The sequence below is a fragment of the Hordeum vulgare genome, chromosome 6H, assembly GCF_904849725.1.
Source record: "Hordeum vulgare subsp. vulgare chromosome 6H, MorexV3_pseudomolecules_assembly, whole genome shotgun sequence".
NCBI lineage: Eukaryota > Viridiplantae > Streptophyta > Magnoliopsida > Poales > Poaceae > Hordeum > Hordeum vulgare.
The window spans coordinates 430,882,112-430,954,200 of NC_058523.1; the positions used below are offsets into that span (position 1 = coordinate 430,882,112).

The window sequence follows — 72,089 nt, forward strand, 5'->3', positions numbered from 1 at the left end:
GCAGCCATTACCCTCCGTGGGTAGAATTCTCCACTAACATGGACATTCGATAGCACCACCTACCCGAACCACGCCAAAAATCGTTGTGTCAACTTTTTCTTTTGATCTTCCTCCCTACCGTCTACATTACTTTTCCATGTCACTTTCAGCTTCTATAATCTTAAATATGCATGTGTAGGGTGAACTTTACTAGTCATAATTGCTAAAACTGGCCCACAACTAAAATTGGGAAAAGGCTAAGTTTTGAATTGGTCAAGTAGTCTAATCACCCCCCCTGTAGACATACTTCGGATCCTACAAGTTGTATTAGAGCTTTGGTTTCACAACCTAGGAGAGTATGGCATCTAGTGAGGGAAATTATCACCGTAGAGGTCCATATTTTGATGGTACATACTTTGCTAGTTGGAAGCATAAGATGAAATTGTGTATTCTTGCTCATAACCCTGTTGTTTGGGTTGTTTTTCGTATTGATGTGCAAGGTGATTTCTTCGGTGATAGAGGAAACCGAATTGCGATGCGACAACGGAATAATTCAAGATGTTGCAATATAATGCTCAAGCCCGCGACATTATGTTCAACTTCCTGTGTCCCAAAGAATTTAACAAAATCAGCCGCCTTGAGAATGCAAAGGAAATTTGGGATACTTTGGTTGATATGCACGAAGGTACATACTTTGGTTGAACAACTAACTAAAGAATTAAACACTCTTAAGTTAGCTCATGAAACTACTCTAGAAGATCATAGAGAGCGTGCAAGAACTCGTGATAAGCTAGGCTTCGATAAGCTAAATTTAGAGCAAGAGCGTGAGTTTCTAAAATCAATCAATGATGATCTTTGAAAGAAGAGTTATTCTTATCTAGCCAACGATTACTATTGTCTACTTTTGTTCCACAAGTTAAATCTAAGAACACTAGTAACAAAGGAAAGAAAGTTTCTTCATCTAGTAACAACAATCCTAAAGTTAAATCAAATGATGTTGTTGCTAGTAGCTCTCTTGATTCCCTTAATCATTCTCTTAACCAAGTTACATTTGAGCAAGAAAATGATTTATTGAAACGAATTTTAGAGAGAGATGTCTTCAAGACTCTTACCGGAAGTAAGCAATTCGAGGAAATTGTACGCAAGAAAGGAGGGCATCGAAAGAAGCAAGGTGTTAGCTACTTCAATGCCAATGGAGTTGAATGGTAAGAAGGTCAATACCCCATCCCGAACTTTGTTCCCCAAAAGGAGAAGTATGATCCTACTCTCCCCAAGGGAACAAGCTCTCAAGATGACCTTCTACCACAAGACCACAAGGGCAAGGGCAAGCTTCAAGAGGAGATTGACTCATTTGAGGAAGAACCCCAAGCCAAGGTCAAGTGGATTCCCAATGACACTACTAGATCTACTTCATCTAGTGTTACCACAACTCCAAGGATCCCCATCAAGTTGATGTTGGTCCCCAAGAAGAAGAACTAGAGAAGTTCTTGAGGGGTGACCTTGGCTTGAGGGGTGACTCTACCAATGAAATCCACTCTTATACATTTTGGCTAGAACTAAATGCAATCAACTCCAACTTTATTCATTAGTTCAAGGACTCACACAATCCCTCAAATGTCAGCAAGGGACAAGGTAATTAATGTATCTTTAGACATCATCTCACATGCATTTCACTCCATGTCCATAGATGTCCTGGCATATGTTCCTTGTGCTTTGGGACTAACCCATGTAGGTGAGAAGAGTAAGAAACAACAAGGATTTCTCCCAACTCAAGATGATCTTCATCAACAATGAGCATCCACCTACATGAAGCCTTCTTTAACAAAAACCAAGGTCAGTTTATCCCTCTTAGGGGTGATGTCGCATTAAGGGGGAGCTTTACTCTAAGACTTGAGTATAAGCATCTCTTAAGATGTGAATACATTGAAAGCTTTATGTAAAAGTGCTAACCCCACTTGTGGTTAAACAATGAATATGACATATGATCAATTATTCTTACTTGGATCCTATGTCAATATAATCGTATATAGATGACTTCGTCATTGTCAAAAGTGATTGGTAGATACTATAGTGTTTGTACATGTTTGACCATGTTTTATTTGACATCTTATTGTGTGAGAATGTTTGTATGCGTATTCTTGCTCGTTCGAGGATATCCAATTGTTGTTATTTGGCTTTCAATATTATTTGGCCAACTAGATATACAAGAATGTCTAAGTACCTCTCTCTAGCTATCTATGCTTTGTGATCTCAAATTCTATTCATGCTACATCACAAAATTTGAGAAATCTATTTAAGAACACTCTGTTTGAGGATGTGATAGCCTGGCTTATTAGGGATGATAGACTACTCATATCAATAAGGAATTCCTTCTTTTCCAGGAGCCCATTCGAACAGAACTCCCAGGTTAAGCGCGCTTGGCTTGGAGTAGTTCTAGGATGGATGACCGACCGGGAAGTTGATCTCGGGTGCGCATGAGTGAGGACAAAGTGCGCAGAAAAGACTAGTATTGATATGCCGGGAGTAACGACCACCGGCGGGTGTGTCCGGGGCGTTACAAGTTTGGTATCAGAGCCCACCCTCGCAGTTACACGGATGTTTGCGGATAGGTGTGCGGTCATGTTGTTCTTGACGTTTGTGACCCATCGTGGCACACGGCATGGTACATGTATTGTACTGGATGCACAGACGTTTGTACCAAGAGGGAACGCTCATGTGGCCCGACGAGGACGTCGGTTTCTCTGAGTGGTGGTGTATGTGATAGCCTGGTTTATTAGGGATGATAGACTACTCATATCAATAAGGGATTCCTTCTTTTCCGGGAGACCATTCGAAGAAAAGACTAGTATTGATGTGTGGGGCCAGTCTAGATCCCGTCAGGAGTAACGACCACCGGCGGGTGTGTCCAGGGCGTTACAAAGGAGCACTCGGAGATCCATCTCGACAAGGACTGACTTCCAAAACCTCCCAAAGTGCATCTCGGTGTGACCAACCATAAAAACTCGGTCCCACCAAAGCCTAGGGTTGATCTAGTTTTCCAATCTCAGCACCACCGATAGGAAGTTTTCGGCCTCACCGAGTTTCACTGTCACCTGACAGTTATGGAATTCGGTGGAACCAAAAAATCTAACTCGGTGTCACCGACAGCCAGGGGGTATATATTCCCCGCGGACCTGACATTTGAAACATCTCTTCAAACCTCGCCTCCCCAAACCTCCTCATTGTCGAGCCCTAGTCCTCGGGACATCTACTTTCTCTCCAGCGCGCCCTCACCATAGGAATCCTCAGTGACCAGAATCATCGCCGCCGTCATTGTTGTAGCCAAACCTTCACCGCATTTGGGTAAGGTTTCGGCCCCTTCTTGCACTCCCAAGTCTTAATCTTGCGCAATTAGGATATGTCATCTTCATTCCATGATTGAGATCTTTCTATCTAGAAGAAACTTTGAATAGATTAGAGAACGAAGGAAAAGGTTAACAGTCCGCAAAACTGAATCTCGGTGTCACCGAGTAAGAAAAATCGGTCCTACCGATTGGTTTTGGGCTACTGAGAACAGTCTCGGTAAAACTGAGTTACACTTTTCGGTGGAACCAGAAACTGTGCCAAGTTTCTATTGATGGGATTGTTAGTCTTGGTGACTCCGGATTTTTTGTCTCGGTGTTATCGATATCCCTTTTTGCAAAAAGTTAAACTCAATATTTTCGAAGTTCAAACTTGCAAAAACTTATGGATTTTTGTGATGCTCATCCACTCCAACTCTTCTAATTCTTTTCACAGATTTTTTGTGATGCTCATCCACTCCATCTATTCTAATTATTTTCACAGGGTCACCTTGTTTGCTTGGTTGTTTGTTAAAATGTCTAGTTCAGAGGATAGGTAGAATGACTTCACAGATCCTAATGCTGAGATGGATTCAGGCACTAGTCCTGAGAGGACAGCTTCTGACCTAGGTACTCCTACTTCACATGATTTTCCAAAGGCAGCTACCAGGTCTAGGAAGAAGCTTAATTCTGATGAGGAGGATGTTGATTTTATCCCACAAGATAGAATCCTCCAGAAGCAAAAGGAGAGAATCACTGTCAAAAAGACTGTGAGAAAAGAGTATGCGAGATCAGATTCTATGAGAGTTCCACAAACTGCTCAGAGAGGGATGAAGCTTACACTTGAGAACCCATCTTCAAGGCAGGCTAAGAAGCGAGAGCATTGAAAGGACGTGGATGTCGCCTAGAGGGGGGTGAATAGGTGCTTTAAAATAATTACGGTTTAGGCTTGAAAAAATGCGGAATAAAATTAACGTTTAATTTGTCAAGCACAAAACCTGCAACTACTAGGCTCACCTATGTGCACCAACAACTTATGCTAAGCAAGATAAACAACTAAGTGATAGCAAGATATATGAGAATGAACAATATGGCTATCACAAAGTAAAGTGGATAAGTAAAGGGTTCGGGTAAGAGATAACCGAGGCACGCGGAGACGATGATGTATCCCGAAGTTCACACCCTTGCGGATGCTAATCTCTGTTGGAGCTGTGTGGAGGCACAATGCTCCCCAAGATTCCACTAAGGCCACCGTAATCTCCTCACGCTCTCGCACAATGCAAGATGCCGTGATTCCACTAAGGGAACCTTGAGGGCAGTCACCGAACCCGTACAAATGGCAAACCTTGGGGCGATCACCGATACCCATAGAAATTGCTTGGGGCAACCTCCACAACCTAATTGGAGACCCCGTCGCTTGCCCGGAGCTTTACACCACAATGATTGAGCTCCGAGACACCACCAAGCTTCTAGGACGCCAAAGCATCCACGAAGAAAAATATCTAGGGTACTAAGTACCAAAGGTAATAAGCTTCTCAAACTTCACTTCCACGTATCACCGTGGAGAACTTAAACGATGCAACTAATGCAATGGCAAGGGCACACCGAGTGCCCAAGTCCTTCTCTCCCAAATCCCACCAAAGCAACTAATGCTAGGGAGGAAAATGAGAGGAAGAACGAACAAAAACACGAAGAACTCCAAGATCTAGACCCAAGGGGTTCCCCTCACTTAGAGGAGAAAGTGATTGGTGGAAATGTGGATCTAGATCTCCTCTCTCTTTTCCCTCGAGAACTAGCAAGAATCATTGGAGGGATTGAGAGTTAGCAAGCTCGAAGAAGGTCAACAATGGGGTAAGAACACGAGCTAAAGAGATAAGGTTCAATGGGGAAGAAGATCCCATTTTATAGGTGGGGAAAAATCCAACCGTTAAGCCTCACAGCCCGCACAGAGCGGTACTACCGCTCATGGGAGCGGTACTACCGCTCGGTAGGTTCACCAACCATGCTGAGGATGCAAAAAACAGTCTGACGGAGCGGTACTACCGCTAAGGAGCGGTAGTAAAAAATTACTACCACTCCGAGGGCGGTACTACCTCTGTGGGGGCGGTACTACCGCTACAGAAGCGATACTACCGCTGGCACCAGGAACGGTACTACCGCTGGATATTGAAACTGATGTAACTTTCGCATATGGACTCTGAATTCAACGAAACCAAGTTTGTTGGAAAGCTAACGACATGGGCTAACACAATATTGATAGAAATATCAATAATAAGCAATTGAGAAAATTCCCATAAGAAAATGGTGAGAACCCTTCTTCAAATAAGACCGGTAAAAACTCCCAACATCGAAAACATCATAGAAGATGCATATGGACTCCGTTTTCGATGAACTCGAGCATGTCATGAAGATGACCATAAGCTCTAAAACTCACAAAGAGAAATACCAAACAAGAATCAAGAAGTATGATGCAAGGATGCAAATGGTTTGAGCTCTCAATGAACGATACGATCAAGCTACTAACTTGAGAGCCCCCCTTGACAGTACGACAATCTATCCTAAAACAGAAAACCTATCAAGGGCAAACCTATACCTTGCACCTCGTCCTCTTGAGATTGATGATGATGATCTTGGCTTCCTCAAGATGGACCACCTTTCTTGATTGCGTTGGCTTGATGAAGACTAGTTGATTGCTCCCTCATACACACTATGGGTGAGCCGCTCTTTAGCATATCTTCACAAGTCCATTGCCACCATCCTCCACCACTTGACGTCATCCTCCATGGGTTGTATGAGATCTTCCTCTTGACGCAAGCCCATGGAAACACACCTAACCCCACATAGAACTCTCACGAAGACCATGGGTTAGTACACAAATACGTAATGGACAATGCTTACCATACCATGGGATCACTTGATCCCTCTCGGTACATCTTGTACGCTTTATGTGTTGAACATCTTGATTTACTCTTTGTCCGACGATCTTGATCAACCTTGTGTCTTTATGACCATTCTTTGGATAATACCTTGAATACCATCTTAGTCATCATATAAACTCCTTGAACCCAACAGATGGACTTCAAGAAGTGTCTATGGACAAATCCTATAAATATAACTTAAAGCAACCATTAGTCCATAGGAATTGTCATCAATTACCAAAACCACATATGAAGATATATGCTCTAACAATCTCCCCCATTTTGGTAATTGATGACAACCACTTCAAGAGAGTTTATATAAGGAAATAAGAATAACCAAGCGCACACATACAAAGCAATAATGCATGCATGCAAGATGTAAATGCCTACGCAATAAAAGCAAAACCCTCTAAACATATCCAAGGTAAACTCTCTAAACTTCTCCCCCATTGGCATCGATTGCCAAAATGGACGCAAAGTTTAGAAAGCCAATATATTTGGTGATCCCCCAAAAAGTGTGTACTTCTCAGCAAATGAGTGCAAAGAAATACACAAATACAATGATAAGTAGTTGGAGGAAAACAAACTATATTGAGGACCCAAAGATTGCAAATAAAAGGATCGTATGCCACAAAGACATACAAAAATAGAGGCAAGCAATTAAAAGATACCAGATGGAACAAAGAACCATATGGTCCTTCGAACCACATGAATAAAAGATATTATGATAAAGGCAACAGAATGTTTTATCAAAACTAGAGAAGCTCCCCATGATTTGTGCACTAATAAGAGATTTTTTTTATTTGATACAAGTGCACAAAATAGGATCGTTGCTCCCCAAAATTAATAAAAACACACAACGAGTGCAAGGAGATAAATGAGACAATAAGCATATCACTTGCACAAAACAAATGGTTGAGCAACATGTAAAAGAAGCAACTTAAGAATAGGCTCAACCAAAATAATGTGTGTGAGTCATGGCAAAGCACTTGAGAAGACTAAGATAAGGATGAGCATTACTCATCAACATAGTCTTGATGAAATGAGACACAAAGTGCAAGACATATCATTCCCACACACACATACTAGAAAATGGGTTCACAAGATTACTAATAAACAAAATAAGAACCAACGCTTGTGACAACCCATGGTGAAGATAGGAAATAAGAACCTTGTCAAGAGGAGGGATACCAATCGAAATGGAAAAACCCTCATCAAGAAAAGCATGAGGAAAAATAATCTTCACGGCTAAAGAGTGCATCAATATGTAGGAAAATAAGATACACACTCAAGACAAATCCTTTCACGAAGCCACCAAAAACTGAAAAAGGAAATGCAACGGTGGACCTGAAAGAAAAGAGGATATCAATTAGAGATGTAAATTCTCTCATGTGTAAAACATTCTAAGTAGAAGACAATCATGATGATATATATCCACAAAGAAGGATGTACACACGAAATGGTTACAAGAAGGAACAAACAAGATATCCAAAAGGAAGTCATAAGTATATCAATAAGATCTTTGCTTGGAAGAATAGCACACGGCCTAATATTTTCTTATTGTACAATATGAACTTCCAACATACGAACATCAAAGACATCCCAACTAGCAATAAGACATCATCGTTCGGATGCTTTGAGAAAGGAAACAAGTACTACAAGAACAAATCAAGAGATTCATACCATGATGCAACCTGGAAAAGAAAAAACAGGATTGGGCCTTTGCAAGAAATGAATGCATGAAGTAGATACTTGTTACCGAGACAACATTGGATTGATGTAGTATATAGTTGTTCGTTGATCATCCTAACTTGGCTCCAATAACCACATGGTCTCAACACCTTCCTTATAGGTGAGCCGAGCATCCAACGCATCTCCAATTGTTCCTGGAACAACACAACAAACAAAATGGTGCCCAAGCTCATTGGGACCAAAGAGTTAGAAAACCAACAATACATAGGACAAACTCCACATACATATGTGCACATATATATGAATTTGAATTTCATGCACACTTTAGCCAATTTATGACAAGGTGGAGTTTCCCTTATATATTGGGTCAAAGAAAGAAAGCAAGTAGAAGCTATATATAGTAAATATGCATGCTCAAGGCTTTCAAGAATCAACTCAACACAAAGTTGATAATACACCAAAAGACAAGGTATCAAGTGATAATAAGATACCAAACGAAAAACTATCACTTGAAGGATATCAATTAAAAGATACCTCACGGAATGAGATATCCATTTACACATGCCAAATAAAAGGAAACAAGATACCAATTGAAGGAAAACAAACACGAGGTATCTAGTTTCCAAAAGAGAGCTAGGTTCCAACAAACCAAACCCTCGACAAATTTTCATGATGGCACAAAGCATCATAAAGAGCAAGACTAGCCTCACATCAACACACACTTGATGGGGATCAAAAGATTTTATAATGGGCGAATAAAGAGAGTGTTCTAAAGAAAATAGGATAGCTCCCCCAAGGGATGTGCATTATATAGAATTTGCATTTAAATACAAAATGCACAATATGGGATCATCACTTTCTCTATATCTATAAAAACACTAGACATGTTAAAATAGATCTACAAGAGGCAAGGAAGACAAACGAAACACAAAATCCAATGTAAAGACGATTAGCAATTCCTACCACATGATGGGAATACCAATTGTCAAGGACAAGAAGAATTGTGGAAATGATACTCATTGGTAGATCGCAAATATATCCAAGATCATCTTTACCCATAAAACGCAAGCAAATGACACTTGTAGAGCAAACATGCCACCTAGGAACAAGATAATTTACAATATCAACACTAAGTGGCAATACCTCAAATGTAAACATTCTCTAGGCTTGTAATATGCACATAGCATGTTACTCCCCCATAATGTGATAACCCAACAATATTAACAAGTGGCAAATTAAAACCAACAAGAGATAATTAATGGACCATATGGAATTTGAATTTCTCATGAGTAAGCCATACCACATAGAAACTAGATAATCTTGAAATATCAATCCTAAGTGGTATTCCCCATGTATATACATTTATAGGATTGTGAGGTGTGCAAAGCACATCACTCCTCCATAATGGGATAATCCATTAATCTCTCACAAGAGCCAACAAAGATACAAACAAGATGCAAAAAGGCTCAATACAAGACTCACATGTACATGATATGCAAACCAACATACACATACTCGATTACTCAACATAAGAAAGTTGGAAGCACAACATGTACAAACACATGCAAGGTACAAAACCACAACATGCAAAGGGGCAAGCAACTAACAATGTAAACAGTTTAAGTAGAAGTTACCGTAAGGAGGCACATTGGATATAAGATAGAAACTCGATAATCCAAATGACTTGGCTTGAGAAAATATGAATGATGAAGACCCCTTAATTCTTCATTATGTATCCAAGTCTCTAATGTCCTCCACAAACATCTATTGATCAAGTTTGAGTTTGTTGGTCCCCAACCACGTTGGGTCCTAAGAGGTTAGTCACAATAGGCTTGGAAACCCAAATGGTACTTTTCTTGACACCACTTTGAGTACCAACAAACTTGGCAAACACATTGCCAACCTTATCATTCCCAAATGAATAGCTATCATCAATAATGATTGGGTTGGATAAATTACCTCTCGTGCAAGAAGAAGCGAAGTGACCCTTCTCACGACATAAGTAGCAACATCTACCCTTTAATTTCTTCCCTATTGATTTCTCAACATGAGGTGTGTTGGCTTGGGTCTTCTTGGGAAGGGGCCTTTCTTCAACTTGTAGTTGAGTATGTGAGTGCACTTGTGGCCTCTTCCCTTGTTTCATGTGACTTTGGGGCTTCTTCTTTAGTGGGCAAGATCTAACATGGTGCCCTTCAATTTTGCACTTGAAGCAAATAATCTTGGCTGAATTCTTGACTTGTTCTTGGCCCTTCTTCTTGAAGCTTTTGGACTTATTCTTCTTGTTGGAGTTGAATACAAGTCCATATTTGTCATTTGGGGATTTTTGCCCACACAAGACATTGTTGAGTGTGGACATTCCTTCATGACTCTTTTCCAAGTCTTTCTTCAAGAAAGTGACTTGGGCCTTGAGCACTTTGATTTCCTCTACATGGTTAGTATCAACACAAGTACTAGAGGAAGTATAAGCTTCATTGTTAGAGCAACAAGGCATGGAAAGTAATTCATCACAAGATGTAGCAACATTGTGAGTAGAGGAATTACGAGGACTAGCACATGGCAATATAGCTTTTTGACTAGAAGTAGTGCTAATGTCCACATGAGGCTCACTCGATTTTACCTTGGTAGTAATAGCCTCAAGAGCTAATTTTAGCACATTATGGGATACTAGAAGATCATCATGAGAGCTTGTGAGCATTACATGACTTTCTTCCAATTCCCCATAATTGCTAGATAGCAACTCGAGTTGAGCCCTTAGCTCAACATTCTTCTTTAAAATGGATGCTTCACAAGAAGTAGAATTAGTAGCACAAGCATCATTATTAAAAATAAGAGGAGAAGGCAACTTGGCAAGCTCTTCAGCATATGAAGATTCAAGTTGAGCATGAGACTCGGTGAGTTCGATGAGCGAACTCTTAATAGCCTTTGAGCCATTTTCGAGGTGCTCATAGTCCTCAATGAGTTTAGCATGTGCAACTTCAAGCTTACCGTTATTAGTTCTAAAATCATTAGCCACCTCGAGAGCTCTATCATGGGATTCCTTTAATCTAGATAATTCTATAGCAAAGGTTTCCTCAAGAGATTCCTTGGTGGTTTGTTCATTTTCAAGAGCTTGAGATAGCTCCGTGATCTCGTTAGCGTATTCACGCTCATGACCTTCCATTGTCTCAATGGTGGCCTCATGCTCCTCGAGATGAGCTTCCAACTCCTCAATGTATTTCTTGCCCTCAGTGGCAATAGACATGATTTCCAAGAAGTTGGAACAAGCAAGTTTATTCTTATAAAGAGATTTAAAAATCATTTCACCCTTAATTTTGAAGGATGCAATATTATTACTCTCTTCATCATTATTCTCATCCCCATTATCATCAACATCATCATCATGAGATATATTGGGATTCAAATTAGGAGATACCTTTGAAGCCTTAGCCATAAGGCAAAAGTGAGTCACAATAGATGATGATGTAGGATCCCTTGAAGCTTCATTCAAGGCCACATCTTGTTCCATGGAGTGATGAATTTCCACTACATTGTTAGCACAACAACTCAAGGAAATATATACATTTTTATCATCGCAACAAGATATAGGAAGCATATCATCAAGAGATTTAGTCAAGCAGTTTTTACATGATATGCAAGGACTATCCACACAAGCATGTAAAACATTTAGAGCGCTCGAAGTGTTAATGCCCAAAGATGAAGCATTGCAATAATATAGTGATGAAGGATCATCAACAATAAACCCACTATCATCGTTGCAATGATCACCACTACTCACCATATCATTACCTTGTGGCAATCCACATGTAGGTGAAGTAGATGAAGTTGAGAAGACCACACGACCAGAGGTGGAGGGAGAACAATCATTCCCACAAATCTTGGACATACCATATTTATCTTGAAGCTTTGTCCACAACTCATGAGCATCCCGGAATGGCATGAGTTGAAATATAACTACATTGCTCAAAGCATCAAAAAGCACATTAGAAGCTTGAGCATTGAGATAAGAGTTTTTCTCATCCTCTAAAGATATATTTTGAGAATCCTTTGGAGGAGAAAAACCCATACCTAAAATTCGCTCTAAATTTGGGTCCAAGACCCAAAAGCGATTAAGCATGCGAATTACCCAAGCATCAAAATTTGTGCCATCGAAACTAAGAGTGTCAGTGAATCCTAAACCCCTAGTCGACATTCTTACTATCTAGGTGGTTAAACCTAATAAACAGAGACCTAGCTCTGATACCAATTCAAAGGACGTGGATGTCGCCTAGAGGGGGGTGAATAGGCGCTTTAAAATAATTACGGTTTAGGCTTGAATAAATGCGGAATAAAACTAACGTTTAATTTGTCAAGCACAAAACCTACAACAACTAGGCTCACCTATGTGCACCAACAACTTATGCTAAGCAAGATAAACAACTAAGTGATAGCAAGATCTATGACAATAAACAATATGGCTATCACAAAGTAAAGTGGATAAGTAAAGGGTTTGGGTAAGAGATAACCGAGGCACGCGGAGACGATGATGTATCCCGAAGTTCAAACCCTTGCGGATGCTAATCTCCGTTGGAGCGGTGTGGAGGCACAATGCTCCCCAAGATGCCACTAAGGCCACCGTAATCTCCTCACGCTCTCGCACAATGCAAGATGTCGTGATTCCACTAAGGGACCCTTGAGGGCGGTCACCGAACCCGTACAAATGGAAAACCTTGGGGGCGGTCACCGATACCCGTAGAAATTGCTCGGGGAAATCGCCACAACCTAATTGGAGACCCGGACGCTTGCCCGGAGCTTTACACCACAATGATTGAGCTCCGAGACACCACCAAGCTTCTAGGACGCCAAAGCATACACGAAGAACAATATCTAGGGTACTAAGTACAAAAGGTAATAAGCTTCTCAAACTTCACTTCCACGTATTACCGTGGAGAACTCAAATGATGCAACTAATGCAATGGCAAGGGCACACGGAGTGCCCAAGTCCTTCTCTCCCAAATCCCACCAAAGCAACTAATGCTAGGGAGGAAAATGAGAGGAAGAATGAACAAGAACACGAAGAACTCCAATATCTAGACCCAAGGGGTTCCCCTCACTTAGAGGAGAAAGTGATTGGTGGAAATGTGGATCTAGATCTCCTCTCTCTTTTCCCTCAAGAACTAGCAAGAATCATTGGAGGGATTGAGAGTTAGCAAGCTCGAAGAAGGTAAACAATGGGGGAAGAACACGAGCTAAAGAGATAAGGTTCAATGGGGAAGAAGACCCCCTTTTATAGGTGGGGAAAATCTAACCGTTAAGCCTCACAGCCCGCACAGAGCGGTACTACCGCTCATGGGAGCGGTACTATCGTTCGGTAGGTTCAGCAACCATGCTGAGGATGCAAAAAACAGTCCGACGGAGCGGTACTACCGCTAGGGAGCGGTAGTAAAAAATTACTACCACTCCGGGGGCGGTACTACCTCTTCGGGGGCGGTACTACCGCTACACGAGCGGTACTACCCTTGGCACCAGGAACGGTACTACCGCTGGATACTGAAACTGATGTAACTTTCGCATACGGACTCTGAATTCAACGAAACCAAGTTTGTTGGAAAGCTAACGACATGGGCTAACACAATCTTGATAGAAATATCAATAAGAAGAAAGTGAGAAAAGTCCCATAATAAAATGGTGAGAACCCTTCTTCGAATAAGACCGGTAAAAACTCCGAACATCGAAAACATCATAGAAGATGCATATGACTCCGTTTTCGATGAACTCGAGCGTGTCATGAAGATGACCATAAGCTCTAAAACTCACAAAGAGAAATACCAAACAAGAATCAAGAAGTATGATGCAAGGATGCAAATGGTTTGAGCTCTCAACGAACGATACGATCAAGCTACTAACTTGAGAGCCCCCCTTGACAGTACAACAGTCTATCCTAAAACAGAAAACCTATCAAGGGCAAACCTATACCTTGCACCTCGTCCTCTTGAGCTAGATGACGATGATCTTGGCTTCCTCAAGATGGACCATCTTTCTTGATTGCGTTGGCTTGATGAAGACTAGTTGATTGCTCCCTCATACACACTATGGGTGAGCCGCTCTTTAGCATATCTTCACAAGTCCATTGCCACCATCCTCCACCACTTGACGTCATCCTCCATGGGTTGTATGAGATCTTCCTCTTTACGCAAGCCCATGTAAACACACCTAACCCCACATAGAACTCTCACGAAGACCATGGGTTAGTACACAAATACGTAATGGATAATGCTTACGATACCATGGGATCACTTGATCCCTCTCGGTACATCTTGTACGCTTTATGTGTTGAACATCTTGATTTACTCTTTGTCTGACGATCTTTATCAACCTTGTGTCTCTATGACCATTCTTGGGATAATACCTTGAATACCATCTTAGTCATCATATAAACTCCTTGAACCCAACAGATGGACTTCAAGAAGTGTCTATGGACAAACCCTATAAATATAACTTAAGGCAACCATTAGTGCATAGGAATTGTCATCAATTACCAAAACCACATATGAAGATATATGCTCTAACAGGCGTAAAAGAGCGAGGAAGAGAGTGGTGCATGTTATTGGAAGACAAACATCCATGTATGAAGATCATGCAGAAGCTGCTGAGGAAGAAGAACAAGAGGTAACTGCTAATGCACCTCCACCTAAGAAGAAGAAGCTCATGGCAGATGCTATGCCTAGCAGGTCTGCACCTTCAACATCCAAGCCCAAGAAAGAAGTAGCTCCCAACAAGACTACTAGGGACATACCTGCAGCAGAGAAGAACAAGAGCTCTGCATCCAGAGAGGTTGTTGTAGAGGAGGAAGAAGATGCATCTGTGCTGAGAAAATTGAGGTTACACTTTCCATTGCACAATGTTTCTCATCCTCTTGCTGAAGACATGAAGAAGAGGAGGGATCAAGGTCTGAGGAAGTGGAGGTGAGTTGATCCATATTCTATTAGGATAAGAACTGCTATTGATCCTCGTTTCCACACTAAGGAGCAGCAAGACTTTTATGAGACGGTTCTATTGGACAAGAATCCCGCAGTCAGTCACATGAGATATATTGAATAGGATTACATCAAGGAACATGAGGACTACTTCCCTCATGTGAGAGAGAACTTCAGGCTGATTGACATTGAAGATTTTGTTGGTGGAGAGATGACAGCTTGGAATGATGAGATAATTATGCAATTCTATTCAACTGCTCATTTCCATCCAGATGGAAGGATAGTGTGGATGACGGAAGGTCACCGGTATGAGTCTATCATAGATGAGTGGGCCACTATCATTTTTTCCCTGAGACCCAAGAGGGAGATTGGGATGTGTACTTTGAGTCGAAGATGAATCATAACACTATGGCAAACATGTACAATGTTGTGCCCCATCAGTATCGGCACACACATAAATTTGTCTGTGTCTTTTCTGCAAGCAAGGATACCAACTACGAGCACCATAATGAGATATACCCTGATGCCTAAATCAGGAGATGACAAGATGATCAGAGGGTATTCCATCAACATGTGCACCATTGAGACAACCTCACCAAGATCAGAGTGATGGATCTCATAGTTGAGACAGTCAGGAGGACTGATGCATATCAAAAGATCTTGTGGGTATGCACCATACATTCAGATGCTCAACAATGCCAAGATTGGCAAGCATGCATATCAACTTGATCGTCCACACCTGCCGCTATAGCTAGAGTTCGAGGACAATGATGTTGTGATGTACCCAGCCATCCTAGATCAACTATAGCGCGTCAGCAGGCAGAGGCAGCAGAGGCAAAGGCAACCAAAGGTGCTCTAGCACCACAGCTCAGAACTAGAGAGGAGCATATGTCATCTCTTGTCAGCACCATTCAAGGGATGGAGAAGAATAGTTCAGAGATCTTGCTGAACCAAAAGATCCTTGAGAGGATCGTGAAGACTAAATTCCCTGACCTAGATGTCAAAGTGACACAGTTGGCTACAACTGTTGAGCAGCTCGAGCATGAGGGTGATGCAGTGCATATATCACATTCCAACAATGATGATGAAGAGTCGCCTCTTCCTATGACTACTCAGTTCAGGACCCAGTCTAGGTCTGCAGTTGTGCCAGTGACACAAGCAAGACCAAATTCATCAGCTCAAGCATCAGCGCCTACAGCTCCAGCTCCAGCTCCTGAACCTCCAGTGTCTACACATCCACCCCAGGGCCATCCACGGAAGCCAAATTCCAATCAGGTGGTTGTACAATAGGTGTATATATCAATGCCTTCTTAAGTATTCCAAAGGCTTCTACACAATCATCATAAAAAAGGGAAAAGCAGGATGTGCCGTCGTGATGGTTCAACCTCCGCGATGGTTCGACCTCCCCTCGTACGACTAACCATCCCGCGATGGGCCACCTCGTTCGACCCCCACCCCCACCTACGACATGGCCCAGAAAACAGCCCACGATTCCATCCTCGACCAAACGTAGATAGAGAAAAACTTTCGCAAGCACGCACGCCGTCTCCCCCTTCCCAACTCCCAAATCGTTGTTATCAAAAAAAAATCCCAAATCGCTCCCCTCCCGGTCCCATCTCTTTACAGGAAAAGTCGTCGCCGCGACCAGTGCGATCCGACGCCACCCTTCTCCACCACAGCACTCTTGCCGTGATGCGGCCTCAACCTGCGACGCCGCTCGCCGGGGCACCACGCAACGCGGTTTCCATCGGCGAGCGTCGGCCGTGGTCTCCACTCCACGTGATGCCGCCGTCCTGCCGTCGATGACATATTAAGGGATCCTTCTCTTCACACGTCGTTGGACCGTCCCCGATGCGTACTGCCGATTTCCCTGCGATGTGGACGTCCCACGGTCTCCATCGGCGTCCAGACAACTGCGGACTTCCCACGTGTCGCTGCCTCACCCCCACATCCGGCCGCCGTTTCACGTCCAGATCCGGCCGCCGTCGAGCCTGGTTCCATCCTTCTACCTCCGTGGAGGACTACGAGAAGCGGATGGCGGATGAGTGTCCCGGCTAAGGGATCAGGCCCTCCCTCCTTGCTCGGCGCGCGCAACTAACAAGGTCAGCTCTTCCCCTGATTGGTTCCCTCCCAACTCTCATATCGTCGCTAGATGCATGGCTTCCCGATTCCCGGCTAGATTCACACCCTTTGGCGATGGTGCGCGATGCATCAGGCACGCACGCAACAGTTGGAGAAGAACGACCGTAGCTTAGAGCTTCTTGTACTGTTGTGTCTTTACTGTAGGTCAGTTACTCCACGACATGTAGCACGAGAGAGGAGCAAGTAAGCAGGATGCAGCCATGAAGCAAGCCGATGGGAGGAAGGGGAATGGTAATTAGCTAATCACTAATCTACTTGTGCACTGTGGATTTCTCAGATTTCCTTTGAATCACATGACCTGACCTGCCTGGCAGACCTCCATTATGGATTTCTCAATTTTGCAAGATGGCGGTGTGGGGTCACATGGGAAATTAGGCGATAAGAACAAATTTGCTCTTTGGTTAAACAAGGTATGTGATCATTTAGCATTTGTTGCCAGCATTTAATTTATAAATAGCTGGAATTAACATTTTATCATATTAATGAAATAATTATGTAGGGAAAAACAAATGGGATAATATTGCTGATTAAACTGCAGTTTGTTGAACTGTGTTTTTCGATGCGCTTCATATGTCGGTATTTTATAATAGAAAGGGTACTTGGACCTTGGTTAGTAGGTTGTTTCTTTCCTCGTCTTTTACTATGAACCATGTTTAACAGGTTGACACTTCTATGTTGAGGCATATCTGTCTTAACTTGATTATTAGTACTGTTTCAGTTGTTCCTTCATAGAGAGTTATGGTATGTGCAACCATTGTACTTGTACATCATTGTGTCCATATGATGTGGGTAACTAGGTGTACAATTGCATTCCATTGTATATATTTTTTTCATGACAAGCTAATGAATTTACTTTCATGCAATTGGCATGTACATTCAGATTATAGTATATATGTTAAAATGGTGATACTCGTATGACTTCATCATAGGAGCTTCGACCGACTTTTGAAGCTACTATTTCTGGAGATGATGAATGGATGGCGATAGCCACTAATTCTTTAGCTACCACTAACCTTTATCAAGTGAAGTGTAGTTGCGAGCAGAAGTTCTTTGAACTTTAACAAGGTATATGCATCTCACCGGCTCACCCTGTCCCCTATTGCATTTTTTTATATTGGGTTTGGGTGTTTATTTTTCAACGGACTAAGCACATTTATTAGAACATAATGATATGTTATTCTTATACCGTTCATACATACCATGGAGGCACTGACCTTGTACGCGTACCATTTGACATGCCAATTAATTTCTCTTTACTGAATATTATGATCTTCATTTGAGGTCAATTGCAACAGGATAATGTACCCGCATCTAACTTCTTGGGAAGACATTATTTGAAAGATACATTTTCTGTACTTTTTATATCTATGTTTAGATATTTTCCAATTACTCGGTGTACCTTGGTTTTCACTTGTATGTCACGATCTACAATTAAATGCACTAGTTCCCTCCTGTTTTGCATCTTTGCATGCATTATGTATTGAAAACAAAGAACTAATTGTGTTTACTTACTAATGTTTCTTACATGCATGAGATAGCTTTAACTGTGCAAAATATGGGCACCACGGACCTGGTGTTCGACATGAATAAAGCCAAGCCAAATGTGGAGGCACATGCCCAAGGCTCTTTGACTCCCTCATAGAAAACACTACAAAAGATCTATTTTTGAACTCCAACCATATAAGAGGGTTGTCTAATGGGAAAACGTAGCAAATAAGAATAGCATGTAACTCTGATTCCATGAGAGGCTTTAGAAGAGAGTAATGCAAAATGTCCTTCTGTTAGCTCAGAGTTGCATATTTGTTTGACGTGAGCTTATTGCATGGATTGTAGAAGAATAATTTGATGTTTTTTTACCTTCCACAATATTCTTAGTGGTCAACTTCCATGTATTAAAATAGGAATCAATCGTTAGCCTCCAACACCTGTAGGACATGCATCATCACTTCAGGGACGCTAAAGTGGCATCGGAGATTTAAAGGGGGATCTGTCATCGTGATGATTCGACCTCGTACGATCCCCCTTTCTATCACTGCCACCGCTAGCAGTTTCACCGATTTTTTTTCATCCCTCCAAAAACCAATCGATTTAATATAGAAAAAAACCGGTTCACAGAGAAAACCCTCTACCTCCCCACCTCGAACAACCCACGCACCACCCGAAAACGCACTTTCCTCGTAACCTCCTCCTCCTGCGATCCAAACGCAGACCCCCACCCACGTCTCCCATCCACACACCGCCCAAATCAGCTGGCGATTCGTTTATCGCCTCGCCGGTCTCCGCTCCCCAACTCCCTTCAGGCCGTTTCCCCCTCCATCGCCGCACCTTGTCCATCACCCTTTGGGACGAGGCGGTGCAGGCGGGTGGTGTTTCATGGGCAGGCGGCGTGGGATGTGGAAGTCGAAAGCTGAGAGGGGTCTGGGGGTGGTGCGGGTGTGGACGAGGGGGGCTGAGGTAGGACGCCACGACGAAGGACGTCATGTCGGCGAGACCGACCATTCGTGCCTCTCGGCCGTGCAAGGTGAGGAAGAGGAACATATATGATCTTCGAGGGTAGGCCGTCCAAGAGGAGGAGGTGGTGCCGATCTCAATGATGGCACACCAGCAAATAGGTTGGAGGAGGAAGACCAAAGACTTCGATGCACTGATCGCCTTGGGCAACGATTGCTATCCTTCCTAGAACCTGGATCACTTTTACCTATGCTTCCTCCTCTCACCATGTCATTGTTGGAATTATGCCCTAGAGGCAATAATAAATATAGTTATTATTATAATTCATGTATCAAGATAATAGTTTATTATCCATGCTATAATTGTATTGAATGAAGACTCATTTACATGTGTGGATACATAGACAAAACACCATCCCTAGCATGCCTCTAGTTGGCTAGCCAGTTGATCGATGATAGTCAGTGTCTTCTGATTATGAACAAGGTGTTGTTGCTTGATAACTGGATCACGTCATTGGGAGAATCACGTGATGGACTAGACCCAAACTAATAGACGTAGCATGTTGATCGTGTCATTTTGTTGCTACTGTTTTCTGCGTGTCAAGTATTTATTCCTATGACCATGAGATCATATAACTCACTGACACCGGAGGAATGCTTTGTGTGTATCAAACGTCGCAACGTAACTGGGTGACTATAAAGATGCTCTACAGGTATCTCCGAAGGTGTTGGTTGAGTTAGTATGGATCAAGACTGGGATTTGTCACTCCGTGTGACGGAGAGGTATCTCGGGGCCCACTCGGTAATACAACATCACACACAGGCCTTGCAAGCAATGTAACTTAGTGTAAGTTGCGGGATCTTGTATTACGGAACGAGTAAAGAGACTTGCCGGTAAACGAGATTGAAATAGGTATGCGGATACTGACGATCGAATCTCGGGCAAGTAACATACCGAAGGACAAAGGGAATGACATACGGGATTATACGAATCCTTGGCACTGAGGTTCAAACGATAAGATCTTCATAGAATATGTAGGATCCAATATGGGCATCCAGGTCCCGCTATTTGATATTGACCGAGGAGTCTCTCGGGTCATGTCTACATGGTTCTCGAACCCGCAGGGTCTGCACACTTAAGGTTCGACGTTGTTTTACGCGTATTTGAGTTATATGGTTGGTTACCGAATGTTGTTCGGAGTCCCGGATGAGATCACAGACGTCACGAGGGTTTCCGGAATGGTCCAGAAATGAAGATTGATATATAGGATGACCTCATTTGATTACCGGAAGGTTTTCGGAGTTACCGGGAATGTACCGGGAATGACGAATGGGTTCGGGAGTTCACCGGGGGGCAACCCACCCCGGGGAAGCCCATAGGCCTTGGGGGAGACACACCAGCCCTTAGTGGGCTGGTGGGACAGCCCACAAGTGCCCTATGCGCCAAGGAGAAGAAAATCAAGAGAGAAAGAAAAAAAAAGGAGGAGGTGGGAAGGAAGGGGGACTCCCTCCCACCAAACCTAGTCCAACTCGGTTTGGGGGGGAGAGTCCTCCCCCTTGGACTCGGCCGACCCCCTTGGGGCTCCTTGAGCCTCAAGGCAAGGCCCCCTCCCTCCCACCTATATATACGGAGGTTTTATGGCTGATTTGAGACGACTTTTCCACGGCAGCCCGACCACATACCTCCACAGTTTTTTCCTCTAGATCGCGTTTCTGCGGAGCTCGGGCGGAGCCCTGCTGAGACAAGGTCATCACCAACCTCCGGAGCGCCGTCACGCTGCCGGAGAACTCTTCTACCTCTCCATCTCTCTTGCTGGATCAAGAAGGCCGAGATCATCGTCGAGCTGTACGTGTACTGAACGCGGAGGTGCCGTCCGTTCGGTACTAGATCGTGGGACTGATCGCGGGATTGTTCACGGGGCGGATCGAGGGACGTGAGGACATTCCACTACATCAACCGCGTTCTCTAACGCTTCTGCTATACGGTCTACAAGGGTACGTAGATCACTCATCCCCTCTCGTAGATGGACATCACCATGGTAGGTCTTCGTGCGCGTAGGAAAATTTTTGTTTCCCATGCGACGTTCCCCAACAGTGGCATCATGAGCTAGGTTCATGCGTAGATGTCTTCTCGAGTAGAACACAAAAGTTTTTGTGGGCGGTGATGTGCGTTTTGCTGCCCTCCTTAGTCTTTTCTTGATTCCGTGGTATTGTTGGATTGAAGCGGCTTGGACCGACATTACTCGTACGCTTACGAGAGACTGGTTTCATCGTTACGAGTAACCCCCTTTGCTCAAAGATGACTGGCAAGTGTCGGTTTCTCCAACTTTAGTTGAATCGGATTTGAACGAGGAGGTCCTTGGATGAGGTTAAATAGCAACTCATATATCTCCGTTGTGGTGTTTGCGTAAGTAAGATGCGATCCTACTAGATACCCTTGGTCACCACGTAAAACATGCAACAACAAAATTAGAGGACGTCTAACTTGTTTTTGCAGGGTATGATTGTGATATGATATGGCCAACGATGTGATGTGACATATTGGATGTATGAGATGATCATGTTGTAATAGAAATATCGACTTGCACGTCGATGGTACGGCAACCGGCAGGAGCCATAGGGTTGCCTTTATACTAACGTTTGTGCTTGCAGATGCGTTTACTATTTTGCTAGGATGTAGCTTTAGTAGTAATAGCATGAGTAGCACGACAACCCCGATGGCAACACATTGGTGGATGATCATGGTGTGGCGCCGGTGACAAGAAGATCGTGCCTGTGCTTTGGTGATGGAGATCAAGAAGCACGTGATGATGGCCATATCATGTCACTTATGAATTGCATGTGATGTTAATCCTTTTATGCACCTTATTTTGCTTAGAACGACGGTAGCATTATGAGGTGATCTCTCACTAAAATTTCAAGACGAAATTGTGTTCTCCCCGACTGTGCACCGTTGCTACAGTTCGTCGTTTTGAGACACCACGTGATGATCGGGTGTGATAGACTCAACGTTCACATACAACGGGTGCAAAACAGTTGCACACGCGGAACACTCGGGTTAAGCTTGACGAGCCTAGCATGTGCAGACATGGCCTCGGAACACATGAGACCTAAAGGTCGATCATGAATCATATAGATGATATGATTAGCATAGGGATGCTTACCACTGAAACTATACTCAACTCACGTGATGATCGGACTTGGGATAGTGTAAGTGGATCATGCACCACTCAAATGACTAGAGAGATGTACTTTTTGAGTGGGAGTTTAGCATATAATTTGATTAAGTTAAACTCTAATTATCTTGAACATAGTCTAAGTCCACTTTGAATATATTTGTGTTGTAGATCATGGCTCACGCGACAGTCATCCTGAATTTTAATACGTTCCTAGAGAAAGCTAAGTTGAAAGATGATGGAAGCAACTTTGTAGACTGGGCTCGTAATCTTAAGCTAATCTTACAAGCTGGGAAGAAGGATTATGTCCTTAATGCTGCGCTAGGAGATGAACCACCCGCTATGGCTGATCAGGATGTTAAGAACGCTTGGTTAGCACGTAAGGAGGACTACTCAATAGTTCAATGTGCAGTCTTGTATGGCTTAGAACCGGGACTTCAACGTCGCTTTGAGCGTCATGGAGCATTTGAGATGTTCCAGGAGTTGGATTTTATCTTTCAGAAGAACGCCCGGATCGAGAGGTATGAGACCTCCGATAAATTCTATGCTTGCAAGATGGAGGAAAACTCGTCTGTCAGTGAACATGTGCTCAAAATGTCTGGGTACTCAAACCGTCTAGCTGAACTAGGGATTGAACTCCCGCAAGAAGCTATCACTGACAGAATCCTTCAATCACTGCCGCCAAGCTACAAAGGCTTTGTGTTGAACTACAACATGCAAGGGATGAACAAGTCTCCGGGCGAGTTGTTTGCGATGTTGAAGGTCGCAGAGTCTGAACTCCGTAAAGAGCATCAAGTGTTGATGGTAAATAAGACCACTAGTTTCAAGAGAAACGGCAAAGGCAAGAAGGGCAATTTGAAGAAGAGCGGCAAGCCTGTTGCCAATCCGCCGAGGAAACCCAAAGCTGGACCTAAGCCTAAAACGGAGTGTTTCTATTGCAAGGGTATGGGTCACTGGAAGCGCAATTGCCCCAAGTATCTGGCAGATAAGAAGGCGGGCAAAGAAAAATCAGGTATATTTGATATACATGTTATTGATGTGTACTTAACCGGCTCTCGTAGTAGTGCCTGGGTATTCGATACCGGTTCTGTTGCTCATATTTGCAACTCAAAGCAGGAACTGCGGAATAGACGAAGGCTGGCGAAAGACGAAGTGACGATGCGCGTAGGAAATGGTTCCAAGGTTGATGCAATCGCCGTCGGCACAGTGTCACTTCAGCTACCATCGGGATTAGTGATGAACTTAAATCACTGTTATTTAGTGCCTGCGTTGAGCATGAACATTATATCTGGATCTTGTTTATTGCGAGACGGTTACTCTTTTAAGTCTGAGAATAATGGTTGTTCTATTTCTATGAGTAACATCTTTTATGGTCATGCACCGAATGTGAGAGGATTGTTCATATTGAATCTTGATAGCGATACGCATATACATAACATTGAGACCAAAAGAGTTAGAGTAAACAATGATAGCGCCATATTTTTGTGGCACTGCCGCTTGGGTCATATTGGTGTAAAGCGCATGAAGAAACTCCATGCTGATGGACTTTTGGAGTCACTTGACTTTGATTCACTTGACACGTGCGAACCATGCCTCATGGGCAAGATGACTAAGACTCCGTTCTCCGGAACAATGGAGCGTGCAAGTGACTTATTGGAAATCATACATACCGATGTGTGTGGTCCAATGAGCGTGGAGGCACGCGGCGGATATCGTTATTTTCTCACCTTCACTGACGATTTAAGTAGATATGGTTATGTCTACTTGATGAAGCACAAGTCTGAAACATTTGAAAAGTTCAAGCAATTTCAGAAGTGGAAAATCATCGTAACAAGAAGATCAAGTTCCTACGGTCTGATCATGGGGGTGAATATCTGAGTTTCGAGTTTGGTGCTCACTTAAGACAATGTGGAATTGTTTCACAGTTAACACCGCCTGGAACACCACAGCGTAATGGTGTGTCCGAACGTCGTAATCGTACTTTGAGATGGTGCGATCTATGATGTCTCTTACTGATTTGTCGTTATCATTTTGGGGTTATGCATTAGAAACAGCTGCATTCACTTTAAATAGGGCACCATCAAAATCCGTTGAGACGACACCATACGAACTGTGGTATGGCAAAAGGCCAAAGTTGTCGTTTCTTGAAGTTTGGGGATGTGATGCTTATGTCAAAAAGCTTCAGCCTGAATAGCTGGAACCCAAAGCGGAAAAGTGCGTCTTCATAGGTTACCCAAAAGAGACAGTTGGGTACACCTTCTATCTCAAATCCAAGGGCAAAGTCTTTGTTGCTAAGAACGGAGCTTTTCTCGAGAAGGAGTTTCTCTCGAGAGAATTGAGTGGGAGGAAGATAGAACTTGACGAGGTTGTCGAACCTCTCATCCCTCTGGATGGTGGCGCAGGGCAAGGGGAAACCTCTGTCGTTGCGACGCCGGTTGAGGAGGAAGTTAATGATGATGATCATGAAACTCCAGTTCAAGTTTCTGTTGAACCACGCAGGTCGACGAGATCACGTGCTGCTCTAGAGTGGTACGGTAATCCCGTCTTATCAATCATGTTGTTGGACAACAAGGAACCTGCAAGTTATGAAGAAGCAATGGTGGGCCCAGATTCCAACAAATGGCTAGAAGCGATGAAATCCGAGATAGGATCCATGTATGAGAACAAAGTGTGGACTTTGGAGATACTACCTGAGGGCCGCAAGGCTATTCAGAACAAATGGATTTTTAAGAAGAAGACGGACGCTGACGGTAATGTGACCGTTTATAAAGCTCGACTTGTGGCAAAGGGTTTTTCACAAGTTCCAGGAATTGACTACGATGAGACTTTCTCACCCGTGGCGATGCTTAAGTCCGTCAGAATCATGTTAGCAATAGCTGCATTTTTCGATTATGAAATCTGGCAGATGGATGTCAAAATGGCGTTCCTTAACGGTTTCCTTAAGGAAGAGTTGTATATGATGCAACCCGAAGGTTTTGTCGATCCTAAGAATGCTAACAAGGTGTGCAAGCTCCAGCGATCCATTTATGGACTGGTGCAAGCATCTCGGAGTTGGAACAAACGCTTTGATGAGGTGATCAAGGCATTTGGGTTTATACAAGTGGTTGGAGAATCTTGTATTTACAAGAAAGTGAGTGGGAGCTCTGTGGCGTTTCTAATATTATATGTGGATGACATATTACTGATTGGAAACAACGTAGAGCTTTTGGAGAGCATAAAAGGTTACTTGAATAAAAGTTTCTCTATGAAGGACCTAGGAGAAGTTGCTTACATTCTAGGCATTAAGATCTATAGGGATAGATCAAAACGCCTGATAGGACTTTCACAAAGCACATACCTTGATAAAGTTTTGAAGAGGTTCAAAATGGAACAGTCCAAGAAAGGGTTCTTGCCAGTTTTACAAGGTACGAGATTGAGTAAGACTCAGTGCCCAGCAACTGATGAAGATAGAGAGCATATGCGCTCCGTCCCCTATGCTTCAGCCATAGGTTCTATCATGTATGCGATGCTGTGCACTAGACCGGATGTTAGCCTGGCCATAAGTATGGAAGGTAGGTTCCAGAGTAATCTAGGAGTGGATCACTGGACAGCGGTCAAGAATATCCTGAAGTACCTGAAAAGGACTAAGGAGATGTTTCTCGTATATGGAGGTGACGAAGAGCTCGCCGTAAAAGGTTACGTCGATGCAAGCTTTGACACAGATCCGGACGACTCTAAGTCGCAAACCGGATACGTATTTATTCTTAATGGGGGTGCAGTAAGCTGGTGCAGTTCCAAGCAAAGCGTCGTAGCAGATTCTACATGTGAAGCGGAGTACAGGGCTGCCTCGGAGGCGTCTAAGGAGGGTGTCTGGATGAAGCAGTTCATGACGGATCTTGGAGTGGTGCCAAGTGCACTGGATCCAATAACCTTGTTCTGTGACAACACGGGTGCCATTGCCTTAGCAAAGGAACCACGGTTTCACAAGAAGACCAGACACATCAAACGACGCTTCAACCTCATCCGCGACTACGTCGAGGAAGAGGACGTAAATATATGCAAAGTGCACACGGATCTGAATGTAGCAGACCCGCTGACTAAACCTCTTCCACGGCCAAAACATGATCGACACCAGAACTGTATGGGTGTTAGATTTATTACAATGTAATTCACATGGTGATGTGAGGGCTAGATTATTGACTCTAATGCAAGTGGGAGACTGTTGGAATTATGCCCTAGAGGCAATAATAAATATAGTTATTATTATAATTCATGTATCAAGATAATAGTTTATTATCCATGCTATAATTGTATTGAATGAAGACTCATTTACATGTGTGGATACATAGACAAAACACCATCCCTAGCATGCCTCTAGTTGGCTAGCTAGTTGATCGATGATAGTCAGTGTCTTCTGATTATGAACAAGGTGTTGTTGCTTGATAACTGGATCACGTCATTGGGAGAATCACGTGATGGACTAGACCCAAACTAATAGACGTAGCATGTTGATCGTGTCATTTTGTTGCTACTGTTTTCTGCGTGTCAAGTATTTATTCCTATGACCATGAGATCATATAACTCACTAACACCGGAGGAATGCTTTGTGTGTATCAAACGTCGCAACGTAACTGGGTGACTATAAAGATGCTCTACAGGTATCTCCGAAGGTGTTGGTTGAGTTAGTATGGATCAAGACTGGGATTTGTCACTCCGTGTGACGGAGAGGTATCTCGGGGCCCACTCGGTAATACAACATCACACACAGGCCTTGCAAGCAATGTAACTTAGTGTAAGTTGCGGGATCTTGTATTACGGAACGAGTAAAGAGACTTGCCGGTAAACGAGACTGAAATAGGTATGCGGATACTGACGATCGAATCTCGGGCAAGTAACATACCGAAGGACAAAGGGAATGACATACGGGATTATACGAATCCTTGGCACTGAGGTTCAAACGATAAGATCTTCGTAGAATATGTAGGATCCAATATGGGCATCCAGGTCCCGCTATTAGATATTGACCGAGGAGTCTCTCGGGTCATGTCTACATGGTTCTCGAACCCGCAGGGTCTGCACACTTAAGGTTCGACGTTGTTTTATGCGTATTTGAGTTATATGGTTGGTTACCGAAAGTTGTTCGGAGTCCCGGATGAGATCACGGACGTCACGAGGGTTTCCGGAATGGTCCAGAAACGAAGATTGATATATAGGATGACCTCATTTGATTACCGGAAGGTTTTCGGAGTTAGCGGGAATGTACCGGGAATGACGAATGGGTTCCGGGAGTTCACCGGGGGGGCAACCCACCCCGGGGAAGCCCATAGGCCTTGGGGGAGACACACCAGCCCTTAGTGGGCTGGTGGGACAGCCCACAAGTGCCCTATGCGCCAAGGAGAAGAAAATCAAGAGAGAAAGAAAAAAAAAAGGAGGAGGTGGGAAGGAAGGGGGACTCCCTCCCACCAAACCTAGTCCAACTCGGTTTGGGGGGGAGAGTCCTCCCCCTTGGACTCGGCCGACCCCCTTGGGGCTCCTTGAGCCCCAAGGCAAGGCCCCCTCCCTCCCACCTATATATACGGAGGTTTTAGGGCTGATTTGAGACGACTTTTCCGCGGCAGCCCGACCACATACCTCCACGGTTTTTCCACTAGATCGCGTTTCTGCGGAGCTCGGACGGAGCCCTGCTGAGACAAGGTCATCACCAACCTCCGGAGCGCCGTCACGCTGCCGGAGAACTCTTCTACCTCTCCGTCTCTCTTGCTGGATCAAGAAGGCCGAGATCATCGTCGAGCTGTACGTGTGCTGAACGCGGAGGTGCCGTCCGTTCGGTACTAGATCGTGGGACTGATCACGGGATTGTTCGCGGGGCGGATCGAGGGACGTGAGGACGTTCCACTACATCAACCGCGTTCTCTAACGCTTCTGCTGTACGGTCTACAAGGGTACGTAGATCACTCATCCCCTCTCGTAGATGGACATCACCATGATAGGTCTTCGTGCGCGTAGGAAATTTTTTGTTTCCCATGCGACGTTCCCCAACAGTCATCAACCTGTGAGCGACCTTTCTTCCCTCCCTCGTGGTGTGATCTATGTTCTCTCTCTTTTATTGTGGGGTGTGTGATCTATGTTCTCTGGTTCGAAATTGTGTTCATCTCGTCTGATATAATTTTATTGTGGGACACAAGGATCATGCTTGAAACAGGAGGATCACATGAGGAGAAGCATACCATTTCAATACTTGGTCCCGTATAATTTCTAACAACCTGATCTTCAAGTCAACCATGGTGTTCACAAGGCATATAATATCTGATATAACTAAGTCGCGGTGTGAAACTGTATCTCATCAGAATAATGTCTCGTTGTTCCAGCATTACGAGTTACTTCCTACCCAAATTATTTACGAATTTTCCTTTTGATGTTAGGGTAGTTATCTGATTGTTGTTACTTCTTATTTTATCCAGAGTAGTTTTGTTCTTTCAGTAGATGCAATACAAAGCTTTTGTAATGACTAAATACATTTGTGTTTCCTTTTCCCAGAATTTTCTATTCTCATCAAAGGAGGAAAACTCACCCTTGAAGGTCATAGACTTTGGTTTGTCTGACTTTGTAAAGCCAGGTTAGTCTAACATATTTCCATACAGATTTTTGTTTAACATTTTGTTTTTACTGCATTTAAATGTGACTGTATTGTGACACACTACAATTGTTACATCTTTAGATGAAAGACTCAATGACATTGTTGGAAGTGCGTATTATGTTGCTCCTGAGGTGCTTCATCGATCTTATGGCACTGAGAGAGATATGTGGAGCATTGGAGTAATTGCCTACATTTTGCTTTGTGGGAGCCGACCTTTCTGGGTACGCGCATAATCTGGAATATTTCGAGCTGCCCTTAAGGCAGAACCAAGGTTTGATGAGGCCCCATGGCCTACTCTCTCTTCTGAAGCCAAAGACTTCGTAAAAAGGTTGCTTAATAAGGATTACCACAAGAGGATGACTGCCTCACACGCTCTCAGTAAGAACTATATTTTGTTTGGCACTATTGTACATTAATGTCCTCCTTAGGAAGACTATCCTTCTGTAGAATGATGCTTAATTGTTTACTTGTGTAATGGTACCTGCAGGTCACCCATCGATCCGAGATGCACAACAAGTGAAGATTCCTTTAGATATGATAATCTACAAGCTTATGAGAGCTTATATCAGTTCATCTTCATTGCGGAAGTATTCTTTGAGGGTATACACTATGCACTTGAAACAGACTTAAGAAAACAAAGCGTATAGGATTCTATGCGTATTATTTGTTGCAAATTTGTTCTTCAATATGCAATCCATAATTTATTTTCTTTCCCACATTTTTTTTGCATTGAGTACTTGAGATACCAAAGGTCGCTGTTATATAAATATATTAGTTCGTACAGTTAGTTTCATACCATTATGTCCTGAGGCCATGTCTTACGGATGTCCATTTATTACGCAGGCCCTAGCTAAGACATAGACAGCGAATCAACTGTTCTATCTGAAAGAGCAGTTTGAATTGCTGGGTCCAAATAAGAGTGCTTATATCTCCTTGCAAAATTTGAAATCGGTTAGTAATATTACATTGGTTACTCAGTCTAATTTACAGCATGCAGTTGCTGAAAATGGAAAATGAAACTTGCAGGCTTTGGTGAAGAATTCCACGGACGCAGTGAATAATTCGAGGGTTATCGACTTTGTTACGACGGTAAGCCTTCTCCAAATCTTGAGTTGTATGATTTTTTAGACTGGGATGCCCACTTACCTGCCAAGATGGTGTACCAGGTATGCACCCTTGAGTACAGAAAGTTGGATTTCGAAGAGTTTGCGGCCTCTGCCATCGGCGTATATCAGATGGAAGCCCTGGAGACGCGGGAACAGCACGCTCGGCGCGCATAAGAGTTGTTTGATAGTGAGGGTGGTTCAAGGTTCTTTCCCTTATTTTTCATTCTTCCTGCAGTTTGTGGGTGATGTATGATTTCTTCCTTCAAAAAGATGTATGGTAATGCGTGAGCTTAACCTCAAACTAATTATACATACTTGCTTTGATTTGCTAGATGTACATGCTTCAGTTGTAGGAGACACATGCCTTCTATGTTCCTGTCATTGTTTTCTGTTGTCAATTTACAAATTACATAGTTTACATTCCACAATATCTTCTCCTTCCATTGCAATATGCATATATGGTTATAACTCTTGTATAATTACAGAGTGTGTTCGTTGGTTGGGACCAACCACGGACCGGCTACCTCTAGCATGTGCTCCACCACGCTTGCCCTTGGTAGGTTGGTGTGCACAGGCTGGTTTCTAACAAACGCATGCGACTATACAGGTAAAGATTACAGATTGTTGACGTTTTTTTTACTGATTGGATCACAAGCCGAGACTGGCATGTTGCAACTTCTGTGTTGGATGTTGTGTGTGGGTTAATGGGTGGCTCAAGGCTCTTTCCCTTATTTTTCATTCTTCCTGCAGTAAATTATATGTTGATCCTGAGGTGCTTCCGAAGATCAGGTTGACTTGAAACAGTAACTGGTTCAATACTTGGTTCGAAAGTTTCACACTATGACTTTGTAAATAAATGATATGGCATTCGGTGTGCACTTAGATTATTTCTCACATGTCTCTGGTTAAAAATCCATTTGGTGGGCAAGCATGTACTAATGGAACTCTCTTCAGTTTCTATATATCCTTATCCGATTTCGGTAAGAATTCATGCATTTTCTATTTTCATCTTTGAAAACCAGTATGTTTATGGCTTTATGCAACGCTCGCTTTGATCAGATAATGACAATACGTTCAGCTCAAGAAAATCACAGGGAGTCCAAAATCCAAATACTTGAAAAACATAGACCTACAATGAACCTTACCAATCCATAAAAATATGGAATGACAAATAAGAGCTAGCTTATCATTTCATAGTGAAACTATATGGAATAAAATAGTGTAATGACACTGAAGCTAGAAGAGGGGTTGTCTTACCTGGGTAAGATAAATAAGATGTGTGTCGAGAAAATTTTGAACCAACGAAAGAAGAGATGAAGCTGATGGAACAAATACAACTAATGCAACATTGTTATGTTGTTCCGTGGCAACGCACGAACATTTAGCTCGTGATCAAAATGATGTCCCTACCATCTCGGCGTTGTGGTGCACCACGCGATCCACTCCTGGTCGATCCCCGCCCATCCCAGAGAACATGGTTTGTGGAAGGGTCTCCTCGACACGACACGCACTGGGTGTTGCCACAAAAGATTCAGACCGGCGTGGCGCTGTTGCGCCGGGGTCATGGGGCAGGGCCGCCGCGTGGTGGATGACCTCGTCCAGACTGCGCGCGCGTCCAACGGAGCACTATACCCCCTCCCCCCTCGATCTCAGCTCACAACTGCGTAGCTAGGAGGGAGGGTTCAAAGGCGCATCGTGGAAAGTTGGGCCATGATGGGTGCCTCGCACGCCGTTCTGATGCGCGTCATGACGCGTCGGCGGCTTCATGGGGAAGCATGGTCGGTGGCTTGCTGAAAGGGGGAGGGGTGAGCAGTGAGGAGAAAGTGAGACTGAGAATGTTCACGGTTGTAGGATTGCTTTTTATCCCGTAACTTTCTAATTTTTGTTTCTATATATTGGTGTATATTTTAGCATAAGAACGGAGGTATTTACACGACCTATCAGGGCTATCAAATTTATTGGCTAGATTAAGAAAGTGTTATTTTGCATATTCTAGATGTATGTCTATCTAGCCTTTTATTTTGCATGTTAAATATGAATATATGATACTATGTCCCGCAGAGGTTGTTAGGGCTATGGGAGGATGACGATCCTCACTTGAGCTATTGATGAGGGTAGCAAGGGTAGATCAAGCGTTCAATGATGGTGGTGAGACAACTAGCGAGGTTGAGTCAACGGCGGAGATCAATAATGATGATAAACGACATCAGTTTGTTGTCCCGTGGCAACGCACGGGCACTAAACTAGTCATCATAAAAAAGGGATATCTTTTTGAAGAAGATTTGTGAGTGGCCTAGAAATTTTTGAGAAATCTTTAATGAAACACCTACAAAAACCAGCATCACCAAGGAAACTTCTTGAACCTTTGATATCTTTTGACATGGTATTTTCTCTATTGCGTCAACCTTAGCTTTGTCTACTTCGATGCCTCATTCAAAAAAATTATGCCCGAGTACTATACCTTCATTCACCATAAAGTGGCAGTTCTCCCAATTCAAGATAAGATTAGTTTCTTCATGTCTCTGCAAAACTATATCAAGTTTGCTCAAACAATCATCAAAAGAAGTCCCGTAAACAGAAAAACTATCCATGAAAACCTCAACAATTTTTCACAAAAATCAGAGGATATAGCAGTCATACATCTTTGAAAGGTAGCAGGTGCATTGCATAAACCAAAAGGCATACATCTATAAGCATAGGTTCCAAAAGGACATGTGAAAGTAGTTTTCTCTTGGTCCTCTTTTGACACATCTATTTAAGAGAAACCAGAATATCCATCAAAAAAACAGAAGTGTGTGTGCTTAGATAATCTTTCTAACATTTGATCAATAAAAGGCATGGGGTAATGATCTTTTCTAGTAGCTTTATTCAATTTTCAGAAATCAATTACCATCCTATCGCTAGTTACTATTCTTTGTGGAATAAGTTTATTTTTATCATTAGGCACAACAGTTATACCTCCTTTCTTAGGAACACAATGAACACGACTTATCCATCTACTAGCAGCAATAGGATAAATTATACCTACCTCCAGAAGCTTTAGTATTTCAGTTCTTACCACTTCCTTTATCTTAGGATTTAAGCAGAGTTGATGATCAACAACACGTTTGGCATTCGGTTCCATATTAATTTTTTCCTCACACAAATTGGGGCTTATGCCCTTAAGATCATCGAGAGTATATCCAACAGCAGCCATGTGCTTCTTTAGAGTTTCGAGTAATCTCTTTTCTTCATGCTCTGAAAGGTCAGCACTAATAATAACATGACATATCTTCCTTTCATCAATATAAGCAAATTTCAAAGAATCAGGCAATGTATTTAAGTCAAACACATGATCTCCTTTTGGTGGAGGAGGATCCCCTAAGATATAAACAGGCAAGTTGTTTTTTAGAATAGGTGTTTGACTAAGGAATATTTCATCTATCTCATTTTTTCATTCATATGCATATCAGTCTCATGGTCTAGCAAATATTGTTCTAAGGGATCCGTAGGAGGCACATCAATAGAAGCAAGGCTAATTATTTCATATTTACTAGATAACTCTTTCTCATGTGGTTGTATACCAAATTTAGAGAAATTAAATTCATGAGAACCACTGCCAAAGCTTACTTTCACTTTCTCAGTGGCACAATTAATTTCAGCATTAACAGTATTCAAGAAAGGTCTACCAGATATAATGGAACAAAAGTTGTCTTGTTCATAACCAAGTAATAGGAAGTCAGTAGGGTATTCGACTTTTCCACGCAAGACTTCAACATCTCTAACAATCTCAAGCGGTAAGATAGTATCTCGGTTTGCCAGTTTAATAGTGGCATCAATATCTTCAATCTCAGGGGGTGTTATATCATTCATAATTTCTTTATATAAGGTAAAAGGGATAGCACTAATACTAGCACCCATGTCATAAACCATGATAGCAATGATCTCCAATCTTAACACAACCAACAGGCATGCCAATAACTCGTTTGTTTTTATCTAAATTGTCGTTCTCATTTCCAACAGGCTTTGCAATTCTAGCAGTTTCAACATAGAAGTAAATAACATGCCAATAAATATTATCAACCAAGAGATCTTTAACTACAGCAATATTAGGATCCACATTTATTTGTTCATATGGTTTGAGTGTTCTAACATAACTTTATTAGCCATAGTTGTAGCTTTAGCATGTTCCCAAATCCTAACAGGAAAAGGTGGTTTCTCGATATAAGCAGTAGACACAGCTGGATTAACATGATAAACAATTGCTTCCTCCTGAACTTTAATGGGTTCCTCTAGTAATTTTTCAGTAGGTTGATTATATTTAAACCACTTATCCTTTGGGAGATCAACATGAGTAGCAAATGATTCATAGAAAGTAGCTACTATCTCGGAGTCAAACCTGTATTTATTGCTAAACCTATGAAAAGCATTGGTTTTCATAAAATATTTAACACAATCAAACTTAAGCTTTATACCAGGCTCTTTACCTTTGTCGAGTTCCCAATCTTGGGAGTTTCTCTTAATTCTTTCCAGAAGATCCCATTTGAATTCAATAGTTTCTCTCATATAAGAACCAGTAGAAGAAGACTCAAGTTCCACTTGATCCTCATGAGAAAGTGGAGCATAAAAATTTTCTATAATCATTTCTCTTGAGAGCTCATGATTGGGGCACGTATGCATCATAGATTTAATCCTCCCGCAAGATTGAGCGATGCTTTCTCCTTCATGAGGCCAGCAATTATAAATAAAATTACGCATAGGATAAAACTTTTGATGAAATTCCAGCTTCAAGCGATTCCAGTCCCATGATACAATATCATCCAATAAATTGTAACACATCAATGCTTTTCCCTCAAAAGATAAAGGGAAAAACTTGTTCTTAACTTTGTCTCCATGCAAACCTGCAAGCTTAAATAATCCTCAAACCTCATCGATATATATCAAGTGGTAATGAGGATGAGTTGTACCAACATAAGGACTAGCTATCATTTTCTCTAGCATACCCAAAGGAATATCATACTAAATATTTTCAGTAGGTTCGGTAGGTTATGGAACAACTTTTTCAACTTCCATTAGAGGTGAAGATGCCCCGAACAAGCCACTCAAAGGGTCACAATCCACAATAACAAGCGACACTAAAATTTAGCACGTATTTAAAATGTTTCCTTACCAATTTCCACCTACCAGAGGCACTTCACTCCCCAGCAATGGCACCAGAAGAGAGCACTGATGACCGACAAGTATAGGGAATCAATCGTAGTCATTTCGATAAGTAAGATTGTCGAACCCAATGAGGAGCACAAGGAAATGATAAGTAGTTTTCAGCAAGGTATTCTCTGCAAGTGCTATAAGTAACAGTAATAGATAGTTTTGTAGCAAGATAATTTGTAACAAGTGATAAGTAACAATAGTAGCAAGTGTGCAGCAAGGTAGCCTAATCCTTTTTATAGCAAAGGACAGGCCTGACAGTACTCTTATATAAAGAAATGCTCCCGAGGACACATGGGAATTACGGTGTAGTCATGTTCATCATGTTGAATTGATTTGTGTTCGTTACTTCGATAATTTGATATGTGGGTGGACCGGTGCTAAGGTATTGTTCTTACTTGAACAAGCAACCCACTTACGACTGCCCTCTCTCACAGGGATCTGCAACTATGAAAGAAGAATTAAGATAAATCTAACCATAGCATGAAACATATGGATCCAAATCAGCCCCTTAGGAAACAACGCATAAACGGGGTTTAAGCTTCTGTCACTCTCACAACCCATCAGCTACCTGTTACTCCTCAATGCCTTCCCTTAGGCCCATAACATGGTGAAGTGTCATGTAGTCGACATTTACACGACACCACTAAGAGAAGCAACAACATACACATCATCAAAATATCGAACGAATATCAACTTCACATGATTACTTATAACAAGACTTCTCCCATGTCCTCGGTAACAATAGTAACTACTCACATTTTTTCAGAATCAATACCACCATTGCCCCAAAGGAAGAAACTCATGTTGGACAAATCATTCACAGAATTGCTCACCTTAATGATCGCAAAACCCACTTCCCGAGATGGAACACTGAACTTGAAAGTCTAGTTTTGCAAGCAGGAAACGTTGAAACGAGATGCATGCCCCCCCCCCAACACGATTGGAGGATGAGACTGACCGAATTAGTTGGATGGTTAGAATATGGCATAGGGCTAGCGCGTCTCTCCTAGCGCATCTCTCCTCTCCTAGCGACGTGGGTCACTCCGGCCGTGGCGGTCACGGCCTCACGCCGATGGCCACTCCGGTGCTGGCGGACAAACATCCTCCCCTTCATCATATGGTCTCTGGGCGTTGCCTCAATGCCGCTCTCTCGCGTGAAATTTGAGCCTGGACTCGCCTTCGAAGCTTTCACCTGGAAGCAGTTCTGTCTTCCGGTCAATCACATTGCGGGTGATAACCATAAGGAGTTCATTCTTGTGGTCGAAATTAGCCGATCTAAGTTGCGCATATACAAAGATTTACTGAGAATAATATGTTTAGATACAATTACGAGACTCGCAAAAAAAGAGCAGTTACCATATATATATATATATATATATATATATATATATATATATATATGTATATATATATATATATATATATACATATATATATGATATGTAGATCCAACGAACGCAATCTGTTTAAAATATACCATCAATTTATGCACATTTACCATTTGTAGGTACAACTATGAAATAGATATGATCTGTTATTTTGTTTTTGTATTTTCTTTTGCAAGGAACATATCTGGTCTACTTGCGACCAACTACTGAAATGATGGTCCATCAACAGGGTGTTCTTTTTTTTTTGAAAAATTATAGCAATACTCTAAAAATACATATCCTATCTTTGTGTATGTGTGTGCATGTGGGCGTTTATAGAAATTTCGCATCATAAGAGATAGGATATGTGTGTATGTGTGTGCATGTGAGTGTCTATGTTTATACTGTGTTTATCAAAAAATCATTTTCAGGTTTCAACAAGTGTGACCTGAGACTATGGGAATTTGCAGTGTCGGCCAGTGCAAATACTAACCACAGAATAAACATGAACTGTTGATACTTGTATTAAAACTAAAATTAGGCCTTGCAGCAACTTATTGGGAAGGAAGGAATCACACCCCGACACGTGGCCAGGTAAAAGAGTCGACAGTGGAGTATAAGCTTAAAATTTTGTCTCATCAGACGCAGCATGCCTCAGATAGCCTTTCTTCACACCAATAATATCCTGGGACCCCATACATTCTAGAACAAAATAAAAAAGACAGATTTATAGTTTAATACCAAAACCTCTAGTGGGAAAACCGGAATTACTCGTGACACTTGTCAGCCTAAGAGCATTTGGTCAACACTCAAAATGGCAGAATGATTGTTTTTAATCTGTTTCGACACAAAAATAACACTTACAACTCTTTGATTTCCTGATCAAGTACTAGACAAGGAAGAGTGGTGGACGCTCGCAAAGAATTACGGCGACGTCCACTCCAGTTATTAAATTCTTATAAAACTCTTAACTGATCACCGCCCTGATCTCACCCATAAACATTGGCATTCTCAATAATTTAGTCAGAGGAAGGGGGGTGCACGCCCCTATACTTATCAGTAAACTAGTTGTCTGGAGGGGTCAGCTGGTTGTCTCATCAATCCAAAGGAATGTTTGAGTGGGACAGCAGGCCGTTGTTTAGTGAGGGATAAACAACTTCGGATTGCATTGCGAAAAGAAAATCGTTCCCAGTGCCGCCACCCTATCCCCATCCGTGGTGCAGGACACCCATTCTGCACTCCAGATACTTAACTGAGAAAGCATGGACAAGAAAACTTTTCCTTTGTAGGCTCAGAATTCAGTGTCAATGGTCACTGGGGTGAGATGTCAACCAAGGTGGGGTGGCAAAGTTTTCAACTTGAGCTTCGACAAGAGACAGGAAGAATCACCACCCCATCCCCCCATCCCCTTTCCTATCATGTCCACATTTACAACATGGTTAAGAAGAGTACAAAGATCATAATCAAGCAATTCAGGGCCATCACGCCTACTAATAAAGGTCCTTTTGTAGGCGAACTAATAAAGCTCCTACAATGGTCTCTATATTATATCTACGTGAATGACTAGAAAAGGACCCTCCACCTTTAGAAGAGGGAGAGAGACAAAACAAGGATAGGCAGCATTAAGCACGCGCATCATATATTCTAACTGAAGAGGCAAATCAAATCAACAGGGAGGCCCAGTGTACGGTGAACCTAATGGCATGCAAGCAAAGGAGTTTCTTTGCTAAATGCAAGTTGACCCTCTCTGTGAAATGTGTCAACCACTAGAATAATGTAAGAGTAGAAGCCCCAAGGCAAGGACAGACAACTCTCTCCCCCTGATTTGAAAGATGTCAAGCGTGAAGGTTCCCCACTAACGGCCTTGATAGGTTGGTGGTTGTCGACAATGACGGTTGAAAACAACATGTCCCAATCGGAACACTGGCTTGGGTCTATAGGTAAGTGTGTTCATTCGTTTGCGGCAAACTATAAGATGGGGGTGTGGAAGTGTTGGACTCTTGCTGTGCCTCTCCTCTGGCGTGACATGGAGCATGAGTACTTGGTCACTCTGGTTAGGTCAAAGGCTTCCAGCACTCTAAACGACGAAGATGGTCAAAAGGTCAGTCATGTCTCTTAGAGGTCCCATGGTGGATATTATATCCTCCTATTGTCAATGTACATATAGGAACAAGAGCTAGTGGCTCCATCACCAACTGTAGCTAGATGTGAATTTGTACTGAAGGACAAAACAATAATGCATATCATATTCAATAATGCACATCATATTCAAATTGTCACTTTACATGCTTAATCGATGAATAGTATGCGTGGACTCATGAAATGCTTCAGTAAGATCAACGATATGATCATCCACAACTTAGCTACCCGCAAAAAAAAATCCACAACTTAGCTGATCTAAGAAGCATGTCGTGTATATATGCAAGCACAAATATGGAAATTTGATGAAGTTGCTAGCATCAGTAAGACTAATGAACAAGAATGTGATATACAAAAGGAAAGTTACCTGGACAAAGTGGGATGTGGCAGTCTGAAAGTTGGGTAATGATAGGTGTGCGATGAGCGACGAGGAAGGGATGAATAGTCCTATGAAAAAATCAACCTAAATTTTGCGCCCACCCCTCTTACCCTATTCAGATGATGTCCACACGACGGTGTCGTCAACATCGGAAACGACTCCTTCATGTGTCGTCGACAAGGCTTGGCGGCGTAGGTTGTGGTGGTGCCAGCCCACTTACACCCACGCCCCTTACCCTTCCAGAATGTTGCCATGGCGGTGGCTCTCCTGCATGAGTATCAAGCCAAGCCCCCGCCATCGGTAGATTTGTTGCCACGTCTTCCAGTAGTAGTGAAGAAAGTGAGTGGTGACGGACGGATCTGTCATCACGCCTTTCAGTGGTAGTGGACGAAGTCAGTGGTGGCGGGTGGAATTGTGGGGGGTTAAGTTTTGTACATATGTGGTGGGATTATCACGTGTGGTTTGAATTCTGAAACCGCCTCCATTGTTTACCAACTACATGAGGTTTTGGAAATAAAATCACCTCCACATTTTACTACATGCAGTTTCGAAATTCAAACAGCCTTTGTTATGTTAGACCACACAAATAACCGCCTTAGGTAAGGGTATTACAAGTGGCTTCTGAGGGTATTACAAGTGGCTTCTGAGGGGTATTACAAGTGGCTTCTGAGGGGCGCTTCAAATGCACTTTCTTTACTAGTGCTTGTAAACTCTAAAACATAAATAAAACAATAAGGAATTTGAAACACGAATAAAAATTACAAAATAAGTTTAAAAATGAACAAAAACCAAATAAATACCCTAGAAGAAAACACAGAAAAGAAAACACACCAGAAATTTTAGCGGCAAAATCATTGAATTTTTAAAAATTTCATCAATTCTGAAAAAAATCATTGATTTTAGAAAAAAAAAAGTTCATTCATTTTGAAAACATCATCAATTTTGAAAAAAAAAACTCATTCTTTTAAAAAATATAATGAATTGCAAAAAAACATTGAAATTTAAAAAAATAATGAACTTAGAACAAAATCCATGATCTTTCATATCACGGATTTTCAAAAATGTTTTTCAGTTTTAAAACTAAATTACGAAAATTGAAAAAAATCACGCATTTGCAAAAGTAAAAGAAAACCAATCAGAAACTGAAAAAGGGGGGAAATGAAACAAACCTTTCCAAAAAAGAGGGAAAATTAAAAACTAGTTTGGGAAGCTTCCCAAAAACCGAGATCTTCATGAAATGTATAAATAATAAAAGAAGAAAAACAAAGTTAGTAGTAACATGTGGTCCACGCTCTCTATGAAGGTTGAGGTCTCAAGTTCGATGTCGTGGCCGCGCACCCTTTTTGCTCTTTCAACAAAGAAAGAAAGAAAACAAAATGGGCCAGCCCGAAAACACGGAGGATGTCGTGTGTTGGTTTATAAAACGCACATTAACAAATGCCTGAAGCGCCAAATAGGAAAAGCCCCGAAAGCATGTGGAAGCGTTATGGGCGTTGCGTACCCAATACAAATTAACGTGTCGAATAAGAAATGGTGAAGAACAACCAATTGATGTGGTAGATGTTTCATCAGACCTATAGCTCGCTTAGTGTGAGGACTAGCTCCGTCTCACCTGAAGTTTCGACTTGCGCTAACCAAACGTATCGGCCCAGCATAGCGGTTTTGCGATGGTTTTATAGACTGGTACGGACCAGTTTTAGAATCTTTCATGCATGTTTCTTTTTCCTTTTTTTTGTTTTTTTTATTTGTTTTCTTCGGAGCTTTTTCATTTATGTGTGTTTCTCTATTGGTTTTCATCTTTTTTGGGGGGCGGTTCAGCTTTTTTTCTTTTTTAAAATACATATTGACTTTTACTTAAACTAGTAATTGTGAACGTGCAAGCATGACCAGTTTGACAGTGATATTATTTTCATGATTAACCACAAATAATATTGATTCCCATGTTAATTGTGTTTAGTATTAAAGTTAAGATTAATTTAATTAATCTGTTTTCAATTTATGGATGATGTGGAGGATACATCATTAAAGTGGCGTCAGACGTTAGATATAGGTGATTGGATGACTCAGATCATTTGGATTCACCAAACTCGTGCTTCTATAAGTAGTTGTAGATACACACTGAACATTTTTATATACTAGTTTAGCACTTTTCTCATACAAATTGAACAATTTCACTGAACAGGCTTTGGATACACGTTAAACCTTTTCTGGTACAGATTTTAAAATTTTGAACACATGTTGGGTATTATTTTTAACCTGGTGAATGTTTTTTAGCACACATTGTCCATTTTTCGTAAATGCCATGAACATTCTTCTAAACATGTAAAACACTTGTTAATTGTTAAAATAAATAAATTTCAAACGCGTTTTTCTGAACTGTTTTTTGAAATTACGCAAACATATTCCAATATTGTATAAAGATTTCTGTAAAATGTCACTAAGATATTTTGGAACTCTCACATTTTTAAAAATATATGAAATATTTTCAAAAATTATATGAATATTTTTTCATTGTATAAATATCCTATGAAAAACTTACAACATAGTTTTGAAATATATGAACCTTTTTCAAATGTCAAGAGCATTTTTTAATGCTATCAATATTTCTTAGAAGTTGCACGAAAAAAATTTACGCTGCATCAAAATTTCTTGAATGTGGGATGAACTCTTTTAAAAAATTATGAAAAATATTTTAAAATATATGTATTTATCATTTTTAAAATGGAAATACAAAAATTACACGATTAACAAATGAATTACTAATATAGGAAAGAATGAAACGGCCCACTAAGAGGTACCCTTGAGGCGAGACGAGCTACCATCTTGCTACAGGCGAGACGTAGTTGTGCCCTAGATGGTTTACTAGGCCTCAAGAAGGCCTCACGCTGAATTCTAGATATTTGACTAGCAGCAAGCACAAGCATTTTAAGACCACTTCCCGTCACAAGGAAAAATATTACCGCAAATATGTATGTACTAGCGTCATTCTTTTTGCTCTGCATTATATGAAATCATTTCCCCGTTAAAGTTTTTGTGTGTCACGGGAGGATACAATTTTATTTACAAGAATTTTCAAATAAGTTTAAAAAACCCAAATATGTAGTCAAAAGAGCTAAAGAGTGGAAGGCAATTAATTACATATGTCCACTTCCATCACATGCAGATGAGGCCCACAAAACAAATACGAGTGAGTTTCAGAGAACAACAACATTAAGAAACTGTATGTAAGAACATAGCTTGTGAGTGCAAAACCACAATGGTTGCGCGAAGAATTTCCATAACACCTACATATTCAATATGATGTCACCGCACGGGCCCACTTGGTCATAGCATGTGGTGATTGTGGTTTAATTGCGTTTAACCTCTATTACCACAAACTGAACCATGTTTCGACCCCAAAAAAACAAAGTTTCTTCCAAGTTTTGATCAAATTTGTCATTTATTTACAAGAAGAACTTTCAAATAAATTTGCAAAATAAAAATATGGAATCAACAATGCTAACGACCAAATATATTTAATTACTCATGTCCACTTCGAGCATATGCAGATGTGGCCCACCAAGAAAAAAGTAAATTTATTAGGAGAGATAATAGAAAATCCAAAATAATTTAATGACTATTCAGAGCTAGTTTTGACTCCCTCGGAAGAGCATTTTGGAAGAATCATCACTTTGAACTTCTTGTCACCATGTGTCCTATATTCAGCATGAGATGCTAAGCTTTAGAATTTCATTTTAAAAAGCATAAATAGATCAATTACTATTCCAAATAATATTAAATCCATTTGGAGGAGATTTTTTAGAGAATAATAAATTTTTTGTTCGCATTTTCTTTGAATTTCAGATGGAGATGGTAGCAGGTAAGTTTCTAAAATTTAATTTACAAAAGCATAAATAGTTCAGTTATTATTCTAGGAAATCCTGAACTCATTTTCATGTGCAATTTGATTTTAAAGGTTTAAGTCCATTTTTGTAATTTTGACTAAAAGAATCAATATTTTTCACTATCAGAGTTTTCGAATTACATGGGGAATTTTTGTAATGGCAAGAAATTCAAATTAAAGACGTGGTCACCTCATGGCTTAACAGTGACGGAGACAGGACCCAGGCCGGGGGGGGGGGGGGGGGGGCTGGCCCGTGGGCATGTTGATTTTTTCTTCATTGAGTGTTGCGTTTTTACACCTTTTCACACTATTGAATGTTGTAGTTATGAAGCAGGCCCGGGACTCAACGCTAGTCTGGCTCCGCCCCGTTGGCTTAACATACAGATTTGGCTAGACAATTATTATCATTAAATGTGGAGGTGATCCTTTTCCTGTGCTTATTACATGGATGAGACCTGGTTGTATAGAACGTCAATATTTGGGGTGACAATTTGGAAATAATAAATGATTTACTGTGTTCGATTATTGTATAGCTGCTCACATTTGTTCTTCACACTCATAGTGCCGCTGTAGCGGTGGCATTTTCCTAGTGAGTCGGTTCGTATGAGTTTAGCGTGTTGTAGGACTAGTTTTTCTTTTTGAACCGGGCGTGTTGTAGGACTAGTTACGGAAGGCGTTGGTGATACATCGCTATGAAAGAGGAAGCCCACACTTGTTATTAGAGTTGGCCGAAGAAGCAAAAAGTGGCTTGTTTGGCGGGACTAACCAATCCTTTGGTGGGTTGAAAGTGTGCCACTTCATGTGCCCAAACGCCACCATCTATCGTGCGATGGGCGCATCCGGCGGGAGCATGATTTTGTCTATTTTCAACATGAATTTTTGGCTTTTTTCTACTATCTTCATCTCAAAATAAGTACTTAAAAGTGACTCTATTTTGTACTGGAGTTAGTGTAAAGTTAAGTCATTTTTAAGTCATTTATTTTGGAACGGAGGGAGTATTTATGAGTTCTGCTCGACTTTTTTATGTTTTCTTCAAGATGTTGTGTTTTCTGGTGTGAAGCACTGTCGGTGAATACTCACAACATATGCCATAGGTAGGCTAAAGTTGGTGAGAACCGAAGTGACAACGGAGGGCGTTGGGGCAAGGTTGGTACAAGGATGGAACGCATGATGTACCCAGGTTCAGGGCTCTCCGTAGAGATAATACCCTAGTCCTGCCGGAGTGTATGATGTATATGGATGAGATTACAAGGTTGCTCCTGAAGCTGTATTGCGGAGGAGGAAGAGGGGAGAAGCCGGCTCGTCTCTGCCTCTCCTATGTGGTTGGTGAGTGTGTGTGTAATCTGTTGACCGGCCCTCTGCATGAAGGGGGGCCGGGGGGTTTTATAGACGAACCCACCGGACTACAATATGGATAAAGGGTACAAGAGGGGGCCCGGCTGGCCAGGGGGCCCACGGGGGTCTTGTCCTGTCGCTTGAGGGGCCCGCCGGCTGCGAGGTCCCGTATGGAGGTGGGTCCCGCCGGCTAGCCAATGAAGCTCTAGCGTAAGGTTGACGCAGGGCACGCGCGGTACGTCCGGCGTCGCCCAGCGAGATTCGTCATGGGCAGACGGTACGGCCGCCTCCACTGTTCCCACACCAAGTGGAGTAATGGAGTGGGAGTTTGATGGCCGACACTGTGTTGGGTGATGGATCAGAGCCGGGGTAGGTCAGCGGCGTGGCCGTCGACGCTGGTACCAGTCGTGCACTCAAATCCAGTACCTTTGCTGACGCGTAGCCACCTTTAATCGTAGGGTCTCGTCATGACTTGAGATCCCCGACCGGCTAGCCCGCTTGGCTAGCCGGCTTGGGCACGGCCACCTCGTTCCTAGCCGGCTGGCTTGGCCTAGGCGGCCAGGAAGAGGTAGCCGTCTTGCCTCTAGCCGGCAGGTGTTGCCTGGCCGGCCAGAGAGTTAGCCGTCACGCCCCCTAGCCGGTCAGAGGACTTGGGCCTTGCAGAATGGTTCTTGGTCATTCCTTTGGGGCCGGAGATAAAGGAGCAGGCTCGTTGAGCCTACCCCGGGGTTATCCCCCCGACAGTAGTCCCCGAAGCCGGAGAGGCCCGTCGCCTGCTGGCGGGCGGCCTTACCGGCTTGATTTTTTGTCTTTGTATTCCTGCCGCCACCTGCGGCACAGGATGCCGGCTCAGAAGTCGACTAGCTTCGAAGCGACGCCTCGGCTTCGTCGTAGGCTGCGCGGATCGCGCCATGTGCCAGGCCCGGCCTAGCGTGATGATGGTTTTTACTGGTGACGGGACCGGGCCTGGGTCGTGGTTCCCGCCACGACGCCCCCTCGGCCTCCGTGCAGAAGATCCTCTGCGGATTTACTCTGCGACGGTTGGGTTTCGGGAAGCGCTACAACCCGTAATACACGGGGTTAGTGGGGCTCCGCGCGCACCGGATCCCCTCCCCACGACGCTTCGTGGAGTTTAAATGGGATGCGGGGGTTCCGAGGAGGCCACTCGCCCCGCATCGACGCCCTCTTCCTCCTTGAGCCCAGAGAGAAAGAGCCCGTCCACCTTCGTCTTCTTCTTCTTCGTCGCCGTCGCGCCACCAGCCTTCTCGAGCATCCGCCGCCCGCGGTCATGGTCGGTGTCTCTTCCTCGAAGAAGACTACCTCGAAGAAGACTTCTTCTCACGGATCTTGGCTCGGCAGTGAGATCTGTGACGGCCGTATCGAGGCGCTCCGCCATCGCCGGATGTTGCCCCCGGCGTCCTAGGTATCGGTGCGGATTCCTGGCGTCGAGACAGCTCCAACACCGAAGAGGGAGAGATCCTCGTATTCAGCGAGCACTTATACAGGGGCTTTGGGCTCCCGGTGAGCCCCTTCTTCTCCGACTGGCTCAACTTCTTCGGCCTGCAGCCGCACCACCTGGCGTCGAACGCCATCCTGCAGCTGTCGGCCTTCGTTATCTTGTGCGAGGGCTTCCTCGGGATCGAGCCCCGCCTCGACCTCTGGCGAAGCTTGTTTTTCTTCAAGCAGCAGTCCATTAAGATGGACAAGGCCGAGCTGGAGAAGCACATCGGGCCTCGCCCGATGACACTGTGCAGAGCCGCACTGGTGCACCATCGCTCGAAGTCTAGCTTCCCCCAGATGCCTTTGCAGGAGTCCATCAAGCAGTGGCAGAGGGGCTTCTTCTATGTGAAGAACGCCAACCCTACACACGACGCCCTCAACATGCCCCCGTTCAACATCAATCCTCCGACGAAGTTGATTTGGGGGCGAAGTTCCCGAAGCCGATTCCCGAGATGGCGCAGATTGGCGCCCACCTCGACATATTGCAGGATCGCGACCTCCTTGGCCGCGACCTGCTTACCACCATGGTTACCCGCAGGATTCTGCCACTGCAAAGGCGGCCCCATCTAGTCTGCCAGATGAGTGGCCGGCATGACCCCTGTCGGACCTCCACCAAGAGCTTCACCGCCAGCGCGGTGGCGCGGGGGGTGAACCAGATCTCCACCGCCCGTATGAACGACAGTGGGAACTGGGCGTGGGGGATGGCCCCTTACAGTAGGTCCCGTCCGCCTCCGGTGGTAAGCACTTTTCATTGCATCTATTCTTGGTTGTTTTTTTCTTCTAGTCGGCCGTCTTTTTGAGTCGGCCGCCAACTCCATCGCGCAGGTGTTTGAGAAGCTGCAGGCACTCAACCCGCCTGCCCCTGACGTGGTGACGTCTGACGCCTTGGAGATCGAGGACGAGGGCATGATCGAGTCACGTTCTGCCTCCTCCGAAGATTCGGAGGACACACTGGAGTCGGATGGGACGGAGCCGTCTGGTGAGCATCTACGGCCCTCCATTGTAGATTGGAAGGACGATGACGAGACTCCCTCCTCCCTGTCTGATGCAGCCTTCGAGGAAGACTCTGACGGGGTGGAGGAGGTCACCAGCCCGCCTCTGATGCGCGGACGGCATCATAGGGCCGAGACGGCCGGACTTGACGAGGCGGCCAGGAAGAAGGGCAACGGTGCCACAGCTTCCAGGCCGGCTCCTAAGCGACCGACGACGGGTCCTCCAGCCGTAACACGAACATGCGGCACTAAGAAGCGTTGTGCTAGTGGCGGCAGGAGGCAGGTGCCCATTGCTACTTCTCAAACAACAGCGCCAGAAATTGACACGTTGACGGAGACTTGCTTGCATTGGTTTTTCCCTTGAAGAGGAAAGGGTGATGCAGCACAGGAGCAGTAAGTATTTCCCTCAGTTTGAGAACCAAGGTATCGATCCAGTAGGAGAGTCTCGTCAAGTCCAAAGTACCTGCGCAAGCACAAACGAGGTTGCACCCAACGCTATAAAGGGGTTGTCAATCCCTTCAAGATTGTTTGCAAAGTGAGATCTGAAGGCGGAAAGTGCAACGAAGGAAAAAGTGTAACGCTGAAAATATGGTGTGGAGTAGACCCGGGGGCCATAATGTTCACTAGAGGCTTCTCTCAAAATAGCAAATATCATGGTGGGTGAAAAAATTACTGTCGAGCAATTGATAGAACCGCGCAAAGTCATGACGATATCTAAGGCAATGATCATACATATAGGCATCACGTCCGAGACAAGTAGACCGATACTTTCTACATCTACTACTATTAATCCACACATCGACCGCTATCCAGCATGCATCTAGTGTATTGAGTTCATGACGAACGGAGTAACGCCTTAAGCAAGATGACATGATGTAGAGGGATAAACTCAAACCAATGATGAAAACCCCATCTTTTTACCCTTGATGGCAACAACATGATGCGTGCCTCGCTACCCCTTCTGTCACTGGGTGAGGTCACCGCACGGTATGAACCCAAAACCAAGCACTTCTCCCAGTGCAAGAATCATAGATTATGTTGGCCAAACAAAACCCACAACTCGAATAGAATTACAAGGATATGAAATCATACATAAGAGAGATCAGAAGAAACTCAAATAAGATTCATAGATAATATGATCATAAATCCACAATTCATCGGATGTCGACAAACACACCGCAAAAGAAGATTACATCGGATAGATCTCCATGAAGATCATGGAGAACTTTGTATTGAAGATGCAAGAGAGAGAAGAAGCCATCTAGTTACTAGCTATGGACCGTAGGTCTATGGTCAACTACTCATGCATCATCAGAGTGGTCATGGTGTTGATGAAGAAGCCCTCTGTATCCGAATCCCCCCTCCGGCAGGGCACCAGAACGTGCCCCAGATGGGATCTTGCGGAGACAGAAGCTTGCGGCGACGGAAAAGTACTTTCGATGATCTCCTGATTTTTTATGGATTTTTAGGGAATATATAGGCGCAAAACCTAGGGCAAAGGAGCCTCAGGGAGCCCACAAGCCAGGGGGTCGCGGCCCCCCTAGCCGCGCCATGAGGGCTTGTGGGGTCCCTGGTGGTCCCCGTCCCTGATTCTCCGGCTCTCCGATCTTTTTCTGTTCCGTAAAAAATCTTTTTGGCAGTTTCATTCCGTTTGGACTCCATTCAAAATCCTCCTCTGAAAGGGGTCAAAAACATGGAAAAACAGGAACTGGCACTTGGCACTGAGTTAATAAGTTAGTCCCAAAAAATATATAAAAAGCATGCAAAACATCCAAAGTTTGACAAGATAATAGCATGAAACCATCAAAAATTATAGATACATTGGAGACGTATCACCCATCGTCGCAGGGTAAGGGTTCCCCTCCCTTATTTTTACTTTGTCTTGTGTGAAGCTTTGTTCCTCAAAACGTCGCCTGACAAGGAGGCGAAAAACATGGAGGAGGACACCGCCTTCGCAGCCGAGCGAGCTGGGTGGGCGGCGGCTGATGCTGCCCGGAAGGAGCTCGAGGAGCAGTCCACCCGCCGATGGGATGCGGCCGCGGGGAAGACGGCCGAGGGCCAGTCTCGCCCCAGCCGGGCCGAGAAGCTGGCGGAGAAGCATACGAAGGCTAGCCATGACCCCTCCACGCGTGCTTGCGTGGAGGAGCTAGCTAGCGAGGCGGCCCCGAGGCGCGCCCCGAGGACCAAGGAGGCCCATCCTTCCGAGCCGGACGCCTCTGCGCCGGTGGATCTTGAGGTGATTCCTGATTCACGTGGGGCCGAGGCGGCGCCTGACGCGCTGGAACTGATCCTGGACGCGCGAGACATGGCCCTGGATGCGCCAGGGGCGAACATGGATGCGCCGGACGTGGCCCATCCACCTCCTGCTAAGGAGGCGGCGCTGGCTGGGACGTCGGCGGAGCCGGCCGCCATGCCAGCACCTGGAGATGGCACCATCGTCGTCTCCAACCGCGGTCCGACTGCTCCAGGAGCCGGTCCCAGAGTCGGGAGCTGGCCCATGAAGGCTTGGCGAGCGGCTAATCTGGAGCGCCAGAAGCTGCCCGCAAGCACCGTGCTCCACGGTGTCCCGGAACTGGTATCGAAGTTTGCCAGCAGCCGGTACAAGGTGGACCAGGCGGCCCGCGTGGTGAGCAGCGATCTGGAGCGTTTGGAGGAGCGCATCAGGGTAAGTACCTCGTCTCTGTCTTTGATTTTTTTTCTTTTCTTCTTTTTTAATCAGTGGGGGCGCGCCAGCGCACCCACTAGGTGTAGCCCCCGAGAGTCAGGCCGGCCGAGCATCGGCCGGGCCGAATCTCTTTGAGCTTCTTCTCTTGCTTTGCTTCTTTAATGGGGGCGCGCTAGCGCACCCACTCGGTGTAGCCCCCGAGAATCGGGATGGTTATGATTTAACCAGGCCGAATCTTACTTCTGCTTCTTCCTTGCTTTGTAGGATCTTTATGATGCCCAGGTGCAAGCCTACAACACGCTGCGGGCTCAAAACCAGGCGGCTGATGGCCAGGTTGCCGAGCTTCAGGCCCGGCTGGGCGAGGCTGTCGTGGAGCGGGACGCTCTGCGCGAGGCGGACGACCGGCTCCAGCAGCAGCTGACTCTTCTCTAGACGGAGAAGGAGCTCGAGGCGGCCCGCTAGGCCGAGCAGGAGCAGCTGCGTGCCTCCCTGGAGGAGAAGGACGCCTCCCATACTGCCGACATTGAGCGTCTTGAGACGCTTCATCTCGAGGAGATGAAGCTTAAGGATGCCGCCTTGAAGGAGACGGAGGACGCCCTATTCTAGAAGCAGTCGCAGATGGCCAAGGCCCTGGACGTGGCGGCGACCCTCCAGGACGAAGTCGCTCGCCTCACTCAAGCGACCAAGGTGCGGGAACTCGAGGCCCTAGAGGGCGCCCATGAGACTGATAGCGACTTCGACCGTGAGTCTTCTTTTGTTTTGTCTTAAATTTTCTTTGCCGTCTCCTCTTCTTACTCTTCTTTGCGCCCCCTGCCCTATCTCAGGCCTCTTCCCTGAGACACGGGACATGGCCGACACGGCAGTCGAGGTAAGCCGCGAGGAGCGCCGCGCGGCCGGGCGGGAGGTAGACGTTACCTCCGGCTGGAGCGTGGAGGAGATCGGGGTGGGCCTCAGAGCCTGCCTGCGCGTCCTGGCGAGTCTGTGGCTCGGCTCCGGATCGCAGTCTCGTCGATGGTGAAGGCCGTGTGGCCTGACGGCGTGGAGCCGGCGTCGATGAGTCGGCTCTCCTGCTGGCTTGCGGCTGGTGAAGACTGTCTTGACGCCTCATACGTCCATTTTGCATCATGCTTTCATGTTGATATTTATCGCTTCTTGGGCTGTTATTTCACTTCACGGTACAATACTTATGCCTTTTCTCTCTTATTTTGCAAGGTTTACATGAAGAGGGTGAATGTCGGCAGCTGGAATTCTGGCCTAAAAAAGGAGCAAGTTTGAGATACCTATTCTGCGCAACTCCAAACGCCGTAAAAATCAACGAGGATTTTTTTCGGGAATTATAAAAAATACTAGGCTGAAGAAGTGCCAGAGGGGTGTCAGCAGGTGGCCACAACCTTCTAGGCGCGGCCACCCCCTGGTCGCGCCTAGGGGGCTTGTGGGCACCCAGCTGGCCCTCTAGCCCCCCTCTTCTGCTCTATGAAGGGTTTCGTTCGGAAAAAAATCAAGAGGAGGCTTTTTCTTGGATTCGCCGCCGCCACGAGGTGGGACTTGAGCAGAACCAATCTAGAGCTCCGGCAAGACGATCCTGCTGGGAAACTTCCCTCCCAGAGGGGGAAATCGTCGCCATCGTCATCACCAACACTCCTCTCATCGGAGGGGACTCGTCACCATCAACATCTTCATCAGCACCATCTCATCTCCAAACCCTAGTTCATCACTTGTAACCAATCTCTGTCTCGCGAGTCCGATTGGTACTTGTAAGGTTGCTAGTAGTGTTAATTACTCTTTGTAGTTGATGCTAGTTGGATTACTTGGTGGAAGAGTTTATGTTTAGCTCCTGGATGCTACTCATTACCTCTCTGGTCATGAATATGATTATTCTTTGTGAGTAGTTACTTTTGTTCCTCAATACATGGGATAAGTCATGTTAATAGTAGTCATGTGAATTTGGTATTCGTTCGGTAATTTGATGTGTTGTATGTTGTTTTTCCTCTAGTGGTGTTATGTGAACATCGACTACATAACACTTCACCATTATTTGGGCCTAGAGGAAGGCATTGGGAAGTAGTAAGTAGATGATGGGTTGCTAGAGTGACTGAAGCTTAAACCCTAGTTTATGTGTTGCTTCGTAAGGGGCTGATTTGGATCCACTAGTTTAATGCTATGGTTAGACTTTGTCTTAATTCTTCTTTCGTAGTTGCGGATGCTTTTGAGAGGGGTTAATCATAAGTGGTATGCTTGTCCAAGTAAGGGCAGTACCCAAGCGCCGGTCCACCCACATATCAAACTATCAAAGTAACGAACGCGAATCATATGAACATGATGAAAACTAGCATGACAGAAATTCCCGTGTGTCCTCGGGAGCGTTTTTCCTCCTATAAGACTTTGTCCAGGCTTGTCCCTTGCTAAAAAAGGGATTGGGCCACTTTTCTGCACCGTTGTTACTTTTGTTACATGTTCCTCGCTACGAATCATCTCACCACACGATCACTTGTTACCGATCATTTCAGTGCTTGCGGATTTTACCTTGCTGAAAACCACTTGTGAGATCCTTCTGCTCCTCGTTGGGTTCGACACTCTTACTTATAGAAAGGACTACGATTGATCCCCTATACTTGTGGGTCATCAAGACCCTTTTCTGGCGCCGTTGCCGGGGAGTGAAGCGCCTTTGGTAAATGGAACTTGGTAAGGAAACATTCATATAGTGTGCTGAAATTTATTGTCACTTGTCACTATGGATACTAATCCTTTGAGGGGCTTGTTCAGGGTATCTTCACGTCGAACGGAAGCAAAAACAGTTGCTCCTCAACCTACTGCACCTACTAAAAATATTTTCTTTTAATTTCCTTCGGGTATGCTTGAGAAACTGCTGGCTAATCCTTTTACAGGAGATGGAATATCACATCCAGACTTGCATCTAATCTATGTAGATGAAGTTTGTGGTTTATTTAAGCTTGTAGGTTCGCCCGAGGATGAGGTCAAGAAGAAGGTCTTTCCTTTATCTTTGAAGGATAAGGCGTTGACATGGTATAGGCTATGTGATGATACTGGATCATGGGACTACAATCGGTTGAAATTGGAATTTCATCAAAAGTTTTATCCTATGCATTAGTACATCGTGATCGGAATTATATTTATAAATTTTGGCCTTGTGACAGAGAAAGCATCGCTCAATCTTGGGGGAGGCTTAAATCAATGTTATATTCTTGCCCCAACCATGAGCTCTAGAGAGAAATTATCATTCAGAACTTCTATGCTCGGTTTTCTCATGATGATCGCACCATGCTTGACACTTCTTGTACCGGTTCTTTTATGAAGAGAGATATCGACTTCAAATGGAATTTATTGGAGAGAATTAAACGCAACTCTGAACATTGGGAGCTTGATGAAGGTAAGGAGTCGGGTATGAATTTCAAGTTTGATTGCGTTAAATCCCTTTGTTGAAACAAATACTTTTTGTGATTTTAGCGCTAAGTATGGACTTGACTCTGAGATAGTAGCTTCATTGTGTGAATCATTTGCTGCTCATATTGATCTCCGCAAAGAGAAGTGGTTTAAATATCATCCTCCTTTAGAAGTCAATGTAGTTAAACCCAATCCAGTTGAAGAGAGAGTCATTGCCTATAATGATCCTATTGTTCCCAGTGCTTACATTGAGAAACCACCTTTCCCTGTTAGGATAAAGGATCATTCTAAAGCTTCAACTATGATACATAGAGGCTACATTAGAACACGTACACCCCCTGAGCAAATTAGAGTTGAACCTAGCATTGCTATTATCAAATATCTTCTATTCGACGATGTTGAGGGACATAATATTCACTTTTGTGAAGATGCTGCTAGAATTGCTAAACCTCACGCTAGAGACAAACAGAGGCCTGTTGTTGGCACTCCTGTTGTTTCTGTTAAGATAGGAGATCATTTTTATCATGGTTTATGTGACGTGGGTGCTAGTGTTAGTACAATACCTCAATCCTTATATGATGAAATCAAAGACGAGATTGCACCTGTTGAGATAGAGCCTATTGATGTCACTATTCAGCTTGCCAATAGAGATACTATCGGCCCTGTGGGAATTGTTAGGGATGTTGAAGTCATGTGTGGTAAAATGAAGTATCCTGCTGATTTCCTCGTTCTTGCTACCGCGCAAGATAGCTTTTGTCCCATCATAATTGGCAGACCTTTTCTCAATACTGTCAATGCTCGTATTGATTGTGAGAAGCAAACTGTTACTGTTGGCTTTGAAGGCGTGTCACATGAGTTCAATTTCTCCAAGTTTGGTAGACAACCTCATGAAAAAGAGTTGCCTAGTAAGGATGAAACTATTGCCTTAGCTTCTATTGTCGTGCCTCCTACTGATCCCTTAGAGCAATACTTGCTTGAGCGTGAAAATGATATGCATATGGATGAAAGGGATGAAATCGATAGAATTGTCTTAGAACAATATCCTATCCTTAAGAATAATCTGCATGTTGAACTGCTTGGGGATCCACCCCCACCAAAGGGTGATCCTGTGTTCGAGCTTAAACAGTTGCCTGATACTCTTAAGTATGCTTATCTTGATGAAAAAGAGATATATCCTGTCATTATTAGTGCTAGCCTCTCGGAGCATGAAGAAAAGAAGTTACTAAAAACTCTGAGAAAGCACCGTGTTGCTATTGGATATACTCTTGATGATCTTAAGGGCATTAGTCCCACTCTATGCCAGCACAAGATTAAGACTGATCCTGATTCCAAACCAGTTGATGATCATCAACGGAGATTAAATCCTAAGATGAAAGAGGTAGTAAGAAAAGAAATACTAAAGCTCCTGGAAGCGGGTATTATTTATCCTTTTGCTCATAGTGATTGGGTGAGCCCGGTGCATTGCGTCCCTAAGAAGGGAGGCATTAACGTTGTCCCTAATGATAAGGATGAACTGATCCCACAGAGTATTATTACTGGCTATAGGATGGTGATCGGTTTTAGGAAATTGAATAAAGCCACTAGGAAATATCATTACCCTTTGCCTTTTATCGACCAAATGCTAGCAAGACTGTCTAAACACACACACTTCTGCTTTCTAGACGGTTATTCTGGTTTCTCTCAGATACCAGTTGCACAAGTTGATCAGGAGAAAACCACTTTCACCTACCCTTTCGGTACCTTTGCTTATAGACGTATGCCTTTTGGCTTATGTAATGCACCTGCCACCTTTCAAAGATGTATGATGCTATATTCTCTGACTTTTGTGAAAAGACTGTTGAGGTTTTCATGGATGACTTCTCCGTTTACGGGTCTTCATTTGACGATTGCCTCAGCAACCTTGACCGAGTCTTACAGAGATGTAAAGACACCAATCTTGTCTTGAATTGGGAGAAGTGCCACTTTATGGTTAATGAAGGCATCGTCTTAGGACATAAAATTTCTGAAAGAGGTATTGAAGTCGATAAGGCTAAGGTTGATGCAATCGAGAAAATGCCATACCCCACAGATATCAAAGGTATAAGAAGTTTCCTTGGTCATGCTAGTTTCTATAGACGGTTCATTAAAGACTTCTCTAAGATTTCTAGGCCTCTTACCAATCTCTTGCAAAAGGATGTTCCTTTTGTTTTTGACGATGATTGTGAGGAAGCCTTCGAAATACTTAAGAAGGCTTTGGTAACTGCACCTATTGTTCAACCACCTGATTGGAACTTACCTTTTGAAAGCATGTGTGATGCTAGTGATTATGCTATTGGTGATGTCCTTGGGAAAACAGTTGATAAGAAGTTGAATGTTATTCAGTATGCTAGTAAAACTCTAGACAGTGCCCAAAGAAACTATGCTACTACGGAGAAGGAATTTCTAGCACTCGTGTTTGCATGTGAAAATTCAGGTCTTACATAGTTGATTCCAAAGTCACTATTCACACTGATCATGCTTCTATTAAGTACCTCATGGAAAAGAAGGACGCTAAACCTAGACTTATCAGATGGGTTCTCTTGCTACAAGAATTTGATTTGCACGTTGTCGACAGGAAGGGTGCTGATAACCCCGTAGCAGATAACTTGTCTAGGTTGGAGAACGTTCTTGATGACCCACAACCTATTGATGATAGCTTTCCCGATGAGCAATTGAATGTCATCAATGCTTCACGTAGTGCACCATGGTATGCTGATTATGCAAACTATATCGTTGCCAAATATATACCACCTAGTTTCACGTACCAGCAAAAGAAGAAATTCTTCTTTGACTTGAGACATTACTTTTGGGATGATCCTCACCTTTATAAGGAAGGAGCAGATGGTGTTATTAGACGTTGTGTACCTGAACATGAACAGGGACAGATCCTACAGAAGTATCACTCCGAGGCCTACGGAGGACACCATGAGGGAGATAGAACTGCACACAAGGTATTGCAATCAGGTTTCTATTGGCCCACTCTCTTCAAGGATGCCCGTAAGTTTGTCTTGTCTTGTGACGAATGTCAAAGAATAGGTAATATTGGTAAACGTCAGGAAATGCCTATGAACTATTCACTTGTCATTGAACCATTTGATGTCTGGGGCTTTGATTATATGGGACCTTTTCCAAAATCCAACAGGTATACTCATATCCTAGTTGCTGTTGATTACGTCACTAATTGGGTAGAGGCTATCCCCACTAGTAGTGCTGATCACAACACCTATATTAGGATGCTTAAAGAAGTTATTTTCCCTAGATTTGGAGTTCCTAGATATCTAATGACCGACGGTGGTTCACATTTCATTCATGGTGCTTTCCGTAAAACGCTTGCTAAGTACGATGTCAACCATAGAATTGCGTCCCCCTATCACCCTCAGTCCAGTGGTCAAGTAGAGCTAAGCAATAGAGAAATTAAACTAATTCTGCAAAAGACCGTCAACAGGTCTAGGAAGAATTGGTCTAAGAAGCTCGATGATGCACTGTGGGCTTATAGAACTGCCTATAAGAATCCCATGGTCATGTCTCTGTACAAAATGGTGTACGGTAAAGCATGTCATTTACCTCTTGAGCTAGAGCATAAAGCTTATTGGGAAATCAAAGAGCTCAACTTTGATTTCAAACTTGCCGGTGAGAAGAGGTTATTTGACATTAGCTCGCTTGATGAATGGAGAACATAGCCATATGAGAATGCCAAGTTGTTCAAAGAAAAGGTTAAGAGGTGGCATGATAAGAGGATACAAAAGCGTGAGTTCAATGTAGGTGATTATGTCTTGCTATATAACTCTCGTTTAAGATTCTTTGCAGGCAAGCTTCTCTCTAAATGGTGAAAGGATCGATATGGTTGACTAGAGGGGGGGTGAATAGACAACGACCACTTTTTAATTAATCTTAGCAAGTTAAGGTAAACAACATATGGGTTCACAAATATTATGACAATGAGGTGAACCCTAATGAAGCTAACAACGAGCGCTATTAAGACAAGTAAGATATAGTCACAAACATAAGCATACACATAGTAAAGGATAGAGATAACCACAAGTGGAACCGATGGAGACGAGGATGTGTTACCGAAGTTCCTTACCTTTGACAGGAAGTACGTCTCCGTTGGAGCGGTGTGGAGGCACAATGCTCCCCAATAAGCCACTAAGGCCACCATATTCTCCTCACGCCCTCGCACGATGCAAGGTACCGTGATTCCACTATAGGTGCCCTTGAAGGTGGCGACCGAACCTTTAGAAACAAGGTTGGGGCAAACTACACACAAAGCTTGGAGGCTCCCAACTAGACCACGAAGCTTCACCACAATGGAATATGGCTTCGAGGTGACCTCAACCGTCTAGGATGCTCAAACACCCAAGAGTAACAAGATTCGCAAGGGATTGGTGGGGGAATCAACTTTTCTCTCGATGTAAGTGTGGATCTGGGCCTTCTCAACCAATCCCTAAAGAATCAACAAGTTTGATTGGCTAGGGATAGAGATCGGGCACTTTTGAACTTAGGGAGCAACAATGGAGCTTGGGGAGGTAAAAGATGAGGTTCCACAGCTAGAAGAACCCTTTATATAGTGGGGGGAAAAGATGAGGTTCCACAGCTTAGGGAGCAACAATGGAGCTTGGAGCTCCAGCGGTACTACCGCTGACCAGGGGCGGTACTACCACCGAATAGCGGTACTACCGCTGGTTGCAGCAGTACTACCGCTGGCACTCCAACGGTACTACCGCTGGGCCCCTGGTACTGCAAAGACACTACCACCGCCAAGAAAGTCTTCGCAAAAAGGTCCGTCCACGAACAACCGCTAGGCAGGCGGTACTAAGCTCCTGGAGCGGTACTACCGCTGACCAGGGGCGGTACTACCGCCAGCCCGCGGTACTACCGCTGGCTGCAGCGGTACTACCGCTAGGGCCAGCGGTACTACCGCTGGGGACCATTTTGCAAGGAGGAAAGAAACACAGTGGCAGGGGCCGCTCCAAAGATGAAGGTAAGGGAAAATATGTGAAGTGTGCGCGTGCAAAGATAGATTCCACCCGAACCTTTCCACTACGGTTCCCCTCTTAATAGTACGACTTTCCTATGACTCAAATAAAGAGAATCGTAGAGAGCGCCGTGCTTCCGTTCCATGAATGAGGAGGCGAGTCGTCTTGTGCCGTTGACGTGTGTTATCTGAAACCTTAACACACACGGTTAGTCCTTTACGGTAGTGTCATCAATCACCAAAATTACTTAGGCATAAACTATGCCCCAACAATCTCCCCCTTTTTGGTGGATTGATGACAATACCAGATTTGCACAGTAAGAAATATGAGAACAAGAAAGATAGAGATATATGACAATACGGGGCATATGACTCACAACATATGATGGAAATAAATCTCACATAAGTTCATGTCTCACAAACGATAGCAAACTAGAAGCAAACCAAGTTCGAAGCAAAATACGAAAGAAAGCAAAGCAAAGCAAACTTCGACTCTGAAAGCAAATCCAGCTCCTAGACTCTCTCCCCCTTTGGCACAAGACACCAAAAAGGGGCACACCTAACGCCACGGGTGGTTACTCCTCATCCTCAGCATCGCTAGACTCGTCGGTACCCTCCGGATCATCCTGCTCCTCCTCTTCCGCCTCATCGCCAGACCACTCGTACCCTTGAGCGTGCATCCAAGTAGCCTCTGGAGTGATGTCGTCCTCTGATCCGCTGGAGATGTCAACATCAAGAGTCCTTAGGACACGCATGTGCCTCTAGCGGCTCTCCTTCTGAGCCACGTGTGTCTGGTACTGACCCTTAGCCTACATACAGAATAGGGTCTTCATCTTATCCTACAGTTTGATGGCCCAAGATGGCATGGCAGAAGAGCGGGACTGAGAGGCGGTTCCTGTGTCAGCAGCAGTCTCTGTGTCAGTATCCATGTGCTGAGAGGAAGTTGATGGGTTGGCCCATTTATCCTTGACGCGAAGCTTGACAGGGTCGTGCACAATGTAGTCAGCCTGAATGTATAGCTCCTCCTCCGGATAGGTATCTTGCCACTTCTGACAGATATAAGCAAACAGATAGGGCCCGTAGATGGGAACCTTGCGCATCATGATGCAGTTCTAGAGCTCCGTGAACATCACATCAGAAATATCAAGAGGGGCAGACTCCTTAGTCATAGCCTCCTCACAGAGCAACAGCATCTCAGCCAGAGAGCCATGAACCTCGTCGAAGTTACCAATGCGAGGAAAGAGGGTGTTGCGGAAGATCCGATGCATGATGTCCAGATGCTTGGGGAGCACACCCTTCTTCACATAGAGTTGCTGCAATCTGTCCTTGGCGGGGGCCCTATCAGTGGGAGCTGCAGCATGAGGATGCGACCCAAGTGGAGTGTCAGCTCCCTCGAACCCAACCTTGAGGAATGCCATGAATTCACGCTAGGTACCGGTCATCTTCTGAGTCCCAGTCATCCACACCATAGAGCGCTCTTCATCAGGAGAGAAGTGGACCGTGACATAGAACTGGGCAACAACATTGGGGTCAAAATCTGTCTTGAAAGTGATGATGTCCTTGATGCTCAGTTTGTCAATCAGAGAGAGGGCATCACCAAAATAGTCCAGGTTCCGCTGAAGATGAGCGAGGTCAATCCACTGAACAGGGACAAAGTTCTTCTTGAAATGCATGACAATATCACGGTAGATCCTGCAGTGATCCCTTGTCCAAACATGGTCAACATTCTTGATCACAGCCTTCTCTTGGAGATAATGGTTTTGAGTGCGGCACCGCAGAAAGTCCTTGGGAGGCATTGTGCGGACATTGATCCCCTTGTCCTTGTGCGCGGTCTTCTTGACAGCTTGCTTTTTGGGTTGCAGACCTGAAGTAGCGGAACCCTCTGGAGCCTAGGGGTTACGATAATGCTTTGATTGCGTGTCCCGTGAGGGGTTCGAACGGCGAGCACCACCTGTGACACAAAACACACAGCGAAAAGGAGCGACAAAAAAGAGTCAAGGCAATGAACTAGAAAAGGCAGAAAAGTAAACACTCATTGCCAAGCACATGAAAAGAATGCACAGTGAATCCTCCTGGCGGTAGTACCGCTACCCCTGGCGGTAGTACCACTGGGGTCCTAGCAGTAGTACCGCTACCCCTGGCGGTAGTACCGCTGGGGTTTGATTTTCAGATCTGACAGAGAAAACAGTCCCCATGGATATGACTACACGAATTTTACGAGGAGCATGGGCTGTACATGAACACTAAGAAATCCACCACAGCCCTACACACATGAGGATCACAGGTATCACCGAAATAAGTACATGCCTAGGCAAGAGAGAGCAAGTTTTAGATCTAATCCAAACATAGTTCAAGTGCTTGATCTAAAACAAGTAAATCCTAGGGCATGGCAAAATAATCAGCAACGATTTATAGGACCTACACTCCCCTCAAATATCTCCTTCATGCCATCCAAGAACAAGGCACAAGATCAAAGACATGGATCCAAACCACCAATGCTCCTAACCCTAGAACAAGAACATCAACCAAGAGAAGGGGAGGAGCTTTACCGGGATTCATGGCCCTTGGAGGAGGAAGGAGAAGTGGAGCAAACCCTCCAATCCAACGGAGAGAAGGAGCTCCACGAAAAGAGATCAAAACTGGGGGATTTCGGGGATGGGGAGGGAGGAGCCGCGAGGAAGAAGAAAGAACCAGGGAAACACGGGCTCCCCCTCCTTTATATAGCCCAAGGTGTACGGGCCAGCGGTAGTACCGCTGTGGACCTGGCGGTAGTACCGCTCCCCCTTGAGACATCCCTAAAAATTTCCTAGCAGGTCGTGTTAGATGGGGATCCTGGCGGTAGTACCGCTATCCCGAGCGGTAGTACCGCTGGGGTCCTGGCGGTAGTACCGCTACCCCTGGCGATAGTACCGCTGGGGTCCTGGCGGTAGTACCGCTGCAAATGTCACAACGCGACCTAGGATAAGAGAAGAACATGGGCAAATGAGGGCGGTGGCCGAGGCCACCTATGTTTGAGACAATGGTATGACACCGCGAAGAATTATCCTTGGTTTCATGACCAATTCTCGTCTTTGAAGCACAAGTGCCATTTGACAATGGCTAAAGTGAAAGACTAGATTGATTTATGCATAGTGGGGGGAGGGAAAGTTCATTGAGAGAACAACACTCCCCCTATGTCCATGCCTACATCTAGACAAGATGGAATGCAAAGTGAGGTGCAACATGCCTAGTTTCAATCCACATTACTTGAATCAATGATATTTAGCTCATGCCTTAACTCCCGGAACCTTGCTTCATCTAGAGGCTTAGTGAAAATATCTGCAAGTTGCTCTTCAGTGTGGATGAAGTGAACCTCAATATCACCTAGCTTGATATGTTCACGAATGAAGTGATGGTGAATATCAATATGTTTGGTTTTGCTATGTTGCACTGGGTTGAGGGAAATCTTGATAGCACTTTGATTGTCACACAGAAGAGGCACTTTGTCACAAGTGACACCATAATCCTTTAAAGTTTGCCTCATCCATAGCAATTGTGCACAACAACTTGCAGCTGCCACATACTCAGCTTCGGTGGATGATAAGGAGACGCAATTCTGCTTCTTTGACGACCAACTTACCAATGAGCGACCAAGGAATTGGCATCCTCCAGACGTTGACTTCCTCTCCACACAATCTCCTGCCCAATCTGAGTCAGAATAGCCAACTAGATTGAAGTTTGCTCCTTTGGGATACCAAAGGCCAAAGTTTGGGGTATGAGCCAAATATCGAAAGATTCGCTTAACAGCCATGTAATGACTTTCTTTTGGTGCGGATTGAAACTGTGCACATATCCCTACACTCAACATAATATCCGGTCTAGATGCACAAAGGTAAAGGAGGGATCCAATCATGGAGCGATATACCTTTTGATCTACTGCTTTACCATTGGGATCACTGTCAAGCTTGCATCTTGTTGGCATGGGGAACTTGACCGGTTTGACATCTTCGAGCTCGAACCGTTTGAGCATGTCTTGAGTGTACTTGGCTTGTTTGATGAATGTCCCTTCTAGACCTTGTTTAATCTCGAACCCGAGGAAGAACTTCAACTCTCCCATCATGGACATCTCAAACTTCTCAGTCATTAGTGCAGCAAATTCTTCATTGAAGGAAATGTTAGGAGAGCCAAAGATAATATCATCAACATATAGTTGGCATATGAACAAATCCCCTTTAACCCTCTTAGTAAAAAGAGTGGGATCTATCTTCCCAATTTCAAACCCACGATCTTGTAACAACTCGGTAAGATACTCATCCACGCGCGTGGGGCTTGTTTAAGGCCATAGAGTGCCTTATTAATTTTGTACACATGATTGGGGAGCTTGGGATGTTCAAATCCCGGGGGTTGTTTGACATAGACCAACTCATTTAAAGGACCATTAAGAAAGGCACTTTTCACATCCATTTGTTGTAATTTGAAGTTATGATGATAAGCAAATGCAAGCAACATGCGAATAGATTCTAGACGAGCAACAGGGGCAAAGGTTTCACCATAGTCGATACCCTCGACTTGGGAGTAGCCTTGAGCCACCAATCTTGCCTTGTTTCGAAACACAATCCCATTGGCATCTTGCTTGTTCTTGAATATCCATTTGGCCCCGATGACATTATGTTCCTCCGTTGGCCTAGGCACTAAATCCCAGACTTGGTTGCGCTCGAAGTTGTTAAGTTCTTCGTGCATGGCCATAAGCCAATCCTCATCATCGAGCGCTTTCTGTACCTGTTGAGGTTCACAATACGAAACAAACGCGTGATGCTCACAATAATTCCAAATCTGTTGACGGGTGGATACTCCCCTTTTTAAACTGCCAAGTACATTCTTCATAAGATGTGACTTGACTCTCAGCTTGTTCACAATCTTGGTTGCTCGACGCTCCAAGAGTTCTTCATTAGATAATGGGGGAGCATCGACTTGTTTACTTTGCTTGCCCTTGCGTCTTGAGTCGGCTGTTGGTGCTCCAGAAGGGAATTGTGAGACAGTCTCCTGATCATCTTGTCCTTCGACTTGAGCAGGTTCACTAGTTTGTTCTTGTATTTGTGGTTGCTCTTGATCTTGATCTTGTTCTTCTACTTGGTCTGGACCTTGGGGTTGCACTTGATCTTGATCATGAGCAGGTTCGGAGTCTTGGGGTAGTGCTTGAATATCCTGAGACACATCATCATTGTTGGGCAATTTATCTTGAACTTGAGCTTGTTTATTTTGTTGAGAGTCTTCTCTTTGTTCATCGGAAGCATGTGGGGCTTGTGGAGGTGATGGCTCCACTTGACTAGAGCATTGTCCTTCTCCTTCGTCCACAAGGGGTTCCTCAATGGGGAGTATTTGACCAATCCCCATTCTTCTTATGGCTTGGGGAGGAATTTCATCACCTACATCACAAAGACCACTTTGCTCCACTTGGGAGCCATTATTTTCATCAAACTCTACGTTACACGTCTCCTCAATTAGTCCGGTGGACTTGTTGAGGACACGGCAAGCATGAGAGTTTGTAGCATAACCAACAAAGATACCCTCATGTGCTCTAGAATCAAATTTAGCTAACCGTGCACCTTTCTTGAGAATGAAACACTTACAACCGAATACCCGGAAGTACTTGAGATTGGGTTTGTTTCCAGTTAGAATCTCATATGGAGTCTTGTTCAAGCCTTTGCAGATGTAGAGCCGATTGGATGCATGACATGCTGTGTTGGTGGCCTCTGCCCAGAAGTTATATGGAGATTTCAATTCTGCCATCATTGTCCTTGCAGCGTCTATCAAGGTCCGGTTCTTCCTTTCTGCCACGCCATTTTGTTGAGGGGTATATGGTGCAGAATATTGGTGTTTTATTCCCTCATCACCTAGAAACTCATCTAAGGTGTAGTTCTTGAACTCGGTGCCGTTGTCACTTCTAATCATCAAGATCTTTGCTTCATGTTGACGTTGCGCCTCATTAGCAAAGTTGATGACCGTTTGTTGAGTTTCACTCTTCTTTTTAAAGAAATATACCCAGGTATATCTTGAGTAGTCGTCAACAATCAGTAAGCAATACTTTCTGCCTCCAAGACTATCAAATGATGGAGGACCAAACAGATCCATATGGAGAAGTTCCAATGGCCTCTTAGTGTAGATAAGAGTCGTTGGACGATGAGCAGTTTCATGAATCTTTCCTTCAATGCAGGCACGAAAGTAAATTGTAGGCAAGTGACTCAACAAGCATGACCTTCTCAATAGATAAATCTTGAGAGACGACCACCTTACCAAATCCCAATACCTTTGAAGAGGATGCATCGGCGAATTGGACATGGGTGGGCATAGATGGAGAAGGATGCACATCCACCACTAAGTCCTTGCTTCTGGTCATATGATTTGTTGCTCCACTATCGAGCAACCATGACACCCCACCGGAAGCAAACTCCTGCAATAGATCAAGGCTTGGTTTTAGGTACCCATTTTTTAATGGGTCCTTTCATGTTAGAGACAAGGGTCTTAGGAACCCAGATAGCCCATTCAATATCCTCATCGTAGGAACCAACAAATCTGGCATAAACATGCCCATCACTAGCACAACATAAGACATAAGAAGAGTTGAGTTTGCCGGCTGTGTTAGTAGGAATGGTTTTGCCCTTCTTGAGGTTTCCATAGTCCACCTTGTTCCTGTTCACCTTCTGAGTCCCCTCACCCTCTTTGACAAAGATGTCCATGAGGGTGGGAGATCGTTTGTTCCTGTTCCTCCTTTGACCTTTTGACTTGGAGGTAAGTCCAAGTCCCTCCTTTCCTACAACACCCTTTTGAGTGCTCAAGAGGTCGTTCAGACTCTTCTCACCTTGTATGCATGCCACAAGGCCCTTCTCAAGTTTCTCCTTTAACTTGGCATTTTCCTCCACAAGATGTACATGCTCACAACAGGGGTTAGTTGCACAAGCATTATCAATTAACACAAAAGGGAGGGCAAGTAGAGATCTCCTTGGTAAGCTTTGCTTGGAGTTGATCATGAGACTCTTTCAGAGAGAAATGAGCACCTTTCAAGACCTTGTGGGCCTTGTCAAGTGTGTCAAACTCCTCTTTGAGTCTGTCATGGCCAACCCCAAGAGCATACTTTTCAGACTTAAGCAATACGAGTAAGAACAACATCATGATCTAGTTTCTTTTGCATTTTAGCGCAGTCATCGTTATATGACTCATCAAGAGCCAAACGAAGAGTGCGCTCCTTTTCTAGAGCATTAGATAATTCGGCAATTTCATCGGCATAGTCACGACTGTGTCCCTGAAGCTCGGAGATGGTCTCCTCATGAGACTCAATGAGGTCAGTGGCCTCACCCAGTTGTTCCAAGAGAGCAACAAAGTGCTTCTTGGGTTCTCCCTTAATAGTGCACAGAAACTTGTCAAGATCATGCTCATTAAGTTCCCCAACATCACTATCTTCAACACAATTCAACAAACAAGGAGCAGAAGCAATGTTGGTCTTAATGATGGGAGTTACCTGATTGATACCTTTTGCCATGAGGCACTTGGTGATGTGGTTCTCATTGGGGGCGTTGAAGAGAGACACCTTCTGGGGAGAGGTAGTGGCAATAGCAACAGTTGCCATTGCCAGTGTATCATCATCATCGGAAGGATACTCTTCACGGGCCACCATCCCTTTTGGGTGAGGTTTCTTCACAAAGTTGTTCTTGATTGGAAATGATTTGGTTTTGTCTTGGCGAATGAGCTTGCCTCCGTTGTCTTCCCTTTTCTCATAGGGACATTCGGCCATGAAGTGACTCACGTTACCATAGTTATAACATGTCCTTACTCGTTGTTTGGGTTTGAATCCACTCGAGTTGTTCTTGGTGAAGGTGGGTCTTGAGTTCCTCTTGTTGCCCCAGAATTTCCTTGATGCAAGAGCCATGTGCTCATGATAGGCATACTTTGTGTCTTCAGGGCAGCCCTCCTCTTCCTCATCTTCTTCTTCTTCAAGCATTGCTTTTGCTTCCAACGCAAGGTTGGGTGAAGTTGTCTTTGATCGAACACGAGCAAGTGCATTGTCGGCTGTTTCGTTCATGATTGACATTGCAATGAATTCATCCAACACCTCACTGGAAGACAAAGAGTGGAAGTCTGGCCACTGACGAATGACAGATGACATGGCTTTGTTGAAAGGCATGATGGCTTTAAGGAACTTGCGCTTGACCCATGTATCGTCCACATCCTTGCTCCCATGATCCTTGAGTGCCACAGCAATAGCAGTCACCCTCCGATAGAGATCACGAGGGTCCTCGTCTTCCTTCATCACAAACTCATCGGCCTTATAAAGTATCACTTCATAGTTGGATCGTTGAATGCTTGAGCTTCCCTTGTACAACACCATAATATGCTCCCAACAATCCTTGGCCAAAGTGAAGGGACGCAAGTGAGGAAGATCTTCAGGTGGCACTGCAGACTGGAGAATAAACAAAGCGGAGTGATTGTATTGATTGTCTGCATCTTCTCTTGGAGTGAGGTTGCTTGGATCATGGGGATAATATCCTTGCTCGATGATTCTCCACAAGTTTTTTGAGCTGTGATTCAAATGAGATTTAATAGAAAACACCCAGTTAGCAAAGTCACCTTTCACAAGCTTAGGAGGAGGACCAACAGGATTAAGACGTGGTGCGGAAACGGATCCTCCATAGACCATGGGGGGTGGAACTGAGGCATATGTTCCAGTCCCATCCTTTTCGTGAGATGAGGAAGGTCGCATACCTTTAGCCGCTTCCTTAGAGGAGTTGGCCTCCGAATCGGTGACGGTGGGTTTAACCACTATAGCCGGTTCGGGTGAACTTTTAAATCCCTCAATTAACTCTTTAAGCATGGTCTTGACTTCGTTCGTCAAGGACGTCTTGAGGGAGGCCATAGCCGTATTCAAGTCGTCCCTTGTGACCGAAGTCAAGTCCATGGCCTCAGGTTGCCCATGGTTAATTCCCTCTTCGCCTTCCAGACTCTTCGGGTGGTTAAACCATTAATAAAGAGACGTGGCTCTGATACCAATTGAAAGGATTGATATGGTTGACTAGAGGGGGGGTGAATAGACAACGACCACTTTTTAATTAATCTTAGCAAGTTAAGGTAAACAACATATGAGTTCACAAATATTATGACAATGAGGTGAACCCTAATGAAGCTAAAAACGAGAGCTATTAAGACAAGTAAGATATAGTCACAAACATAAGCATACACATAGTAAAGGATAGATATAACCACAAGTGTAACCGATGGAGACGAGGATGTGTTACCGAAGTTCCTTCCCTTTGACAGGAAGTACGTCTCCGTTGGAGCGGTGTGGAGGCACAATGCTCCCCAATAAGCCACTAAGGCCACCGTATTCTCCTCATGCCCTCGCATGATGCAAGGTACCGTGATTCCACTATAGGTGCCCTTGAAGGCGGCGACCGAACCTTTACAAATAAGGTTGGGGCAAACTCCACACAAAGCTTGGAGGCTCCCAACTAGACAAGGAAGCTTCACCACAATGGAATATGGCTTAGAGGTGACCTCAACCGTCTAGGATGCTCAAACACCCAAGAGAAACAAGATTCACAAGGGATTGGTGGGGGAATCAACTTTTCTCTCGGTGGAAGTGTGGATCTAGGCCTTCTCAACCAATCCCTAAAGAATCAACAAGTTTGATTGGCTAGGGAGAGAGATCGGGCACTTTTGAGCTTAGGGAGCAACAATGGAGCTTGGGGAGGTAAAAGATGAGCTTCCACAGCTAGAAGAACCCTTTATATAGTGTGGGGGGGGAATCCAACCGTTTTCCCACTCTCTACCCGAGCTCCAGCGGTACTACCGCTGGCTGCAGTGGTACTACCGCTGGCACTCCAGCGGTACTACCGCTGACCATGGGCGGTACTACCGCCGACTAGCGGTACTACCGCTGGCACTCCAGCGGTACTACCGCTGGCCCCAGCGGTACTACCGCTGGGCCCCTGGTAGTGCAAAGACACTACCACCGCTAAGAAAGTCTTCGCAAAAAGGTCCGTCCATGAACAACCGCTAGGCAGGCGGTACTAAGCTCCTGGAGCGGTACTACCGCTGACCAGGGGCGGTACTACCGCCAGCCCGCGGTACTACCGCTAGCATTCCACGGTACTACCGCTAGGGCCAGCGGTACTACCACTGGGGACCATTTTGCAAGGAGGAAAGAAACACAGTGGCGGGGGCCGCTCCAAAGATGAAGGTAAGGGAAAATATGTGAAGTGTGCGCGTGCAAAGATAGATTCCACCAAAACCTTTCCACTACGGTTCCCCTCTTAATAGTACGGCTTTCCTATGACTCAAATAAAGAGAATCGTAGAGAGCGTCGTGCTTCCTTTCCATGAATGAGGAGGCGAGTCATCTTGTGTCGTTGACGTGTGTTATCTGAAACCTTAACACACACGGTTAGTCCTTTACGGTACTGTCATCAATCACCAAAATTACTTAGGCATAAACTATGCCCCAACAAATGGGAAGGTCCCTATGTTGTTGGGGAAGTATATCGTTCCGGTGCTATCAAGATCAACAACACGGAAGGTAATTGTTCAAGAGTTGTAAATGGGCAAAGAATCAAGCAATATATCTCAGGTACTCCCATAAATGTTGAAAGCAATATTATCAATACCATAACTCCGGAAGAATACCTAAGCGATATTTATCAGCCTGTTTCAGACTCCGAAAACAAAGAGGTATGTGATTCGGTAAGAAAACAGACCCCAAAACTTTTCCAGTAGGAATTTTTCTCCGTTTTGGAATATCTGAAAAAATAGAAAAACTGGAAGTAGTCTGGAAAGCGCGCGAGGAGGCGACAAGCCTGCCACGCGCGGTCCCACCCCCTGGTTGCGCCTGGGGGGCTTGTGGCCACCTCGTGTGCCTCGCGGACTCCTTTTTCATGCGGGGTACTCCTTCTGGTCTAAAAATCAATATATATTCTCCCGTGAGCTCTGACCCTTGTATCACGCAGATTTCCTCTGTTTTCGTTTCGAGCCTATTTCTGTTGCAGATCTAGATCGCTATGACGTCCCCAAAAGCTCTGAAGGACAAGATCTTCGAGAAGGTCATCAATCCTACCTCACGGGAGTGCTGAAACACCCTCAATCTATCGAGATGCGTGAGGGGATGTTGCACATCCGTGATGTTGAGGGGCCCAAGAAGACCGGAAGCATGGAGACGAGGCTCGAAGCAATGGAGCAACAAGTCTTCAAGTGCCAAGGGTTGGTGGAGCGTGGACTCAACGCCAACCACATGATGATCACGGAGTTCACCAACAAGCAGAGGATTGATGCCAATGACATTGGGAATCACCTCTCCAGGCTCAATGACAGGATTGATCACCTCCAGGCCCAGATCTATGACCTGCAGAACCAAAACTGTGAGTATGAGTATAGATTCAAATCAATACGGTTGGCTGCAGATTTGAGGATTCCGGAGACTCGTTCATATTTCCATGATGGAGCACCTATGCCTTGGAAGAAGGAGGATCAAACCCATGTTGCAACAACTCCACCACCATCACCTCCAAAGGAAGACAACTAAGCATGGGTATGGGCAATCCCCTTGGCTTGTGTCAAGTTTGAGGGAGTTGCCCCGGTATCATATCACCATCACATCTTTTGCCTTTACCTTTGTTTTAGTTTGTTCCTTTTCAGTCTTCTTTTTCTCTAGTAGATTAAAAGTATTAGTGTTTAGTATTGAGTTTTGCGTTGTGTCACCCCCGATGTATTCGAGCTCGTGAGCCATATAATAAAGAGTGTCTTAGTTAAAGGGCTTTGCCTCATGCCATGATCAAAAGAGTGAGAAAAGAACAAAAGCATGAAAGATCGTGTAATGATCTTATGGAAGTGATGGCTTCACATATAAAAAGAATGATGATTGAAACTTGTTGAGGGTAGACAAACGTAGACCTTGATCATTGTTGCAATTAATAGGAAGTGATAAAGAAGGAGAGGTTCACATATAATTATATCATCTTTGACACCATCTATGATTGTGAACACTCACTAAACTATTACATGCCTAGGAGTAGACGTTGGACAAGGAAGACAACATAATGAATTGTGCTTGCTTGGTTCCGAACAATGTTATATGATTAGAGATCCCTTAGCATGTGACGATTGCTTCCACCTCATATTAGCCAAAACTCCCGCACCAAGTAGAGATACTACTTGTGCATCCATAAACCTTCAACCCAGTTTTGCCATGAGAGTCCACCATACCTACCTATGGATTGAATAAGATCCCTCAAGTAAGTTGTCATCGGTGCAAGCAATAAAAATTGCTCTCTAACATGTATGATCTATTAGTGTGTGGAAAATAATCTTTGTACGAACCTGTGATGAGGAAGACATAAAAGCGACAGAATGCATAATAAAGTTCTTTATCACAGGAGGCAATATAAAGTGACGTTCCTCCGCACTAAGAGGACACGCATCCAAACCTCAAAAGCGCATGACAACCTCCGCTTCCCTCTGCGAAGGGCCTATCTTGTACCTTTACTTTTTGCCCTTGAAAGAGTCATGGTGATCTTCACCAATTCCTTGTTTCAACTTTATCTTGGCTAACATCAGATGCTTGGGAAAGATCTATATTCATATGTCAACTTGGAAGTAAGTGTTCATGAATTATTGTTGTTGACATTACCCTTGAGGTAAATGGTCGGGAGGCAAAACTATAAGCCCCTATCTTTCTCTGTGTCCAGCTGAAACTTTGATCTCATGAGTACCACGTGAGTTGTAGCAATTGTAGAGAACGAAAAGATGATTGAGTATGTGGATTTGCTTTACAAGCTCTTATTTGACTCTTTCTGATGTTGTGATAAATTGCAGTTGCTTCAATGACTACAGGCTATCGATTGTTACTTCTCGGTAAGGTTCTTGATCCATGCTTTACTTTGTGAAGGAATTATCACTTTAGCATGAGAGATTATATGTTAGTATTGCTGTTCTGATCTTGATCATGATGCATGCATGTTCGTATCTTGTTTTGTCGACACCTCTCTCCCTAAACATGTGGACATATTTATTGAGCTAGGCTTTCGCTTGAGGACAAGCGAGGTCTAAGCTTGGGGGAGTTGATACGTCCATTTTGCATCATGCTTTCATGTTGATATTTATCGCTTCTTGGGTTGTTATTTCACTTCACGGTACAATACTTATGCCTTTTCTCTCTTATTTTGCAAGGTTTACATGAAGAGGGATAATGCCGGCAGCTGGAATTCTGGCCTGAAAAGGGAGAAAAGTTGAGATACCTATTCTGCGCAACTCCAAACGCCGTAAAAATCAACGAGGATTTTTATCGGGAATTATAAAAAATACTGGGCCGAAGAAGTGCCACAGGGGCGCCAGCAGGTGGCCACAAGCCTGCTAGGCGCGGCCACCCCCCTGGCCGCTCCTAGGGGGCTTGTGGGCACCCAGCTGGCCCTCTGGCCCCCCCCCCTCTTCTGCTATATGAAGGGTTTCATCTGGAAAAAAAATCAAGAGGAGGCTTTTTCATGGATTCGCTGCTGCCACGAGGCAGAACTTGAGCAGAACCAATCTAGAGCTCCGGCAGGACGATCCTGCCGGGGAAACTTCCCTCCCGGAGGGGGAAATCATCGCCATCGTCATCACCAACACTCCTCTCATCGGAGGGGACTCATCACCATCAACATCTTCATCAGCACCATCTCATCTCCAAACCCTAGTTCATCACTTGTAACCAAACTCTGTCTCGCGACTCGATTGGTACTTGTAAGGTTGCTAGTAGTGTTAATTACTCTTTGTAGTTGATGCTAGTTGGATTACTTGGTGGAAGAGTTTATGTTCATATCCGTGATGCTACTCATTACCTCTTTGGTCATGAATATGATTATGCTTTGTGAGTAGTTACTTTTGTTCCTCAGGACA

General features: G+C 44.1%; 1 long non-coding RNA gene and 1 pseudogene across 1 annotated transcript; both read left to right on the plus strand.

Annotated features, from left to right (window-relative positions):
- Positions 1-16,808: 16,808 nt before the first annotated feature.
- On the plus strand, positions 16,809-18,415 carry LOC123403857. The gene is made up of 3 exons (XR_006611572.1): positions 16,809-16,964; positions 17,149-17,414; positions 17,934-18,415. It is a non-coding gene; the product is annotated as an uncharacterized LOC123403857 (long non-coding RNA).
- A 10,475-nt stretch (positions 18,416-28,890) lies between these two features.
- LOC123405566 lies at positions 28,891-30,598 on the plus strand (annotated as a pseudogene).
- Positions 30,599-72,089: the final 41,491 nt, after the last annotated feature.